Source organism: Rutidosis leptorrhynchoides, chromosome 1 (genome assembly GCF_046630445.1).
Source record: "Rutidosis leptorrhynchoides isolate AG116_Rl617_1_P2 chromosome 1, CSIRO_AGI_Rlap_v1, whole genome shotgun sequence".
NCBI lineage: Eukaryota > Viridiplantae > Streptophyta > Magnoliopsida > Asterales > Asteraceae > Rutidosis > Rutidosis leptorrhynchoides.
In genome coordinates, this window is record NC_092333.1 from 41,566,742 (window position 1) to 41,638,830 (window position 72,089).

The window sequence follows — 72,089 nt, forward strand, 5'->3', positions numbered from 1 at the left end:
TATTAAAGTGAATTATTAAAGTATGAATTATTAAAGTGAATTATTAAAGTATGAATTATTAAAGTGAATTATTAAAATATAAATTATTAAAGTGAATTATTAAAGTGAATTATTAAAGTATGAATTATTAAAGTTAAATTAAAGTAAAAGTAAAGTAAAGGTAAAGTTAAAGTATAGTAAAAGTATAAAACTATATACGTATAATACGCGTATAAATATATATAATATTAATTTAAATCGTTATATATATTTAATAAAATAAAATATAAATATCGTTATCTTTATCATACTGGTTAAGTAATGAGTTGTCAAAAGTGGTTCTATATATTTATAAAAGATATATACGTTTTAATAATAAAGTTCTTTTTAAACTGAAAACGTTTTTTTTTTTTGTACTTTTGAAACTAATTCAAATAAATATGATAATTTTGTTTTCCAAAACTAAATATATTTAAGAATCATTTTGTTAAAAGGTTAAAATAATAGAAATCGTTATATCATAAAACATTTTAGAAAAGTAGAATTATATATATTCATAATAGGTTTCAAGTTTTTAAATTACAGTCTATTGGTGAAGCATGGGATAAAGTCCAAAGGTTAAATAAATGTATGAAATCATCTTAATGAAAAATGTCGAGTTACTTAACTTGTCGATATCCAACATCTAAGTTATTTACACTCCACGTTCTTATTTTCATATTAAATAAAATGAAAGTTAACATAGTTATCTTATCAAGGTCACGAGGAAAATATTATAAAACATGCCTTGGAAATTAAACAGGAATTTCCACTAACCCTTGTCTAGTTCCCGTTAATTGACACATTTGTTCTTATTTATAAATCACTTAACATTTTCCGAATGTTGTCAAAAAGAATAGATTTCTTAAATCACAGTGGACCTCATAACATAGGCCCGTAATCATATCATAATGTATCTGATAATTCAATCATTTGATATTATCTCTTAATTCTGTCGATAAATATATCGAAACAAATACGTTCATGTAAAGTATCATATATCTAATACTTTGTTAATGTTTTCAGTTAATATTATATATTATATATACATATCTATATACTCATAATTGTTCGTGAATCGTCGAACACGGTCAAAGGGTAATTGATTACATGAATGTAGTTTCAAAATTTTTGAGATTCAACATTACAAATTCTGCTTATCGTGTCAGAAACATATAAAGGTTAAGTTTAAATTTGGTCGGAAATTTTCGGGTCGTCACAGTAAATAACATGATGCACCACATTACTGCAAGAGAATCATGGATCAAGAATTGAACACAGCTTCAGAGATTCCTATGTTATCTAAGTCTGAGACAATAGATAATACCATCAGAGATTTATTTGGAAGATTTAGTTATCTACATCTGAGGGGGAGAAATTTATCAGATCATCCGATATAGAGAACTTAAATCATTCAGTTCACATCATATTTGATGGACTTTACATCTTTTGTCTGTGGTATGGGATTGTACCTATTGACCTGGATAGAGGAAATATCTTCTGGAGGATATCTTAGCGTTCCATCACTCATATATATATATATATATATATATATATATATATATATATATATATATATATATATATATATATATATATATATATATATATATATATATATATATATCACTTCCATCCATCCAACATCATACATCATACTATTTCCGTTTAAGTATGGGTATACATATATATATATATATATATATATATATATATATATATATATATATATATATATATATATATATATATATATATATATATATATCACTTCCATCCATCCAACATCATACATCATACTATTTCCGTTTAAGTATGGGGTTTATAGCGGCCGATATGCGTCTTAACAAAGTATGCAATAAATTTGAGATTCACAAGATTATCTGAAACGAAAAGTGTAAGTTTAAGGTAGAAGCTCATGGCTAACAGGGTTGCTAAAAACATCGTGAGATGGTTCTGTCCAATCAGATTGAAAGTACATTGATGTGATAAGAGGACAGCATCAACATGTTGTGCTCAATTGTTCTACCTGAAACATCGTGTGATCTCAAATGAGGACTGACCTCGTGATCTAATTCAAACATTGAAAAATGTTTATGTAATTAAATATAACGTGGTCATCGAAATCTAGGGTGAAAGTTGGTAAACGTTCACCGATATATTTGAAAGTTGTTCTGTATATGCTTTATCATGTAAGTTATTGATTGATTTGTGGAAAAACATGTCAATATAGTTCAGTTCTGATCCCCAAATCAAAAAGATTTAATCAATTTGATGTGTCAACTCATAAAAAGATGTGTTGTGCTCCCTGTAGTGTGATTCATGATAAGATGTATTACTTGTTCCTGTGCTGATAACATCATATACTCTTTTATGCTATTGTTTAATGAAACTGATGTTAGAAGTTGATCTATTGGAGACTTAAAAGGTTAAATGTTATTGAATATGTCTGGTATAATATTTCTAATCATGACACACTGGATATTTTGCTATAATTTGCTTTGTGTAGTTGCATGTGCATTTCTGTTTCAAAATTGTAAGCTTAACAACTCAGTTCTCGGAAAGGTTTAATGTGAAAGGAATCCTATGTTTTACATTAAATTAGAGAATAAATTGTTTAGAGCTTAAAGGAACAAAGTGTGTTTATTTTTATACTGTGGATATCAGTCCCAGGTGAAGTGGACAAGGAAGGTGTTGTGGAATTGAAATCAAAATTTCCTAAGTTTTCAACCCTAAAGACAGTCGACCGAGTGAGTGAACACACACGACCGTGTAACCTACTCACACGACCGACTGACTTGGTGATATACTGAGATGTGTTTGACACACACTCGGCTGAGTGTGTATTCATTCACGGCCGAGTAGGTGACACACTCGACCGAGTGTGTCTGGGGTATAAAAAGGATTTAAGTCCCAAACGGCTCAGAATACTTGTGTGATTTTGGGATCGAATTTTACCAAGTTTTTCAAATTTAAAGAACGAGTTTTTGATCTCTAGTTTTCGATACATCTTTCTCTTGTGATCACAGCGCCACTAACAAGGTATCATAACTCGTTTTCGTTTGCTCATAATCTTTGATTTTGTATTCGAAATGCAAAACACGAATTGAATGCTTTTTAAACTTAATCTGTTAAAATTAGTTGTTTGATTATGTTAATCGGCATGTTTAGAGACTATTGTGACCAGATCTTGAAGCAAAAACAACAGATTTGATTGATTTGCAAAGTTAGGGTTCTCAGATCTGATGAACACGCTCGACCGAGTATGTGACACACTCGACCGAGTGAGTTCACACACTCGACCGTTCTAAGATACACACGATCGTGTGTGTATACACACTCGACCGAGTGTATAGAAACCCTAATTTTTGAATTTTGCTGTTTTTGATTGTTTTGTTGAGTTCGTATCATGTTATACTGAATATTTTGTGTAGTTTTGCTCTAAGAATGTCAAGTCCAAGTAGTAGGATAAGTGGAACTTGGGAATATGATCTTGAACGTAAGAGAGCTTTGGCCAAACACAGGCCTAACCATGTAGAGACCAAAGTTGTTGCAACCCAGATCACTCAAGATCAGTGGAAAGGTTTAGATTGTATAACATTTCTTCAGATAGGGAATCATTTCTGTCCTAAGCTTATCCGAGAGTTCTATTCTAGTGTGGCCATAGAGAAGAAGCATGTTCATGCTAATTTCTTTGGTAATGCCTATAAGTGGACCATAGATGACTTCGCAGATCACTTACTATTGAATTACTGGGGAGCCAAGGCATATTGCCCTAGTAAATATATTAGAAAGATTTCTAGCAAATTTGATGCGGGTGGGGTGGCTGCTCACATCACCAATCCAGGGTATGTAATTGGTTCCAATAGAATTGAGATCAGAGATAGTGATGTTAGGGATGATTTGGTGTCTAACTTGAGGATTATCAAAAGAAACGTAGTGTTTAGAGATCCATCTGACGATTTGTTATCTGGTACTGAGGCTGTTCTGTTGTACTGTCTTATGGAACGTATCAAGGTGAATTTTAGTCAGATTGTCATTAATATCATGAAGGACGCTTTGGATAATGAGGAAAAACCATTTCCCTATGCCGTCCTTTTAAATCATTTGTTTGATGAGCTTGATCTGTTTGAGGACACGAATAACAAATTGAAGCCAGTACCAGAGGATGTTATTGAAGCATAATCCTTATGCTTGTGATTTAGTGTGATTATGTTTAACTATGGTTATTATGTAATTTGATAAGGCTAGCATGTTAGCCTTTGTACTATGGTGTGTAATAAACAATAACCTCTGAACGATGTAAATGTGTGGGTATTAGTTAATGTGTTTGTTATGTTTGTTTATCCGTTGATTCGTATGATTAACTAGATACCCCATGATACATGGAGGTAAATGCTTATTAGTTATATTGTTTTGAGTGTTTTTCAGGTATTCACTATATCTCAAGAACAACAGCAGATGTCTGATGAAGAACGTTAACCACGAATCCCTTTATCTTTTGAGTTACCAGGTCTGATTGGTCGAGAAGATACAAACGTACTTGCATGTGTTGACGAAAAGGGTCCCGAGGCCCAAAGAGGAGGTTTTGGTCCTATTATTGCATTCTTGAAGCGTTCCAGGATCTTTAAAGCTATTACTGCTGAGTGTATTCCATATTATTCTCATCAGAGAACATTCTGGGAGGTTGCTCAAGTTGTTACTGAAGATAACAGGAAGGTGATATTGAGTTCTGTCAATAACACGATTGTCCGTATTTCGGCACAGACTATCAGGGAAGATTTGGGGTTCCCAGATAATGATGATATGCCAACTAATTTGCCGATTCTGAAAGTTAGAAGGTGTTTAAAGAGATGTGGTTATACTGGTGATATAACCAAAGCTGTTAAACGTACGAAGCTTCCAAGGCAGTACCGATACTTTACGTACGTTCTTCTTAGGTGTTTGAGCCCGATGCAGGGCGGTTTTGATGAGATGACAGCTAAGTACAGCTCTATGTTTGTTGTGTTGGTTTTGAACGCTGATTTTAACTTTTTTTAAGTGATTTTTGATGGAATGGTTCTGAATGTTAAGAGGAAGATTCATCTGGTGTTCCCGAGGTTTCTTCAGATTATGCTGGAGAAGCAAGTTCAGGGGTTAGTGAAAATTCCTGAGGATGAGCTAAAACAGAATCATTTAAATGATCAATCATTCAATAGGTTTTTGCAGAGCCGGGTTGAGGTTCCGGAGAAAGGGTTGATCGGTCATCTGATTAATGAGAATTACGTGTGTCCTGAAGGATTGAGTTGTCGTCATGAGAATAGTACGTCTGGGGATGAGACCGATATTACTAATGAAGGAGGAGAAGAGGTAAATCATCCACCGCCAAGACAAACTGGTCCTCGATTAGTTGATGAAGAGAATGTAACAGCGCTTGATGAGAGTCAAGTGGATCTGGTTAAAAGGAAGTTGGCTGAAACTCCTAAGGTGTCAACAAGAGGGAGACAAAGCGTTTGAAGATTTTGGTTAAGGATGGAAGTTCATCTTCCACAACAAAGTCTCAGCCAAAGGTTGCTCCGACTGTTCAAGCTACTGGTGGTTCTACTCAAACTCCACCCACTCAACTACAACAAACTACATCTTCTCAGCAAGTTCAAGCTTCTCAATGTCCTGAGGTTGCTTCAGGTGATTTGTCAGGAATAGTTAACCGGAGATTGATTCAGTTGTCTGCTGATTTTGCTAAATTTCAAAAGGCTGCTGAAGAAGACAAAAGGAAGACAGAAACTGAAATGTCTGAGTTGAGGAAGTTAGTTGATCGACAACAGTTGAAAATTGATGAACTAGAGAAAAATGTGGGAAGTCAAGCTGGTGAAATTTTAACTCTTCAGACTCAAAATCAAGAATTGACTGAGAGCTTAAATGAATGGGAGAAAAAGGTTGTGGTTGAAGTGGAAGATGGAGAACCAGATCCATTTGGTACTTTTGGTGAAGCAGAGGAAGACAGGGCTGTTGAAGTTGCTAAAGGCTACACGAAGGATAACCCGCTGTATGTAACTCCTCTTCAAGTTATAACAGTTTCTGAATTTTTAGCTATGCAGGATCGTCTTAATCACACTACTGTTTACACTGATTTAGAAGAAGGGGAGATCCCTCCGGATCTCACCGAAACTGAGCAGGAATTGATGGAGCGTCTAGAACGAGAAGCTAAGGAATCTGCTGACGCTGCATCAAAAGCTTCAACCGAAGCTTTGACTTCAAGGGCTCATAATGTTGATGATGATATGAGTGATACTGATGTTTTTGATGAAAGTGATAATAGTTTTGATGAAGTTGTTATTGAGGATGAGCCAACCGAGCCTTATCCTCGTTATGAAGGTACTGGTGATGATCTTCTAACTTTTGCTGATTATTTTCAGATGAATGATGAGCTTTTGAATAGACAGTGTAAAGAAAAGGAACAGAAAGAACAAGAAAGTGTGTTACCAGAAGGTTTCTTGCCAGTGAAGATCAACAAAGAAAAAGTTGAAGTGTTGGAAGAAGAATGGAAGATTATGATGCGGATTAGGCAGTATGTGATGAAGCCTAAGGTGGAGCCGCAATTTTTGAAGTTTATCGAGCACTGTGAGAGTTTACGTGCTAAGGGAAAGATAATAGCCTGGGCTTATATTAATGAATTTGATATATATGCGATCAAGAAAGAACATAGAGTGGATTATATCAAATCTCCATATGAATTCAAAACGTTACCTTATTTTGAGTTTATGCAGGTGGCCAGGCTTAAGATGTTGTATCAGGATTATTGTGGAGTTCCTGATATTTTGGTTCGTAAGATAAGAAGATCATATCAGTCACCTAATTTCATAGGTTTTCGTCCTCAGTTTCCGAAGATCTCTTATAGAACGAACAAGAAAACAGGAGTCAGAAGGAAGATAGTAAAATATCAACCTGTGAGGTATATGCGGAAGGTTCCTTTGAGGAAGATGCCGCAGCACTTCAGTCCTCGTTTTCGTTGGTGGTATTATGATGACGCTCGGAGGAAGCGGTTATTGTGTTAGACAAAGATGGAGTAGATGAAAATGATAGTATAAGGGTTCTAGATCCAGTTTGGTTGAGAAACTGCTGTGAAGAAGATATGTTTACCCTTTACTACAACAGGATGCTGTATCGCCCAGAGAATCGTGTGCAAGCTGAACAGTATTGCAGAGTTGTTAAACTTTGCTATCTGAAGAACTGGGTGACAGATCCTTATACGGATTGATAACCGAATGCTTTATTGTAACGGCTAGGTCTTAGGGAGAGTTTGTTGGTGCATGAATCCCCAGCCGTTATTTGCTTTTATGTTTAACACATTTCGGTTATGTAATAATGTTTACTCGAGACTATTGATTATATTTGTGTTTGTGTGTACTTAATTTATTAAATGATCAATATGTTAAACTGCACACAGTCGACCGAGTGTATATAGACACTCGACCGACTGTGTCTGTCAGACGACCGAGTGTACACAGACATTTGACCGAGTGTGTCTGTGTTCACTATATATACGGGTTTAGACTTCTTTGATGAGGTTACTCGTCTCATTCACCCTAAGTCGTAGGTTTTCGTCTTCAGAGAACCCTAACACCATATACCACCGAAATATATCGTCTAGGTGTCGATCTAATCTAGTTTTGGCTCTAGGTTTGATCTATTCGATCCCGAAACAACCCATATCTCGGTTTAACCCTGTTCTAGTGTATTCAGCCTCTAGGATAGATTGCAAGCGACCTAAGATCCTAAGTATAAACGTCTACGGTCTATAACATATTTTATGATTTTTTAAAAATATACGCTATGAGATTGGCTTTCCTAGCGCTTTGTATAACGCTTCTTGAATTTTGTGCCTTTAAGGCTGACAAGCATGATATAACTGATCCTAAACTATTAGATCCCACATACATCCATAACTTACTGGGCAAAAGGTTTTATTCTCGGTCACTACCACTCTTCTAGAAGGTTTCCTTGACCTGGAGTTATTGACCTCATTGTTATCCGCTCATAACTGTTGTTGTCTAGTTGTCTATAATTTGTCGACTCGGTGCTGACTCTAAACATACACAAATAAACAAGCGTTAGACACTTGTATCGTCGTTAATTTTCTCAAATCTCTACATGACGATGAAGGTTTTAAACCAGCTTGATTGTTTTAACATCGAACAAGCTTTGCACGTTTATCAGAGTGTTTAAGATCGACCACCCATACATCCCCTAAAGTACGATCTATTACACTCAACACTTTTGACTTGATCACTATTTATAAGAAAGGACATCAATAAAGTAACTTTTGACCTAGATATATAAGACAAGGTTCGATTTAACATTCTTTAATATAAAGTCATTTACATTTTTTTAACAAAAGTAACGAAAACTTATATAAAACGAAAACTTCAGAAAAAAAAAAAAAAAAAAAAACCTCCTTAATTAACCGAAAGATACAACAAATGACCCGATGAGGTTCGTACCTAGAAAACGGCAAATCAAAAAACTATCTATAGCGAGTTTCATCTACATTAATACAAACCCAAAAACTAGCCCCAACGGGGAACTAACCGAAATAAACTAAACAAGAAACTAACAACCGTCAAAGTCACAAGGCAAAAATAAATCACAACAAACAACTAGACTAAGGATCGACCTTTTTCAACTTACCATCTAAAATCTCCCGACGAATATTCTTCCCAGAATGATTTTCAATTTTGAAAGAAAAAGCGTTTGAGGATCCATCACGAATCAAAGTGCCCAACGCGGGAGGAATGAATTCTTGATTCGCCAAATTTTTGAGGAAAAAGTCATCTAAATCTATAGAGGAATGAATAGAAATAATAAATTTGAGTGTAATTAACCTTGAAGCAGGCACTAATTGGATGCCAATGTATAATTGTATAGTTTAATTTGAACGTGAGACATTGTAATATAATATTCTACACAATTTTGCAAAGGGATATCATAATTTTAAATTAATATTTTTATAATCAAATTCCGTATTTAATTTTCTCCAATCTTGTGTTCATGAACTACCAAAACATAGTGCCATATAATTGTGTACATTAATTAATTAATTAAATTCATTAATCAAATGACTTATAATATTTTTTTTTAATGGTCAAAGAGCTTAAATTAATCGATATGTCTCAAAAAAATATTTGTTTTTATCTTTTAACGTATTAAAATATAGTTAATAGGAAAAGAATGAAATTATGTTGGTGTTATTGTAATGGTTGCATCTTTCTTAAGCTTTAAACTTGAAGAGTATACAAGAGTATACAGCTAATTATATTTAACTATTTAAACTTAAGATAATAAGACGCAAAATCAAATGTCAAATAATATAATCCTGATAAACTGTGATTCGACCACAAAATCTGTAACTTGAATATTATACAGTAATTAAATACGGAGTAAGACAGTTTTGACTTTGTTGTCATAATAATATAAAGAAAGAAAAATAAATCGAAAGAAGAAATAGCTAGTGGGGGATGTGCATGTGTTCTCTACCACTGCAACCCGAATGTGTTATCTGAGCTGTTTCCAACAATTTTTATCCGAATATTTTTGTTATTCTTTTGTTAAACTAGTAATGGTAAATAAATCAAAATTTTATAGTAGCTTTAAATGTATATTCTAATTTATATGTATCGTGTATCATTTGACATATTACTTGTATAATATGTTTATAATTACATAGGAAGGACATACATTTCTCGTTTAAAACCCCTCAGTTAACTCAAATAATCAATGTTCATATCTGAAAATTTACTAAAAGAATGCCTCATATCAAAGCGACAAAATTCAATACAAGTATATGATTCTGTATGTACAATATATTATATATGCATTGATCATACTACGTGACACCTCATCTCATCACCCTATAGCTACCCCAAAGCATATTATCATATTGACAAAGAGTTAAACTTGACACACCCATTCTTTTGGGCACAAAAAATTAAAGTCAAATTATTGATCATACCTTTAGACCTATTTTGACTTGCACAAATTACATATGCACACCATTTACTTTCATCTCTATAGATGACATATAATAACTAGATTATGCACCATTTTTTTATACATAAATAAATAAAGATGATAGGAACATGAAGTGGTAGTCACACGGAGAATGTGCATAGACATGATCCCAACATCCATTTGGAGTAGTGGTACCATATATCTTTGTTGGTTTCTTGCACTTACATTGTTTCAAACACTTGCAATACAACTTTTTATCTTTTCAATTATTTAGTATCAGTTGATAATTTGATATTGATGGTAATTTGACTTATTATAATTTAGCTTGACAATGTGGGTATGTTTTTGTGTTCGTATTTGCTTGTGTGACTTTTAATGGAAATACTTTTGTTATTTATGTAATGCATGTTTATCCTTTAGTTTACTCACAAAGGTAGGTTATGAATTTTATAACAATAATGATCACAGATAATAACTATGATGTTATCTTATGTGTATCTGGAATTTAAATTTAGTTCAATTATCTACGTGAGCGGATTCAGGAAATTATTTTTAGGTATTTAAACTCAAAATAAAAAATCTAAATGGGCGAAAAATTTCCTAAATATATTAACTTTGAAGGAGGAGCAATTGTTGGACTAAACATACTGATCGAAATTTGAATAGTTGGACTAGTTACCTATACAAGCCTTTGTAATCTTTTTTTTTTTTTTTTTTCTCCTCTAGTGTTTTCTTGTTAGAGTCATTTGGTTGATAAATTTACCGTGGAAAAAAACTTTGAATCAAAGGGTTATTGGAAAAAAACTTTGAATCAAAGGGTTATTGGTATAGCAGTATCAAGGTAACTCATTAACCTTGAAGTTGTAGGGGTAGATTATATGTAAATATTAGTTAATATTCTTGATGCGTTTGTCTTCAAAATAAATAAATAAATAATAAAAAATAAAAAAATAACTGAGCGACTATGTACTATCTATCTCCTCCCCTATTATATGTATAATTTTCTCATTATTCGAGTCATTTTATCTTCATATGCATCAAAGTAAACTAGCTTAACATTCGCGCTATGCACCAGAATCTAGAATTTTGGTATAAAGAATAATTCGGCAAACGATACGTTTGTTATCCACTGAAATGATAGCTCAATTTAACGGTAGCATTTTTGTTTGTAAACTGAGTATTTCTGATAAGTAGCTTTCTTTGGTTGCAAGCCAAAAGCACTAAAAAAGCCATCAGAAATCTGTATACCCAAATAAGGGAAAAAAAGAACAAACAAAAAAAGTAACAATAGGAGGAAAAGGACCAAAAATTTGAGTGTAACAGTAGATCAACGAAACGGTGTTAAAGCAAGACTTTCTTTAAAGTTTGCAGGAAAACTGTCTTTAACTGCGTACTCCGAAACAAGAAACATCATGCGATTGTTGTGAGTGTCATCGACTGCATAAATATATAATTATGAAATATGTGAAATGTATGGTGGGATGTTAGAAAAATGGAAAGCAGAAAAACTAGATCAATGTTGCTCACAATTCTAATTACCATTGTGCTTATGGATGTGTATTTCAAGAATTTAATAGCAGCGGAAAAAGTAACACCAAAAGTCGCAGCAATGTTTGCATTTGGAGACTCGCTAATAGACAATGGAAATAACAATTATCTAAGGTCACTTGCAAAAGCAAACTACGATCCATATGGCATTGATTTTGGTCAAGGTTTTGCTTCTGGCCGTTTCAGTAATGGCAAGACTATCATTGACTACCTTGGTTAGTAGTTACTCAGCCACGACAAACCAAAGTGCCTTAGGTATTATCAGGGTCGCAGAACTCAAAATTACTCGGCGAGTACTAGGTTTTTGCAAATCCGGGAGTACTCGGGGAGTAATAAGTCAAAATCGGTCAAAACTCGGATTTATTTGGTCAAAATCAGTCATAGTCAAACTTGGTCTAACATCCGAGTACTCCCCGAGTTTCCGAGTACTACCTAAAAAGTCCCGACCTAGTACCCTCTCAGTAGCAATTTTCGCAACCTTGGGTTTTATACACGGCTAGCTAGTAGGTGATTGGTCGAAAACAAGTAATTTAAAGATTCTCATGTTATGTTCTTAAATCTTATAATAAAACAGTATTTTACATGTGATTAATTTACTGCTAATAGTCTAATGGATAGTCTAATGCATAAGATTTGGGTTACTTTTGACCCGTTCAACCCGATTTCAAAATAGCTTAATCTTTGTAAGGTTACCCATTTCACCATTTAGAGGCAAGTATAACCAAAACTGACCCATTTTTAAATTTCCATATCCACTAGGTAGGAAACATATATCTGTAGCCAACCTATTCAACCTAACCTCTGCTACTGTAACTAATAAGCGTTTAAAGCTTGGCTAGTAGAATAGAACTGAACAACTACTTATTTATGACTAGTTTTTGAGAAAAAACAAGATTATATAGATCAGATACCCATTTTCTAATACTCTTCTTATTATCGGTCTCATTAGGGGATTTTTTGGGACTTGCGCTTCTTCCGGCTTATGCGAGTCCTGATGCTAAAGGAAGAGGCATAATTCAAGGGGTGAACTACGCATCAGCTTCAGCAGGCATTCTAGAAGAAACAGGAAGAAATCTAGTAAAGCTCAACCATCTTAAATTCGTATAATAATTTATATAAATTTGGGACAATTTTAATGTTCAAATATATAGTTCAAATTTCGTATTCATAAAATTGTTTCAAAACACACTTATTTATCCAATATCCAATAAGAATAAGAAGTTAATATTAAATGAAAATTATATAAAGGAACAACCTAGCAATAGCTTAAATCCTACATAAATATCAAACTATCAGTTAACAAGAGGTATATTCGATATGTTGTATAGATATATTTGTAGGATATATATGAAATCATGAATCTAACAAGTATATATACCAAAATTTAGAATTATAGAAATATTAAGCCTAAAATGATACAGAGTATGATAGTATGATACTCACATGAGGATTAAACAGGGTGAACGATTTAGCTTTAGGCAGCAAGTTGAGAACTTTGCAAGCAACCTGAATCAACTGAAGAATGTAATGGAAGGAGAACAACTGGGCCTATACCTGAATAAATCTTTAGCAGTTGTAATAATGGGATCAAATGATTACATCAATAACTATTTTCTGACGTCTTTCTATGCTACTAGTTATATATACACACCTACAGCCTATAGTGATCTTCTGATACAGCAATACACGAAACAAATTTTAGTAAGTCCTATCATACCTTCAAACTTAAAGTTATAATCACTTTATCAGTTTATCATCCACCAACAACAAATTATGAAAATAAATGTATACATAGTATAGAAATAAGTTGCATCAGCAGATTAACAGAGAAAAATACTTGGATATAGAGCCAATGCTAATTTCAACCCATTTACTTATGGATGGGTCTATTCGGGTTTTACCTCTCGCAGGCACTTTATAGGTTAGGACTCAGAAAGTTCTTTTTAGCAGCAATTGGACTCCTCGGCTGCATTCCTAATCAACTAGCAAACACTTTTTCGCCACCAGGAACATGTGCATCATTCGCAAATGACATGGCACTTATGTTTAACACAAAACTCAAATCTCAAGTCACTCAACTTAACAGAAACTATAAAGACGCCGTTTTTGTTTACGGGAACACATATGATGTTGTTGCTGACATGCTAATCAACTCCACTAACTATGGTTTGTAAATTTGTAAACACATATTTGGTTAAATAATAATATAATAGAATAGAATATAAACCATGTATTTTGTTATATTGTAGGATTCACAGTTACTGATACAGGGTGTTGTGGTATCGGAAGAAATCAAGGTCAGATAACGTGCCTACCGTTTTCAGCCCCGTGTATCAACAGAGACGAGCATGTTTTTTGGGACGCTTTTCATCCTACTCAAGCAGCATATAAACTTCTAGTTGAAAAGGCATACAATGGCCCACCATCCGATTGCTATCCAGTAAATATTAAGCAGATGGTAGATATGTAACTCACAAGAAATTTTATATAAATAGATGAATATATGAATAATGTGGATATTAATGCCATATAACGGTTGATGTGAGTGCAACACAATATATTTCAAGGTCTAAAACTGTTCATATTGTCAAACTATAATATGATTTAGAGTTCTTGCCGTCGTATATACGTACCTCTGCGGTTGAGATGCCCTCGTGAATGAATTCTCCTGCATTTCTTCTTCCTCTCGTGTAACATTAACCGCAATAGTTGACTTAAGTGTACAAAAACAGTACTCATAACATCATTAAATGCAACTGTAATGCATGACATACAATAGAAGATGTGATAATAATAATATATGACACACTACCAGGAATCATAGACCTTCTAATAATTGAAGTAATATAAATTTATATTCCACCAAAAGTTATACAAGAAAAATTGTAAATATAATTGTTACAAGCTGGTTAGAAACACGAAAACAAACGTCTCTCGGCTCACAGTTTTATGACTACAAGTTACTGCACCCAATTTTAACTATAGATTTTTCATTCGTCAAAACCAGATACTTTCACCTACACATCCGCTGTATCCTATACATTAAGCCCCGATATTCATCATACAGTAAACACAAGATACATTAAAACTGCAATCTATGAATTATGTAACAAACCAACCTCAATCAAATATTCTCTCCCCGGTTGAAAATAAGACGAAAACAACCGAACTTGCAATACAAAGCCATCCCGGTATAAAAAAGACCGCTTTCCAACTATCAGGACTCGAAAGATCCGAATTAGTAGTTTTTGCAGCTTCTAAAAGTTGACCCGTTAGCTCAACCCCAATAATACCCGCTAAAGTACCCGCAGTATTCGAAACTCCCATCACAATCCCCGCATATCGAGGAGCAATATCCATATGATTAACCGCAAATCCCGCTCGCCCTAATGCTAAAAACCCGAGAGCCATTGACGAACAAAAAATTACCCCGTTAGAACTTCTAAAAATAGGAAGTGCCATTAATGACAACGCAGATACTAAAAAACCAACAGTGTTTAAAACCTTTCTTGTGTTTGTTACACTCAAGATTCTTCTTGTTACCATGTAGTCAGCAATAATCCCGCCAATATTCGAAAAAACAAACATGTTTAGATACGGCATCATTTTAGACGAACCCATTTCTTGTAAACTAAACTTTAACCCGAGTTCAAAGTATGTAGGTAACCAATTCATAAGCACGTATAACGCATAATGGAACGTGAAATTATTTACAACAATAGCCCAAACCGGTAAGCTTAAAAAAATCCTCCGCCATGGGATTTGAGATGTTTTGTCTGCTTTCGTCTTTTGTGTATCTCGTATCGGCAACAAAGATTCTCCAAAACCAGCGACAGTCGCTTTCGGATGTTCCGAACGAGGCGGGTCGCTAGCGAATCTAAACCAGAGCGCAGACCATATCCCACCTAAAGCCGCTTCAGCAAGAAACACGGATTGTGGGCCCCTAAACTTCACTAAACTAGGTAAGAAAAGCATACCCAAAGCAGCACCTAAGTACATTCCCGAAGTAGTCAAAGAAATAGATCTTGACCGTTCGTGTGGTGGGACCCACTGGGCTAAAACGGTGTGTATTGAGGGAAAGATAAAACCTTGAGCTACTCCAACTAGTAATCGGGCTATTACTAAGGCTGCCACTTTATTTGGGTCTAATGGACACAACGCACAAGTTAAAGACCAAATCACAAATGAGAGAAGGAGAACACGCCTTCCCCCGATCTTTTGTGCGGCCCACCCACCCGGGACTTGCGAAAAGGCGTACCCGTAATAAAATATGGATAGTATTGTGCCTTTGCTTGATTGGCTAATGCCTGCAGCATCTGCAGCAATTGTATATGCGATTGAAAAGCCAACACGTTCGATGTAACATACAGAAGTACAGATGAAAGTTAAGATGACGATCAAATAGCGTATAGGGAATTTTGAAACCCTCATTCCTTTAGGTTGATTTTTAGCAACTGAACCTTTTTAGCTCACTTTTCTTATTTTCTTCTGATCCACTACATGATCTTCACATTCGTGATTATGGATGAAGATGCTTCAAGTGAGCTAACAGTAAAGATTCTAGCTGTAGCAAATTAAAAACAAACGAAAGATGAGTTAGTAAATGTGTGTGCAAGTCGAAAAGAAAAGTTAAAAACTAGTTAACAAATTATGGCCAGCTTATAGAGGGAATTTCATTTTGTCAAAAAAGAAGTATTTTTATGGACAACTGTGAATGAACAGGGCACAATTCAAAGTTAGGGTTTATTTTTGAAGTTTATTAAATGACACAAACATATAACCAATTTGTATTTCTTATCATCAATTTTTATCATTTTACTTGTACTATTTTTCATGTACAGCTGCAAGTAAACAGTGTACAATTTTTCCTAAAAAAGACAAGGCATTTTTAGGTTTTAGGGTTTGTACTTACAGTTAAAGACTTTAAAACCAAATTTACAATCAACGATTAGCTTTTAATCACCAATTCAAACACTGACATAACATTACTGTGATTTTAGCTTAACTTTTTGCCAATTCTGCACAAATTTATACACATATGAATACTGTAAGCATTTCACAGCAGCACAAAATAACATAACAATTATCAGATGATTACAACAACACTGTTGTATCTCGTAGTAAACAATAGAAAGTTGGCAATTTTTAGTCTGGGAATTAGGTTTTTGATCAATTGAAGCAGAGACATTGTGAAAAAACTTAAATTATAAAGTAAAGAAACTGAAAATGAATACCTGATTGGTTTGTGAGAGTGTACCATGTGAATAGGGTTTTGTAGGTTGTTTGGATTTTGTTTTTTTGATGATGCGGTAGTGTTTCTACACGCAGAAATTGACCCTGAAATAAATATACAGATATACTATAATGTCGATACCTAACTTTATTATTATTATTATTATTATTATTATTATTATTATTATTATTATTATTATTATTATTATTATTATTATTATAAACTTAAAAGTTTTAAAACTTACAAAAAAAAATAGTGGGAAGCCTAGAGACAATCTGGGCCCCCACACCTCTAGCAATAGCAAAACCTATCCTAGTAAAAATATGAGCAGCAGCACCGGCACCAATATCTTGCGCCATCGAACTCTTCTGAACCCGCTTTAGCAAAGAAACAGTCTCCTTCTCTAATTCCCCAAGGGAAGAAAATGAGAAAGGAATGAAACCATAACCAATCGCCTGACAGCTAGATTCGTACTTGACCCGCTTCCGACGAGCCGCATCAACCACAGCACGTCCAGGGACAAAGTCAGAAAGCCCAGACTGTGTCAAAGGAGAAGACCCTGTCAAGTCAACACAAATATCGCGACCACAATCCCAGGAATAAAGTAACACATCTGCCGGTCTAAGGGCCCTGTCGTTCCCTCCAGACAACCCAATGTCAACCTCCTTTCTCGCTGAAATCCCAGATCGATAACAAACATCAACAAGGGAATCCCGAACAATATTATGTCGATGCTTAATACCCACCATACCAGCACAAGACACCGCGTGATCCCCGAAAATATCCCCAGTAAAAACCCTTGAACAGGCAGAGCATGCCGTCGAGATAGAGAACAATGGAACACCTAACCGGTAGCACAACACGCATCGGTAAGTCTTTGCGTTCATCTTCTGACCCAACCCCAAAATAGGGACTGCCCTTAGCCAAGCAGAGGTGTGATCACCCTGCTGTGATTTCCATAAGGCCGATTGTCGGGGAGATAACGAAAAAGTTGATTCTGCAGAAGCGGTAACCTTTGTGAAATAAACATCTGCCAATTTCTTCATGAGTATTGGGGCAGCGACTTCACTAGGATTACCTAAAATATCAAAGCCAACCGTTTTATTAAACAGACCCAATGCATCTTCAAAATCACGACCAAGACCAACAATACCCGCATGACGTAGGAGCTTGGTCTGCAACCCAGCAGACTGTAATCGAGAAGCCAGAAAAGCATAATGACGAACATCTCACGCAGAATAAACACCAAGCCCTTCAAATGCAAATGGCAAGGTGGCAAGCCGCCACTGCCAATCACCAAACCCAGACCCTGAAGCAGTAACAATACGATCCAAGGAAGATCGAAGGGCTCCATCGAAAGCGCGTTGAGCCGCCTCAAATATACAAGGAGGACAAGTACGCAAGGTAAAGTAGAGTTTAGAAACTCCCGTACATGCCCTAAGCAACAACAACTCACACTGAGGATCATCAAGCTTAGCAACCTTATCCATAAGCGCAATGGACTTGGTCACCCTTTGCATCACCAGTTCACTACTAAAACCAGGATCGGAACTTGCGGGGGCCCCAAGCAACTTAACACCATTTAAAGGCCGAGCAATAATAGGAAGAAAGACACCTACTTGCCTGCTGCGAGGGTCCTCAGTAGGCCAGAAAATTTCTGTTTTTTCAACGTTGAGATGTAGCCCAAAACGAGGCTCATCCTCCATAATCAAATGCAAAACCTTCCCCACCACCAAAGTGTCCCCAATAATAGTGCCATCATTCAAATACCAAGCCTGAAGACAAACCTCAAAATTATCTCTGATTTTAGAAACCAAGGGTTGTAAGACCAAAGCAAAAAGCATATTATTATTATTATTATTATTATTATTATTATTATTATTATTATTATCATTATTATTATTATTATTACTATTACTATTACTTTACTATTACTATTACTATTACTATTACTATTACTATTACTATTACTATTACTATTACTATTACATACTAAATGTGGTGGCATTGTGTGTAGCTTTAGCTATATTTGATTGTAGTTTTCATTTTGCATTCGCATTACACCCGGCCTCTCAACTTCGGCTATATTTACACAACGACCCCTCAAGTTTACACTTTTTCAGGGGTTAAAATTTATATACTAAATGTGTAGGATTAATGTGCAAGGTACAACATATAACTATATGGCCAACTTCATTTGAGCCTTCGGGGTCACACACATATACACCGAGACGTCAAATAAAAAATATATATAATGTATATATATTACTCAAGTAACAAAATAGTAAATCGAAATTAATTCATTTACTATTCATATGAATAGTAAATGAAACGAAATTAATTAATTTACTATTCACATGAAAGTAACTTGATAGAAATTATTAATTATAAGTTACATAACATACCCCTAAGTATTTGAGAAATACGACTTTTAATATAGCATAACTCCGTATCATTAAAAGATTAAATCAACTTGGGGATCCTCCGTATCTTTTGGTGATAATTGATTGATATGAATTGATTTTAATTAAAAGATTAATTAAAATCACAAGTCCATAATTTATTCACAAATCCAATAGTTGAATGTCTCATCTAATACATATATTGGTCATTATATTTGGAGTTAAGAAGATGAGAAAAAGAGAAACCTAATTTGTTTCTTAGTTTTTGACAGACAAAAACACAAAGCAATCTCAATTGTTTTGATTCCCTTTTTGCAAATTAAAAACCATATACGGAGTAATATATATTCAAAAGGAACAATGAGTATTATTGGTTGTATTAATATAATTCGATTATATTAATACGTTACTTGAGTCTGGACTAGCATCCATTGACGGTTGTTTGAAGTGTAGTGTGGACTATCCTAAGAGACGGTCATATTTTTGATCGTAGGTTTCTCTTCTTCAATCAGTTTCTTCAAGAAAGGTTTCTCTCCTTCAGTCAGTTTCTTCAAGAAAGGTATATCGTTTACTCACTTTGTGAATTACATATTTTGACAATTATTAGTGGTGTAACTGGATCTTTGAGATCTTTAATCATGTGCATGTTTTATTAAATTTAAATATATGAATATTTAATTTTGTAAATGGTTTATAAAATAATAATTGACTATTATTTTAACTATCCGCTGCGTTAATCTGATTTAAAAGTACACACTATTTTCCAACAATGGTATCCGAGCCACTTTTACACCATCTTAATTGTCGTGTGACTATTCTTTAGATTTAGCTTTATGGTATATTGGTGAAAGTCGAAACCTTTTTGGTTTTTAAAGTCAACTCGGTTGATCTAGACTTAACCTCATGATGCACAAATATGATTGAAAGAATATCACTATTTTAAATTGTAGATTTAATTGTTATGGCTTGAATATTTATTATAATTGTTGATTGTTTTATTCCATTGTTATACACATGCATTGTAACCATGGACAAGCCATATTTAAGTTTAATAATGTAGTTATTAAAATTATGATTGCATACATAGCCCATAATGCCCCGACCTATGTATGATTATTATTATTGTTGATTACGGCAATATTAAGTCATATTGATTATTTATTTTTTATAAGAAAGGCCATTTTGAAGCCAAAGTTGTATTATATTTATTTTTCATTTTCATAGTATTGTATTTAAGTTTATTCTAAATTGTAAAAGTATTAGATTAGTTTTATTTTTCAATTTTAAATAAATGTAATAAGATGAAGATTAAAGATAAAGATGCAACATGGAGTTTGACTTAGAAGATGGCGAACATGTCAAGTTGACAACGATGACGTTTGTCAAGTTTTCACTTGATTCTTGAATTAAGTGGGAGCTACGATATTACCCTTAGTTTGACCTCTTGATCCCATGTCGGCTCATGGGATCAAGCATAGGATTTTTGGGCTAGGCTATGTGTGTGTGATGCATGATATAGTTGTGTTTTAATTTTGAATTTATATATAATTGTTGATTAGAATATATATGCTAAATGTTTTTTATGAAAACATTAAATAAAACCGATAACGAATTTCAAATATTAAAATTGATGATTTTAAAAGGTTAAACTCTAACGAGTTTAAAGTTAAATAATTTTGAGACTCAAGTTATATATGTTTTTTGATGGAAACATTAAATAAAACTCTAAACGAGTTTCAAAGATTAAAATTGATGATTTTAAAATAAGTTAAACTCTAACGAGTTTAATGTTAAATGATTTTGAAAGTCAAATAATATATATGGACAACATCTTTTAAAACTGTTTTTTAAAACGATACACGTTTATGTATTTGTTATTTTTATATCCTATAAATTAAATAACAAATTAGATCACAAACATAATCGACATATACAATTGGTTAAAATGTTTTTTAACTAATAGTGTAGCGAATCTTGTGTGCATGCATTATTCGTTGACACAAACTTTTTTCAAATACCCGTCAAATTTAAGTCATGCCATCAAATGAGCTTGCAAACACTCCTCATTATTTTTTTTATCTAGTGAGACTAGGCTGAATTATAGCCACGAGGTGGATTTTTCAATGTAGTGAGACTAGCATGAATTTCCATTGTTTCCAAAGTGAACGACTTAATCGTATTCACGGTGAGACCTGAGTTCGAGGCAATGATGGGACAAGCATGACATTAGATAATATTGGTTTGTTGGACTACATATATCTCTAGGTCCCATAAAGATCTAAGAGTTGTACTTGTAATGCAATTGGTACCCGCTACCTACCAATAGACTCCATAACTGCTGGCTGATCAACAGATGTGGCTATGGAACCTCTATGTGGATCTTAGGCTTTCGTAAATTAATTGTTTTTTAAAAATATTATAAAAACTTGCGTAGTTAATTTATTAAAGCTCAATATCGAAAATACTAAATTGAATCTTATATCTGTTGTAGATGTCAAATAATCAAAACGTAAACCAAAACACACTTCCTTCTTTGTTGGAGATGGATAAACTCAATGTTCAAACATCCTAGATTGGCACTGCAACCTGAGAATTGTTCTCAAGCATAATTGGAAGTTGAATAAAGTTTAGAACTCATATCCTTTCTTCCTGTTGTGGCAGTTGCTGCTGCTCAGCAAAATGATTATCGAATGTTGTTCGATGATCAGGAAGAAATAAGATTGAAGGGTGAAAAAGAATAAGCCGAATACTTTGTGGAAAGAAAATGACAAATCATTTGCTAGAAAAAATATTCCACCTTACAAGAAGGAAAGCCCAATAAAAGACGCCGAATGTTTCCATTGTGGAAAGGTTGGCAATTGGAGAAGGAAGTTGTCCTATCTTCCAATCTGAGCTGAAAAAAGGCAACGCTGGTGAGACTAGCAAATCAGGTATATTCCATATATAGTTATATACTTCTTCTAGTGATTTCTTGATCTTTGTTAACTGGTTGTAGCCTTCACACCTTTAACAATATGAAGGGAATGAGAAGAAGTAATAGACTGAAGAAAGACACACTGGATTTGCAAGTAGGCAAGGGGGATCAAGCTTTTGTTAAAGCTATTGGTACCTCTGAACTTACTTCTCTAAGTGGTCTTATTGTTTTGTTGGAACAATATCACTATGCTCTCAATACTGCGAGCGACATAGTTTGAAAGATGCTAGTTTTGAACTTGCATTTACACACTTAGGTATTTCAGTTTCTAAGGATAATATATTTATCTTAATACCTATGCACGTGATGGTATTTCTGAAATTGATATGCATAGTGTAATTTCAAATGAGAATTCTGTGTATACCTACATCGCCAAAGTCTTCAAGCAAGACTTGAATAAGACCTATCTATGACATTGTCATATTGGTCATATAAACAAACAATGCATTTCAAAACTCCAATCTAATGGACTTTTGGAATCAATTGACTCTGAGTCATTTGATGTATGCGAGTCATGTTTATGTGAAAAGATGACAAATGTGTGACGACCGGGAAATTTCCGACCAAATTTAAACTTAATCTTTATATGATTTCGACAAAATAAGCAAAGTCTGTAATGTTGAGTCTCGAAAATTTTGAAACTATATTCATGTAATCAATTACCCTTTGACTGTGCTCGACGATTTTGAAACTATATTCATGTAAACTATATGAATAATAATTAAAAATATAATTTTAAATATTGTATGTTGTTGTTACTAAAATTTATTTATGTAAAGTAAAATAAAAATAGGATATTATAATGATTATTATTTAAAAAGTATCTCTATATATATAAATAAAGTATATAGAATATATATTTTGTGATTTCGAAGTTATTTAGTAAATGAAGGTAACGCTCAATTGTCATTAGATGGATAGTAAACGAGTTAAAAAGGAACTTATAAGATTTTAAAATAAACGATGATCCGAAAATGAGTTTCACAAATTATAGACTTATTAAAAATGTATTTAGGAACTATTTGTTGAATTTTAAAACTTTTTATATTTTATCTGGGGTTGGGAGTGAATAGTTAATGTAATTTTTATTTAACCATTAATGACCGAATTTTTTACCATAATGACCAAAATAAATAAATATATTTAATTTAAAAATGGGGGATTTTTCGGAAGACTTTTATATTTTTACTGTTTAGCAAAGGACCACGAAATAATATCCGAAAAATTTGATGTCGATAAGAAAGATACAAAAATTAAGGCTGCTAATTATTGAGCTACTGTTTCCTCGTTTCTTTTTCAGCCACTAACACAAGATACCTATCTTCTAATATATATGTATATATAGATCACATACTGGACAAGAATCAAACAAGTAGTCACGAGATATATTACTGCTCTTTGTACATTTAAATTATTGTATTATTATTATATTGAGTTATATTAGTATATATAATGATGTGTGATAAGTGTCGTATAAAATTGTCTTGTAAATAATATGGAAAAATACCAATTTAAGATTGCTACACACTAACGGGCAGTGTACCCGATCGTGTAGTAGTATAGAAACTGGTTTAGTTCCGTGTATCGTTCCAAGGACAGTTATATCAGTCAAACTAGAATTAGAAACTATATTATGATTAACTAAGTGAATTAAAGTAAAAGTACAAGTTTTATGTTTTGTGGCTGTTTTAACGATTTAGCCAAATCAAAGAAGGTTAAATGTAAAAACAATATTCTTAGTCTTTTGGTTTATAAGATACAAATAAATGCAAATAAAGCAAGTAAGATAGTTTTGAATTAAATCAAAGAGATGAAATGTTTATCTAGATATTTTACCCTCGGTATTGGATGTAAATTAGATATTAAGCCCTGATTGAATAATTATGTGTGTAGTTATCTAATAGGTTCACTAAGAGTTCTCTCGGATAAACACGCAAATACAATAACAAGATCAAGGGTTCCCTTTTCACTATAGTTTTTGTATTTGTAATCAAATAACTATAAGTATGCTAATCACCTAAATCGACTCGCCAAGAGTTCTCTTTAGCAAGTACTCAAACTAGAATTACTAAGCGAGGGTTCCCTATAACTTAGACCTTTTCGTTTGTGACTAGTTGATCAACAAGATCAAAGACTTGAATAACAATTGTCTTTGCGTTCGCTCTACACAATTCATTCCTATTTTGTTTAACCGTTTTAATCTAGTTTACCCCCTTGGTCCGGTTTAGCATAGAATCAATCTAAGACAAGTTGATTGTAAATCAATATGATACATCAACAAGAGTTCTCTTTATCAACAACATATCAATTAACTAGATACAAATGGTTTTAACAACAATAAGCATGGTTCTCAATTCAAGCTTCAATCTATCACGCATAATACATTCAATCAATAAGATTACATCCAATACCTTGGTTATTAATCTAGACAAACATTATAGAAACTAGCCAACAATCATGGTAACAGACAACAATACAATCAAATTATAAACTGAAATCATTTCTGAGAACAAGTGAATAACCTACAAGAACAAGAGTTCTTGGATGAAGAAGATGTTGATGGATGATGCCTTGATGTTGAGCCTCTTCAAAGAGGTTGGAATTCTCCAAATAGCTCCTGAAAATCGCCTCTAAAACTCTCTGGTGCGTAACTCTCATGAAACAGTCCCAAAAATGAACCTTTAAAGTGGAGAAATTAGGTAAAAAGCAGAAAAGTCGGGTACACTTACTACGGGACGTCGTCCTAAAAGGCAGGACGACGTCCCGGTATAAAGGGCAAGACGGCGTCCCGGTTCCCTTAGACGGCGTCCCAATTCAAAGGCCAGGACGGCGTCCCGAATAACTAGACGGCGTCCTGGTGGGCTTTTAGGCACTGTTTCGTTTTCTTTTTAATTTTAGTTCATTTGGACGAACCCTAACATATCGGAAGCCTTGTTTTATCATTTTAGAGTGCTATCTTGACCCTAACTCGTATCGGGATCGACCAATGTCATAAATCACCAAAATTCTTTGCAAATCATTCTTCCGATACAAATTCGCGCATCTTGTCTTATCACTTGTAGATCACCTTCATTATCTTCGATTATAGAGCGTTTTAAGTGATATTGCGATAGATATATATGATGTTATTGAGCAATATCAAAACACCCCACACTTAAACCTTGCTTGTCCTCAAGCAATTCTTTCTTTACAACGTAGAACAATATCAAACATAATCACACAATATAGATTACAAACATTACATGAATCACTCGAAGCATACGAAACACACACGTTGATATGAAACACAACTCACACTATATGAAACACACGCTTTAAGTAACACACTCACGCTATATACACTATGGAAACACACGCTTTAAGTATAGTACACTTTTATTGAAATCACACGCACGCTTTATACACAATGGAAACACACACACATTTTTGGTAGATTAGAGCCAAGTATCCGAAAAATTTGATCCTAGGAAAATCAGGACCTTGATGAAAACGTTTTATGGTTTTGAAAATATCATGCTAGTTTTTAATACTAGACACGTTTTCCGATTTTGTCGGATTTTTGAATTTTGAAAAAAAATGAGTGCGGGTTTCCCGCTATTGGTCAAGCCAATCCCTCCCACGGTACCTAACATCATGAGATGTCGGTAGAAAATAATGTGCTTAGGAGGATACACATTACGTCCGGATATCATTGATAATCATGAGGTAATTATCTAATCCGTTAAGTCAATCATAAAGATTGAAGTTCATCAGGCTTAAAAGCTGATATATTACCTTTCCGGAGGTTATCCACCGGGAATCTGATCAATCACTGACAATTTGTGTATCATGGTGCGCTTCCCATTTGGCTAGCAAATCTCCCTCATTGAAATAAGCTTTGACTACCAGTTTCCCTGTTTGATGTTGAGGCCTGGTAGATTTCCAGTCGATTTTAGCAATGACTTTTCAAGACTTTTCGTCACCCTACAACTGGTCTGGACTACAACTTCTGAAATAAATCAGCAAGTGTGTCGTTCGGGAGACTTGACTCCCTTTAGGATGGAATGGATACATCCTGTATGGTCATAATAAGTGGTCGGACGCAACATTGTCCTTGTTAGGAGAAACAATGAGGATCGTCCTTAGGGTTTTTGATCTGGCGCGAGATCCGGTTTCCGACCACGCTATACAATCACCGCTCTCTCACGGTTTACAATCGTTTTGGTACAAGTGACCTACAAGTTAGCTCACTAAACTAGTAGGATTTTCACTCAAAAAATTGAATGATGGAGCAACTTCAAAGACTATTAATAATTTAAAATGTAAACCAACATTTATTTTCTAGATTTTAAAACCATAATGTGTATAACGTGGTTTTTGGGCTTTTAATCGTTTTTAAGGCTACTTGAAAATTTTAAAAATTTTTAAATAAGCTTATAATCAATTAAGTTTATAAAATATCTTTTAAAAATTTATATTTATAACGGAAATTCGGTTGTTAAACCTGATCTTAATCCGTCGATAAATTTTAAAATCAATTTTATAAAATTTAACCTTTTACAAGTTATGTTGCCTTGAACGCCTTAATTTTAGTAAAACGAGTTCCCGATAAATTTCTACTCCCCACCCCACACTTGAGATCATGCAAGGCCCTCATTGCATGAAATCAGAAAAAGTATTAAATTTAGAGGGCAAAGTGATAGGGTGATTGTAGAAATTTCCAATTTTTAACCTGTAAATCGTGGAACAAGTAGACGGATGCCGCTGAACTTACTGCCAGCATAAGATCATCGTCTAGTCCGCGATTATCATCATACACACATCATAATATCAAATGTCGCTGAACTTAATGCCAGTCTTTGAAGTTCAATCATGCTGCAAAAAATAAACAAACCACACAAAGCATATAAAAATAACGGTGTTTTTACAACCACATCCGTTTATCAAACCACACATTAGTATATTATTACAAACCGAAATTGTATCAAAATACATCACACAAATAAAATAGTCTCAAACCAAAGTACAAAATGATCAAATAGGCACGCAGGCCTAGTTACCGTATGGCCATGAATAATTACCCGAACCATCGCGGTACGGGCGCCCATGTGGATAATCTCTCTCAAATCTTTCCCGAGCTTCCTGCATCGCAGCTGAAGAGTTATAAATCGGATGAGGTGGAGGTGGGTGTTCCGGATCCGTGTAGTACTGTGGTGTCAGACGTGTCGTATCGTAGTACTATTCGGGGTTAGAATAAAATAACTCAGAGTTATGGTTATTCCAATCAATACCATAACTGTTCCACCCCTGATCATGTACTTGAGCGATCTGTCGTCGCTCCATTCTTTGCTGACTATCCCACATTTGTTGGTTGTGCCTCCTTTGTTCGTTCGGGCTCAATCTCATGTTGTTAACACTACCAACCAAACTGTCCCAATTCGCTTGGGACGGATGCCACGGAACCTGTTCACCAACATTAGTCTGGGCCTCCATTTCTGCCTCCTCTTCCTGCTGCTGTTCCTGTTGAACACCACTGCTACTCGCGCCACCTGCACCAGCTGCCACAAAGGGTACCAAATGCCCATTTCTGTCTTTCATAATGATTTCGGCATTAATATAAAAAACCTTTTTCAATGGTTTCATCACACTCGTAAATTCCTGTAATCTGTCGAAATCAATGTTAAAGTGTCGGGCAAATCGGGTTATGTAGTGCCCCCCCAGAAGTGGCTTCTGTAGCCGTGTCTCTGTAGCAATGGAAAGAAAATAGTTACCGATCAACCCAGGAATGTCGGTATAGGCCCCCCGCTTGATTTGATCCATAATCCACAAATCTAATGTTTTCACCTTCTCATGTCCCTCAATCCTTGCATTAAAAGTGCATGCAATGAGTCGGTGAAGCAGCTTATCATCCCGGGCTGCGATTTCGTTGTACCGGTGTTTGCTTGATCGAAAATGTGCAGGCGCATTATTTGGCTTACAAATTCTGCGCCAATAAGAAGTGTCATCAAACTGATGTCAGCCAACATAATCAGAAGCCCTCAAGTATTCACCTAACTGTGTGTCGGTGAGTTCCTCAAAAATACCCAGAATTCGACAAAGCTGAAAACTGCTCAAACCCCTGTCTTGGCCTCCTAGACGAAACCGTAGAAACTCAGTTGACAAATAATCATTTACATTGCTAAACCGCATAGTAGAGTAGAATTCTTTAAGAAGCACCGGGTAGATTGGTTCATTGATGCTAAAAACATGTTCCCAGGCGTGGGCTACTACTCTACCGTAAGGAATGGCGAGTAAATTAGTAACATGTCGGCGCATGCCCGCCTCCTCCAATGGCCCCCAAATAAAATACCAAGTAGCATTAATGGGCCTGCGGTTTATTCTCTCAAAAGTTTCGGTGTAGTCTTCGTCATTCTGTACCTGTGTTAACCAAACCCGAGGATCATTTAGATCCTCCTCCTCTTCTTCTCCTGAAGATGACGATGAATGATGTTGTTGTTGTGGTGGTGGTGGTTGTCGTGGAGGAGCCAAACCTGATGGCCTACCTCTTTTAGCCGGTCCTCCTCTGCTTGGTTGTCCCTGCAAAACATTATACACAAAACCAAAAGAACATAGAAACCGTTGTGTTAATGTTAGCTAAAACATAACCGAGTAGCAGGAGAACTTAATCATTCAATTCCTAGTTCAAAAGTATTATGATTCATTTACACCAAAAGTGCATGTTCACAAGTTTATACCAGAGTCAACCAAAGTCAACTTGAATTCATTAACACACTTTCAAAAACGAAAATCACAACTTAACAAAGTAGCACAAACTTAGCACCTAAAGGATTCAAGTATGTTGTGTCATAGGTCATAGCATTTAACCTTGCATACTAATCATATTCATCACAAATCATAGTGCAATTTTCACAATTTTTTTTTTTATCTCAAATGACCATCTTAACACATACATTATGGCATTCCATTCCCTTATTTGATTCAACATGACCTTACAAATAAAAAACAAGCATACACATTTCATAAATTCATTATAATTCATCATATGCTTAGAAATTTACTAATATTCAAAAAAAATGACCCGGCCAAATTGACATCAACATCACCAACACAATCAAATACTTCACAAGAATCATAAACATCATACAATAACTCATCATCACAAATTAAGTACCCTAAATTCGGATTTAAAATCTTCAAACCCTAGTATCATGAATAAACCCCTAAGAACAATTAATCTTTGCAAAATAAACACACAAGGGCAATTTAAACATCTAAGGTATGTTAATCTTAACAATAATCATGCAAATCAAACACCCCACACTAATCTTTAACCAATTTATAGATATAAACGTATAATTTAAGTAATTGATAAAGAAAAGTGAAGAAATGTAGAATCCATACCCAAAAGTTCATGATTTCAAGCTTGAAATTGAAGAGGAAATCGCGAATTTGAAGTAGAAATTAGGGTTCTTGAAGAGTGGTTCGGGTTTTGGGAGAGAAAAATAGAGAAGAGTGTGTTTTGTGGATAAGAAATGAGTGGGATATGGTTTAAAACGCGTATTTTTTTTCTGACTCAGTGGTTCGAGACGGCGTCTCGGGATACAAGACGGCGTCTTGATCTTTAGAGTGGGACGGCGTCTAGGTCAGGAGGACGGCGTCTCGGTTTGTATAATGGGACGGCGTCTAGCTTATTGGGACGACGTCCTGTAACACTAAAACTCACTGACCTGATTTTCTGAGTCGTTTGCGTTTCGGGGTCATACGTTAATCATTTTGTACCAAACAAAAATTTATAGCACACACAATACAAACCTAATTACAAATGTGAACCATTTTTTTACGAGTCGTTCACCAAACTCGTCCCCATTTAGATTTAGGCGTTTTTCTTGAAGTTGAGGCTAACCTCATCCTCAATTTCCAGGGGACCATCTACATAGTGTTTGACCCGGTGGCCATTCACTTTAAAAATATCGCCTTTCCAGTTTACCATTTCAATTGTACCATAAGGGTACACTCTTCTAACCACAAATGGTCCCGTCCATTGGGACTTAAGTTTTCCTGGCGATAACTTGAAACGAGAGTTGTAAACAAGGACACGATCTCCTTCCATGAATTCTTTTGGATCTTTCAATCTCTTGTCGTGCCATTGTTTAGTTTTTTCCTTGTAAATTAGAGAGTTGTCATAGGCTTCAAGCCTCAACTCGTCTAATTCATTTAGCTGGGTCAAACGTAACCGACCCGCTTCTTGGTAATCCAAATTGCATGCCCTTAACACCCAATGTGCTTTATGTTCAATCTCCAACGGGAGATGGCATGCTTTTCCGTATACCATACGGAAAGGAGTTGTTCTAATCGGTGTTTTGTAGGCCGTGCGAAATGCCCACAATGCATCATATAACTTGTTTGACCACTCTTTTGGATTAGCACCAATGGTCTTTTCTAGTATGCGTTTTAATGACCGGTTGGTGTTTTCTACTTGCCCACTCGTCTGAGGATGATAGGATGTCGAAATTTTATGGATTACTCCATATCTTTTCAACACCTTTTCCATTTGCTTATTGTAGAAGTGGGTGCCCCGGTCACTTATAAGAGCTTTTGGCGTGCCAAACCTAGAGAAAAGTTCCATCAAAAAGTTTACCACTACTCGGCCATCATTTGTTGGTAGAGGTTTTGCCTCCGCCCATTTAGAAACATAATCTATGGCGACAAGTATGTAGAGGTAAGAATGAGATTTTGGAAAGGGGCCCATAAAGTCAATTCCCCAAACATCGAACACCTCGCATACTTGGATGCTTTGTTGAGGCATTTCATCCCGTTTAGTTATTTGACCGGCCCGTTATCACGCGTCACAAGCCTTGCAAACAGCGTAGACATCTTTGAATATTGTAGGCCAATAGAAACCGGCCTCGTAAACTTTCTTCCCCGTGATTTGGGGACCAAAGTGCCCACCTGTGGGACTACGGTGACAGTCAAGCAGAATTTCGGTGCATTCCTTCCCCGCAACCACCTGCAAATAATTCCATCCGCACATCGCCTGAATAAATAAGGGTCTTCTCAAAAATAGTATTTTAGGTCACTAAAGAATTTCTTTCTTTTCTGATGTGACCAACCAGTTTCTAGGTACCCCCCAACAATGTAATTGGCGAAGTCAACATACCACGGATCTTCCACCTTTTCTACTCTCATTAGGTATTCACCGGGAAAATCATCTTTAATACTCAAATCATGGAGTATTTCAAGATTGGGATTTTCGAGTCTAGAAAGATGGTCAGCCGCGAGATTTTCTGCACCTTTCTTGTCCTTAATCTCGATATCAAATTCTTGCAAAAGCAAGACCCACCTTAGCAATCGAGGTTTTGCATCCGGCTTAGAGAAAAGGTATTTTAATGCCGAATGATCAGTGAAGACAACTGTCTTTGATAGGACAAGATAAGATCGGAATTTGTCAAAGGAAAAGACGATCGCAAGGAGCTCTTTTTCTGTTGTTGTGTAATTTAATTGGGCTCCTTGTAAAGTCTTGCTCGCATAATAAATGGGTTGAAAATGTTTCTCAACCCGTTGGCCCAAAACTGAACCAACCGCAAAATCCGATGCATCACACATTAGCTCGAATGGTAATGACCAATTTGGAGCTATGATTATTGGTGCGTTGACAAGTTTTTCTTTTAAAATTTTGAATGCCTTAGTGCATTCACTTGTGAAAACAAAGGGTGCATCTTTCTCAAGAAGTTTATTTAATGGCGTTGCAATTTTTGAAAAATCCTTAACAAATCGCCGGTAAAACCCGGCATGCCCAAGAAAACTTCTCACACCCTTTACGTTTGAAGGAGGTGGAAGGTTGGAGATGACGTCAACCTTTGCTGGATCCACCTGAATACCAACACTTGAGATTTTGTGCCCTAAGACGATGCCCTCTTTAACCATAAAGTGGCATTTCTCCCAATTTAGCACTAAGTTCGACTTCTCACACCTGATTAGCATTTTCTCCAAATTTAGAAGGCATGAAATGAAAGTGTCACCGAAGACTGAAAAGTCGTCCATGAACACTTCCATGCAATCCTCAATCATATCGTGGAAAATGGCCATCATACACCTTTGGAATGTCGCAGGAGCATTACATAGGCCAAAGGGCATTCGGCGATATGAGAAGGTGCCATAGGGACACGTGAAGGTAGTCTTTTCTTGATCTTCGGGGGAGATGGGAATTTGAAAGTACCCCGAAAAACCATCTAGGAAACAATAAAAGCTATTTCCTGCAAGTCTCTCTAACATTTGATCAATAAATGGTAGAGGAAAATGGTCTTTTCTTGTGGCTTCGTTTAACTTTCGATAATCTATACAAACCCGCCACCCCGTAACAGTTCGTGTCGTGATAAGCTCGTCCTTATCATTGGTGGTAACAGTTATACCACCCTTTTTAGGAACACAATGAATCGGGCTTATCCACGGACTGTCTGAAATCGGGTAGATTAGACCTGCATCTAGCAATTTAATGATTTCCTTTTTGACAACGTCTTGCATATGAGGATTTAGTCTTCTTTGACGTTGCACCACTGGTTTGGAATTTTCTTCCATTAAGATCTTGTGCGTGCAATAAGAAGGACTAATTCCTTTTATATCATGGATTTTCCATGCAATGGCCGGTTTGTGGGCCTGTAACAAGGAAACAAGACGTTCTTTCTCATTTTGAGAGAGAAGTGAGGAAATAATTACCGGAAGCTTTGAATCTTCCTGAAGGAAAGCGTACTCAAGATGATCAGGGAGCGGTTTAAGCTCCAAAATGGGAGGTTCCTCAATTGAGGATCGACTCCGGTACTCGCTATCCTTGCTCAATTTTTCTATTTCCTCATCAGTTGGTTCACATTCATTTGCCATCAAAAAGGTGGCCATCACATCCATTTCTTCTTCAGTGAATTCATCATCTCCATTTGCCAAATCGTATACACCTGTTTCATCCGATTCGGGAGATTCTTGCAAGAACTCGTAATGCGAATCTATGCTTTGCATAAAATAACAAGTATCATCCGAAGATTCGGGATATTTCAATGACTTGTCAATTGCAAAAGTCGCACTAGCTTCACCAATTCTAAGGGTCAACTGCTGGTCATAAACATCAATGACACATTGAGCAGTATTTAAAAATGGCCTACCCAAAATAATTGGTATTCTTTCATCAACTTCCATGTCTAAAACCACAAAGTCAGCCGGAAAGATTAGATTCCCGGTCTTAACTAACAAATTCTCTATTATTCCTCGAGGGAATTTTATAGAGCGATCAGCTAGTTGAATAGCCATTCGTGTGGTTTTGAGTTCCCCAGGGGCTAATTTAAGGTAAATTGAATAGGGCATTAAATTGATACTAGCCCCCAAATCGGCTAATGCCCTCATACAATCAAGGTCACCCATTAGACATGGAATAGTAAAACTACCCGGATCTTGAAGCTTTTCAGGAAGTGTGTTAGACACCAGCGCGGAACATCTAGCATTTAAAGTTACTGATGAAACGCTTTCCATCTTCTTTCGGTTAGTAAGTAAGTCTTTTAGAAACTTAGCATACTTTGGCATACCTGAGATAACATCAATAAAAGGCATGTTTATGTTTATCTGTTTAAACATATCTAGAAATTTTAGCCTTTCGGCTTCCAGCCTTTCTTGTTGTTGTTTTCTTGGGAATGGGAGCGGTGGTTGATATGGTTTCACTACGGGTTTTCCCGTTCTTCCTTTTCAACCACTTTTTCCGGCTCCTTAACCGGTTCCTCGTTTTGGTTCAATGGAACTCTGAAATCAGAATTTTCGGGCATTTTTGGAGCATCGTATGCTAAACCACTCCGTGTGGTGATAACATTGGCGTGCTCATTTCGTGGGTTCTTGTTGGTATCGCCCGGTAAACTACCTGGTTTCCTTTCACTCAGTAAATTGGCTAAACCACTCATTTGTTTTTCCAAATTTTGGATTGAGGCTTGTTGGTTTCGAAACTGGTGTTCGTTTTTCTCGTTGGTTTGATTTATGTTTGTGACAAGCTGAGTTTGTGATGCAATTAACTTTTCCAACATACTCTCTAAATTTGACTTTTTCTCCTCCTGTTGGGGTTTTTGATAATAACCCGGAGTTTGTTGTTGGAACCCACTACTTGACCCTTGTTGAAAATTAGAATTTTGACCTTGAGGGTTGTAGGGGTTGTTAAAGTTACGGTTAAATTGGGCTCTTCCCTGAAACTGGTTATTATTTCTTTTGCTTATAAAAGCCACTTCTTCTTTTTGAGCCATGGTTAACCCGGCATCACAATCTTTACCTAAGTGTATACCACCACAGTATTCACAACCTACTTTCATACTATGGATTTCTTTGGTGATTTTGTCCATGTTTCGGACAACACCGTCTATTTTTACACCTAGGGAGCTTAAGTCATCATAAGCACCGGCGCTTTGAACTTGAGCATTTCGAGTAATTGGGCGTTCTTGATGCCACTCATGAGAATAATCGGCTAGTCTTTCGATTATCTCATAAGCCTCTTGCTCGGTTTTGTCCATAATTGAACCTCCGGCCGCTTGATCAATGGAAATTCGGGTTGCAACTTCGCAACCCTTGTAGAAGATTTGAACCTGTTGAAAGGTATCCAAACCATGGTTTGGACACCCTCTAAGCATTTTGGAAAATCTATTCCATGCTTCGTACAAGGTTTCCATAGGCTTTTGACAGAACTGGGTAATCTCCTGTTGGAGTCTCGCGGATTTAGATGCTGGAAAATATTTCTTAAGAAATTTTTCCATCATACTATCCCACGTTCTTATCGTAGCCTCGGCTAATGAATCTAACCAACTTCTTGCTTCCCCGTGGAGTGTCCACGGGAAAAGTCTTAGAAATATAGCCTGGTCAGTTTCTGGTTTAAGTTTGAATAGAAGACATATCTCTTCAAAGAGACGAATATGTTCGTTTGCGTCTTCATTAGGACCGCCACTAAATTGACATCTATTATTAATCATTTGAAGAATAGGTCCTTTAATTTCAAAATTTACCTCACCCGTGAGTGGAGTAATAGCACTACCTTGTCCGGTTCTAGTCACTTTCATCCTTTCTTTTCAAAATTTGGTGGTTGAACTGGTTTACCAAAGTTTGAATATCTAGGCTTGATTGTACTTGATTCTGAATCAAAAGTTTCTTGCTTTGATGAAGATTCAAAAATATCAAGTACTTCTTTTGGAATTCTACCAAGCTTTCTATCCGGTTCTGTCAACGGTGTAAATAATGGAGATTCTGAACTTCGGGTATGTGGCATATGCAACCTATAATCTGTCAATCACACAACTAACAAAAACTATCACACATACCGATTCTACAAAATTTAAATCAAAGACTATTAATAATTTAAAAATAATTAAGAAACTACTTAATCACAAATTAGTTAATAATCCTATTTTGACACAAAACTGTCCCCGGCAGCGGCGCCAAAAACTTGATGTGTGATAAGTGTCGTATAAAATTGTCTTGTAAATAATATGGAAAAATACCGATTTAAGATTGCTACACACTAACGGGCAGTGTACCCGATCGTGTAGTAGTATAGAAACTGGTTTAGTTCCGTGTATCGTTCCAAGGACAGTTATATCAGTCAAACTAGAATTAGAAACTATATTATGATTAACTAAGTGAATTAAAGTAAAAGTACAAGTTTTATGTTTTGTGGCTGTTTTAACGATTTAGCCAAATCAAAGAAGGTTAAATGTAAAAACAATATTCTTAGTCTTTTGGTTTATAAGATACAAATAAATGCAAATAAAGCAAGTAAGATAGTTTTGAATTAAATCAAAGAGATGAAATGTTTATCTAGATATTTTACCCTCGGTATTGGATGTAAATTAGATATTAAGCCCTGATTGAATAATTATGTGTGTAGTTATCTAATAGGTTCACTAAGAGTTCTCTCGGATAAACACGCAAATACAATAACAAGATCAAGGGTTCCCTTTTCACTATAGTTTTTGTATTTGTAATCAAATAACTATAAGTATGCTAATCACCTAAATCGACTCGCCAAGAGTTCTCTTTAGCAAGTACTCAAACTAGAATTACTAAGCGAGGGTTCCCTATAACTTAGACCTTTTCGTTTGTGACTAGTTGATCAACAAGATCAAAGACTTGAATAACAATTGTCTTTGCGTTCGCTCTACACAATTCATTCCTATTTTGTTTAACCGTTTTAATCTAGTTTACCCCCTTGGTCCGGTTTAGCATACAATCAATCTAAGACAAGTTGATTGTAAATCAATATGATACATCAACAAGAGTTCTCTTTATCAACAACATATCAATTAACTAGATACAAATGGTTTTAACAACAATAAGCATGGTTCTCAATTCAAGCTTCAATCTATCACGCATAATACATTCAATCAATAAGATTACATCCAATACCTTGGTTATTAATCTAGAAAAACATTATAGAAACTAGCCAACAATCATGGTAACAGACAACAATACAATCAAATTATAAACTGAAATCATTTCTGAGAACAAGTGAATAACCTACAAGAACAAGAGTTCTTGGATGAAGAAGATGTTGATGGATGATGCCTTGATGTTGAGCCTCTTCAAAGAGGTTGGAATTCTCCAAATAGCTCCTGAAAATCGCCTCTAAAACTCTCTGGTGCGTAACTCTCATGAAACAGTCCCAAAAATGAACCTTTAAAGTGGAGAAATTAGGTAAAAAGCAGAAAAGTCGGGTACACCTACTACGGGACGTCGTCCTAAAAGGCAGGACGGCGTCCCGGTATAAAGGGCAAGACGGCGTCCCGGTTCCCTTAGACGGCGTCCCAATTCAAAGGCCAGGACGGCGTCCCGAATAACTAGACGGCGTCCTGGTGGGCTTTTAGGCACTGTTTCGTTTTCTTTTTAATTTTAGTTCATTTGGATGAACCCTAACATATCGGAAGCCTTGTTTTATCATTTTAGAGTGCTATCTTGACCCTAACTCGTATCGGGATCGACCAATGTCATAAATCACCAAAATTCTTTGCAAATCATTCTTCCGATACAAATTCGCGCATCTTGTCTTATCACTTGTAGATCACCTTCATTATCTTCGATTATAGAGCGTTTTAAGTGATATTGCGATAGATATATATGATGTTATTGAGCAATATCATATAACCATATACATATCCATGAATCCATGTCTCATCCCACCTTCACAATCACACCACCTCTAACCTTCTTTATCATCATCAACCTTGCCACCCTTCCAACACCCATGGCAACCCTACACCGCCACCACCGTCCGTTGAATACACCACCACCAATAACACCTTCATCAAACCAACATCCCACCACCATCGTTTTATTTGTTTCTATTGCTGCTGCCACTCCACAACCTCCATCGCCAACCCAACACCACCAATACAACTACTATTAGGCCTATTTTACTGTTTGGCCAGAAACCCTTCAACCACCACCTTCGTAGGATCATGTATCCTGCCACAGTTTCTGTTTATTTAAAAAGCAAAGATAATGATTATGATATACCTGATGAGACGAGTTGATGATGATGGTGAGTGAGACTGATGATGGTGAATACCGTATGTTTCTGTGATGTCACTATGTGAAGAGATAACGAAGATGATACTTGAAGAAGTAAAGATGATGACGGTGAGGAAGCTGAGTTAATAACCGTATTATGTTCATGATGGTGAGTTATGATAATGACGTTATGTTGATAAAGATGATGTAAATGTTATCGATGTAGATGATAAGAGGACGACGATGATTGATGATGAACCGAGGACCACCTTCTTCTTTCACCTTCCCTCTTCGATAAACTCTTACAAACCATAACCTTGTACGATTGTTGCTGCTACTGCAGCTTACTTTTCTGATTCTGTAACAATGTCGAGCACCAACTTCAATAATGATGAGTGCTTGTTAATAAATCAATTTTTCTATTTAATGATCATCCAGCCATCTGTTACTCATCTCTTCTATTTTCTGTTTCAAACTCTCGCAACCAACACCACCTTTTATTTATTCTATTCAACGAAAAGATGATGATTATCGACTGCAATCTGCTACGATTTCTTTCTTTTGTTTCTGTTATGATATCGCGACGAATATGAAACATGATTTTGTTGATGGAGATGAAACGGAATAAGGATGATGGTTCTATTGATGAAGAGATTTACAAACGTACGGGTTATCCTCTAAAAACCAAAACCAACGACCCAAATTCAGTTAATATGTTTCCATATTTAATTGGGTTGTCTTGTTGGGCTGCAACATCTGTTAGGCCGACTATCTCCTGTTGGACTACTTATTATTGGGCCGAGATCAAATTGGGCAAATGGGTCGACTTACATATGTGTTTGTTTTCTTTTTCTGCTTTTGAATCACTGATACGTATACAGTGAATTATTGCAATGATGATGGTCATGAAGGAGATTACTATTAGATTATACGTTTACGTAATGAAGATGATGAGATGATAATATGATTATGATGATGATGATGCTCGATATGATGATGATTAAATGAATCACGATGATAAATGATGATGAAAATAATCGAAGATGAAGATGATGGTGATTTTATAATCATGGGACAACGATGATGATATGATTTTGTGATGATGATGGTGAACATGAATTGTTGATGATGATGATATCATGATGAGGAGATGATGATGAAAAGAGGAGATGAATTTGCGAGGAAAAAGGATAACAGTTTTGTATGTGTTATATAACTAAAAACGTGACATAATACAAGAAATATATAATGGAGCAGTGGTTTGGGCAAATTTGTGTTAACGGGAGATCCCAGGTTCGAGTCCCAGTTCTGGCATATTTTTTTTTAAAGCTTGTCTTAAGGTAGTTTTATCACTATATTTATTATTACTATTAGTATTGATATTATTATTAATATGATTAATATATGTATTATTATTAATATTATCATATTATTATTATTAGTATCATTATTATTAGAAATTATCATTATTGTTAATAATATTATTATCATTATTTTTATCATTATTATTATTAGTATTAACATTATTATTATTACTTTTATCATTATTATTAAAACTATCATTATTATTATCAATATTGTTATTATTATCATTATTAGAATTATTAATGTTATTATAAATATTATTATTAGTATTATCATTAATATCATTATTTAGTATTATCACAATTATTATAAGTATTATTATTATTATTATTATTACTACTACTATTATTATTATTATTATTATTATTATTATTATTATTATTATTATTATTATTATTATTATTATTATTATTATTATTATCGTTATAAAATATGACTCTTTTATTATTATTATTAACTTTATTACTACGTACTAACTTTTATATATATATATATATATATATATATATATATATATATATATATATATATATATATATATATATATGAAAAATATTATATAAAGATAATCTATCAATAAAACTTATCAATGGATTACATTAAAAATTATTAATATTTAAAAACATACTAATATTATGTATTAAATTATTTTAATAAGAATCTAATATAATAATGTTAATAATTTATTTTGATAATCTAATAATAAATATTAAGAACGTACAACTTAAAAATATATATATATATATATATATATATATATATATATATATATATATATATATATATATATATATATATATATAATCTTGTTCGATTACTATTACATGTTTATAATATTATTTGCCATATATAAATGTTATAGGTTCGTGAATCCAAGGCTAACTCTGCACTTGTTCAGTGCCATCGTATGTATATTTTACTACAAATATCGTATTGTGAGTTTCATTTGCTCCCCTTTTAAATGCTTTTGCAATATATATTTTTGGGACTGAGAATACATGCATTGCTTTTATAAATGCTTTACGAAATAGACACAAGTAATCGAAACTACATTCTATGATTGGATTATCTAAATTGAATATTACCCTTTTAGCTTGGTAGCCTAAGAATTAGGGAACAAACCCTCTAATTGACGCGAATCCTGAAGATAGATCTATGGGCCTAACAAACCCCATCCAGATTATGGATGCTTTAGTACTTCAATTTTATATACAGATGAGTGTACCTGTATATTTGGGGATATTCTATATGCATTTGTTAATGTCGGTTGTGACGACCCGGAAAATTTCGACTTATTTTTAAGTCAATTCTCTAAATGATTGAATGTTTCCGACACGATAAGCAAGTATAATGACCTTAAAAAAAATCTTTAAACATTTTATGCATATTCATTTACCCATTCGACTATTCCTACGATTCACGAACTATATTATGTGTTTAAATGTATATGTATATGTATGTATGTATGTATGTATGTATATATATATATATATGCATATATATATATATATATATATATATATATATATATATATATATATATATATATATATATATATATATATATATATATATATATATATATATAACTTGAAACAATAAGAATTAAGTATGTTATGAAGCATATTAATAAAGTATTAGACACATAATTTCATACTACAAACTTATTAGTTTTCGAGCAAAATATATCGCTAACTACGTATAGCTAGAAACTAGATAGGTAAACTAATAGATAAGGTTAATGACAAATGATAAGAATAAATAATTTAAATTCATAAGCATACAACTCATTTTAATCTTTATTTCATTCACATTTGCAACATGATAAACACAATTCCAACATCATCTTTCGCTTTACAGCACTACTCATCACTTTAATAATTCACAACAAGACATAAACCAATCAATCACCAATTTCCAATTCACAACACAATTCACGGAATATTTTATATTTTAGTTTTTATATTAAGTTCTAGGAAGTAGTTTGTGGTATAATTCAATATTGTACGGGTATTGTAATTTAAGATTCTACTAATAAAAATATTAATAATAGTTTAGTTCCATATAGAATTAATTTGGTAGTTAATTAATAATGATATGAGTTTAAGATAATTAGTATTACTATTAGTAATTAGTAGATAATTAGTATTAGAAATTAGTAATAATACTTCGTATTTAACCTTTGTTGTCTAAATATAATTGAATCTAATATTCTAACATTTATAAATATTAAACTAAAATAATTAATAGTAAGATTGTGTAAATCTTTGAGGATATCCTTGTTTCTTCTAATTGTTTTTTTTTTTTTTTTTTTTTTTTTTTGCGTGTGAGATTTCAAGCAAACAAGTCACATCATTTAATCAAATTTGCCCATCCTTATGTATATATTATATACATCACTCTAGTATTAACTTTCATCTATACAACACTCTTGGAAAGTGGACTTAAGTAAAATATGGGAATGGTAGCTGAATTTATGGGATATAGATGACACACACAACCACTCGTTTAACCATATCTAGTTGTTTTCTTTCTTTCCTACTAAATCACCTACTTTTGACCTGGGCCCCTTTAAATCCGAACTAAAATCTATATAGATACTAACCATATTGATAATACCACTAACAATTTAGTAAATAAATTATAATATGTAGTAGTAATAAAATAAGATGTGGATATGTGTGTATTTATGTGTAACTTTCAAATATAGACTCAAAAGTCAATTTCTTTGGAGTGTTAACATAAATTATCGCCATTTTGTTTATGCATGCCATACCCATCGCCATCTTGTATGTGGCAGACCACACCCATCACATTATATATATAACCCATGTTTCTTGTTACTCATTATATATTTTCTTTTATCTCTATATATTTTTTTTCATCTCTATAAACATTAACATAACACTCAAATAAAATCATATAAAGAAAGGAGGACGTTAAGAGATAGGAGTATTGTAAGAATAACTCAGTTTCAAACCTTTGAAGAATTAAGGTCACTTGTCTCGGAACAACCACACACGAATCCGAACCCGTAATTGTTGAATTGCGTGCTTTGCTTACTGTGAGTTTCATTTGCTCCCTTTTTAATTGCTTGTGCAATATATATTTTTGGGCTGAGAATACATGCGCTGTTTTATAAATGTTTTACGAAATAGGCACAAGTACTGAAACTAATTCTATGTGGGTTTAAACCAGAAATGTACCCTTAGCTTGGTAACATTAAACTACTTGTCTATGTACGGTAGGCGCGAATCCTAAAGATAGATCTATTGGGCCTGACAAACCCCATCCTGACTATGGGATGCTTTAGTACTTCGAGGTTATTTTAAACACACCTGATCTGGTGTACTTCAGAGGATAAAACATGAATGTTAAGGCTTGTTACCGGGTGCCTACAACTTATAGAATACTTTTATACACTTACGATTGTACATATATTTATAAACGGAAATCTTGTGGTCTATTAAAATATTGAAATGATTGTTATGATAAACCTATGAACTCACCAACCTTTTGGTTGACACTTTTAAGCATGTTTATTCTCAGGTATGAAAGAAATCTTCCGCTGTGCATTTGCTCATTTTAAAGATATTACATGGAGTCGTACATGGCATATTTAGGACAGTACCTCGCAATGGGACCAAATGTTGATGACTTCGTCCAGGTGGATTAGGACGGGTCGTCTCAGGTGGTATCAGAGCGGTGGTCGTAGCGAACCAGGTCTTGCATTAGTGTGTCTAACTAGTAGTTGTTAGGATGCATTAATAAGTCTGGACTTCGACCTAGTAGTTGTTAGGTTATATTAATGAGTCTAGACTTGAACCTGGTCTGCATGTCAAAAATTTTGCTTACCGTTATTTGTCGAAAAATATCTACCTATCATTGTCATTCTCGACACGTCTTATTGCAATTATTGCATAGATGGTGTATAGACAAATTCATATCCCATCACATTAAACTTTGTCTGAAACGTTTCCTTAATTCCCTCCATAATCTACGGGATCTTCTATACTATATACAAGCATTCTATGTAATTAGAATATTATCCGATATCCGAAAATCATTTCATATCAAAAACCCTTTATCTAACTGTACAAGACGGAACTCGCAACTAGTTCAAATTCCTTAGATTCCGATAGCTATTTCAATATGGATTTTAATTCGAGCTCCGAAAGCAGTGTAACCGCAATGGATTAACCAGTCAGTCATCACTAAATCTGGATGAATTGGGGATGGGTTCGTAGTCGACTGAATTAATGGAGACGCGAAGAAGGCGATCCTTTCCACCAACCGAATTCACCTCTTGGCGAAGAACCTGAAGCACTTACCAGCGTATCTGTTTGTAACACCATTATCACCCTAATTTCCAGGATATCTCGCAACGGTTACATAATATCTACAATTCAAAACCTTATTCATCCGTTTGTTCAAACCGCCAATCATCCCGAAGTAATAAGTCAACGAGCTTCGCGTCCGAGTTGTAGCCTTGGAGAATATGGTGCAAAACTTGCCAGCCTCATCAACATCACCAGCAACATCACAAGCCTCAACATCGCAAGCCGCATTACGAGCATCAACGTCATGCGTACCGAAGGTACCGAGAAATACCAACAATAATGAGTGATGAAGTATTAATTCATTATTTCATTTACGTTGGAGAAATATCTCGCAGCGATTATGAAATCATAAAGTTCTAGAGTTTATTCTTTCCTGATTCCAACTGCAAATCAAATGAGATTAATAGAATATTAACTCATTAATTCCATTTTACACCTAAAGAAAGTACATATACGTATATATTTATAAGGATTGTAATAAAAGTTGATTTGTACAAGACGTGTGAAATTTTCCTTAACGGGTGGGTAATATAACAACCCGACTTTTCCTATAGATTTTCATTAACTTTCCTTTACATACTTAATGACGTTACATAAATTCCACGATTTTTTTTATGTAAATATTTTTTAAAATATACTACTTTTGATATATGTTAATTTATCACTAGAAAATTTTGAAGCATAATAATTCGAAAACTAATAATTAAGTAATAATTCAAACTAATAATATGATTTAATAATTTAAATCAATAAATTCAGTCTGTTATTATATTATTATTATATTTTATATATAATGGATACAAAATTCGTACTTGACAATTAGTTCCATCAATTACTCCACTAATCTCGTTTCATGCTTAAATAATAGGTAACCCATGTATCCCACTTATGGTAATTAATATAATTAATATATAGTACTTACTTATAAAAGTGATATTTAAATATAATATTAATAATTGATTGGAACTCTGTTTTCCATGTTAATCTTCGCAAAATGATGTAGGGTAACCGCATTATTTGACGCAAGTGTTCCTTCAATCAATTGACCACTGTAAATTAAGGCAAAACAAACATAAGGTTGTTATATTAAATTAACAGATAAGTATTTATCATATGTGTAATCTTTCAAAATTGTAAATATAGTGAATTCTTTATAAAATTTATATATAGTAGCAGAGCAAAACTTACAATAAGTTTCGAAAAGCGAAATCTTTTGATTCAAAATTCTGTCTATTAACACGAGCGATATTCAAGTCTTTCAATCCCACGAGCTCGCCAACATCATCTATATCCATTCCATAATTCAGAGTTTCATTTTAATCAAATATAAAATTTGAAGACAACATAGTATGTACTTGATAGAATTGAAATGTTATTCTTATAATCATACCGAATGCAATATTTGAAGAAAGTACAGAGTCAATGGGGTGATTGTTTTTAAGAATAAATATGTGGTGTATAAAATGCATCATTTTAGGATGAATTTAGCTTTGGTATAATAATTCGGTCAATTTGATTTAAATGATCTCATTTGCTATTTTAGATACAATTAAATTATTATAAATAAGCGTTTTTTTAAAGGAATTAGTTATAATGATGGGTAGATTAGTAATGTTACTTAAAAAAAAAAAAAAAGACATCACGTGTAAGCATGAAAAAGTAAAATTTTTGGAAAACATGAAATTAACTTCCGCAAATTACGCCGCATGCTTTCTAATTTCTCGGACAAACTTGATCTTATCTATAGTTTCTAATGTCATTAATATAAATGAATTTTAATTTTAATTAAATCTTATTAATTAATTATTATTACTAAATCTCATTAATAATTATTTTAATTATTAAAATTAAATTATTTTGAGTTATTTTAATTAATTATTTTGAATTAAGTACGAGAAGGTATAAAAGTTAGGCAGAAGAAAACAATTCTAAATTTATAAATTAATTTACACTTTTAAAATAAAATGACAACCAATATTATTTTTTATGATTGGATGTGGATTGTTTGATATCATTTTAGGTGTTTGATGAAATGTTCAGCTGACCAGTTTCTTAGTCAGGCTCTGTGATTTCCCGGGTCATTAAACTAAATGACTTTAATATTTACGTTTACTTAATACCTAAAATATATCATTAAACTGTTTCGTGGTTCCACGAGTCATTTCACTAGTATACATCAAATTGATAATACTATTATTTGTTTATCATCAACTTCACAATATATAAATTTTGAGATATTCTTTCACAACAGAAATAAGAAAAGAAATTAAGAAAAGTTGAGAGTAATTTTATATAGTTATATTTTAACATTTACGCGTACCCGTCCATTTCGATAACTTTAAGTTTGTAATCCTAGTACTTCATCCGTTCCATAAAAAGTATCTACATTACTATTTATATTTGTCCTAAAATAAATATCTCTTACTCAAAATAATACTAAAATACTAAAATGTCATTAAAATTCCATAATATTCTTCACTTTATAACTCATATAATCTGTAACTATGAAATTCTCTAAACAAATACATTATTCACCAAAATACAATTACATATGAACTGACATGGATGAATTATAATTGTTAAGACAGTGTCACTTGAATAGACTAGGATAAAGTGATGTTATTTTAATAATCAAGTCGTTTAATGGCTATAAAATGATAACAAATGCTACCTCATGCATGTGATTTTTTTTTTTTAACTAAGATTGCTAAAGCAAGTCACGGATTTAACAGCAGGGCCAGTTTCACCTCTCAAAATCATCAGTCAAGTTTAATGATTAAATCTACTTTATATCCCACTGTTTCATACCTCAGAACGTTATAAGACTTTTCACCAAAAACCAAGAAGATTACTTATACAAAACTCGATTACATACTCTAACTTTGACATACTATAATTCAAGTAAAGCTTTAACAGGTGTCATCTTCTTAAAAATTTCTATATCTTTTGAAACCATATTTTATATCTGAACTCTTACTAAAAAAAAAAATAATAAAAAAAAAACCTTGAATCATGAAAATCATGAAACATTATTCGTGTCTTCCTGAGTTAACGATGACTCTACATTAACCATCAAATATATAACGGTTATATCCCCAGCTGGTGTATTCCAATTTGAAATTCTTGAAAACACCTTAATTGATAACCAATGATTCAGACTCGTTAACTTTGAGAATGCTGATAAAGCATCAAAAGCTGTTGAAGGTCTTAAAGGTCAGAAGCTTGATGATAAAAGAATGGTACGTTGGAAAAACTCGGAAAAAGATCGAAATCTTCTTTTCCATTATAAATATTTCAATATTTCTAAGATATCTTTATATCGTCCTCTTTCGTAAATATCTTCGCTGCCATTCTTTCCTTAGTACATCGTATCGAAAACTGTTTTGAATTCTAAATTTTCGTAAAACACTGGAAGATTTAAACCTATTGATATTTTCAAGTAATATTGGAATGAAAGCATGAGTTAATGCAATATAATAACACTTGATCAACGTGATTATATTATAGTAAGTCATGCGAAAGTTCCAATGGAATGTGATGGTGGTAATGCTTGATCAACCTTACTGTCACCACGAACCATGTTACTTGACTCGTATTCATCATGAAATCGAACACGACCTGAGAATGGCATTCATAAAACTATCCACGTATCAATCCCGAAGAAATCTTTAATCTTATCATTTGCTTCGATGAAACATTCTTAAACGACTAAAATCTTTCGATTAAGAATCTGAGTTCACATATGGTACTAAAACATTCTTCTTTTTAATTTCAATTGTCATCAGCCAAATTTCGGGACGAAATTTTTTTTAACGCGTAGGTACTGTGACGACCCGGAAAATTTCGACTTATTTTTAAGTCAATTCTCTAAATGATTGAATGTTTCCTACACGATAAGCATGTATAATGACCTTAAAAAAATCTTTAAACATTTTATGCATATTCATTTACCCATTCGACTATTCCTACGATTCACGAACTATATTATGTGTTTAAATGTATATGTATATGTATGTATGTATGTATGTATGTATATATATATATATATATATATATATATATATATATATATATATATATATATATATATATATATATATATATATATATATATATATATATATATATATATATATAACTTGAAACAATAAGAATTAAGTATGTTATGAAGCATATTAATAAAGTATTAGACACATAATTTCATACTACAAACTTATTAGTTTTCGAGCAAAATATATCGCTAACTACGTATAGCTAGAAACTAGATAGGTAAACTAATAGATAAGGTTAATGACAAATGATAAGAATAAATAATTTAAATTCATAAGCATACAACTCATTTTAATCTTTATTTCATTCACATTTGCAACATGATAAACACAATTCCAACATCATCTTTCGCTTTACAGCACTACTCATCACTTTAATAATTCACAACAAGACATAAACCAATCAATCACCAATTTCCAATTCACAACACAATTCACGGAATATTTTATATTTTAGTTTTTATATTAAGTTCTAGGAAGTAGTTTGTGGTATAATTCAATATTGTACGGGTATTGTAATTTAAGATTCTACTAATACAAATATTAATAATAGTTTAGTTCCATATAGAATTAATTTGGTAGTTAATTAATAATGATATGAGTTTAAGATAATTAGTATTAGTATTAGTAATTAGTAGATAATTAGTATTAGAAATTAGTAATAATACTCCGTATTTAACCTTTGTTGTCTAAATATAATTGAATCTAATATTCTAACATTTATAAATATTAAACTAAAATAATTAATAGTAAGATTGTGTAAATCTTTGAGGATATCCTTGTTTCTTCTAATTGTTTTTTTTTTTTTTTTTTTTTTGCGTGTGAGATTTCAAGCAAACAAGTCACATCATTTAATCAAATTTGCCCATCCTTATGTATATATTATATACATCACTCTAGTATTAACTTTCATCTATACAACACTCTTGGAAAGTGGACTTAAGTAAAATATGGGAATGGTAGCTGAATTTATGGGATATAGATGACACACACAACCACTCGTTTAACCATATCTAGTTGTTTTCTTTCTTTCCTACTAAATCACCTACTTTTGACCTGGGCCCCTTTAAATCCGAACTAAAATCTATATAGATACTAACCATATTGATAATACCACTAACAATTTAGTAAATAAATTATAATATGTAGTAGTAATAAAATAAGATGTGGATATGTGTGTATTTATGTGTAACTTTCAAATATAGACTCAAAAGTCAATTTCTTTGGAGTGTTAACATAAATTATCGCCATTTTGTTTATGCATGCCATACCCATCGCCATCTTGTATGTGGCAGACCACACCCATCACATTATATATATAACCCATGTTTCTTGTTACTCATTATATATTTTCTTTTATCTCTATATATTTTTTTTCATCTCTATAAACATTAACATAACACTCAAATAAAATCATATAAAGAAAGGAGGACGTTAAGAGATAGGAGTATTGTAAGAATAACTCAGTTTCAAACCTTTGAAGAATTAAGGTCACTTGTCTCGGAACAACCACACACGAATCCGAACCCGTAATTGTTGAATTGCGTGCTTTGCTTACTGTGAGTTTCATTTGCTCCTTTTTTAATTGCTTGTGCAATATATATTTTTGGGCTGAGAATACATGCGCTGTTTTATAAATGTTTTACGAAATAGGCACAAGTACTGAAACTAATTCTATGTGGGTTTAAACCAGAAATGTACCCTTAGCTTGGTAACATTAAACTACTTGTCTATGTACGGTAGGCGCGAATCCTAAAGATAGATCTATTGGGCCTGACAAACCCTATCCTGACTATGGGATGCTTTAGTACTTCGAGGTTATTTTAAACACACCTGATCTGGTGTACTTCAGAGGGTAAAACATGAATGTTAAGGCTTGTTACTGGGTGCCTACAACTTATAGAATACTTTTATACACTTACGATTGTACATATATTTATAAACTGAAATCTTGTGGTCTATTAAAATATTGAAATGATTGTTATGATAAACCTATGAACTCACCAACCTTTTGGTTGACACTTTTAAGCATGTTTATTCTCAGGTATGAAAGAAATCTTCCGCTGTGCATTTGCTCATTTTAAAGATATTACATGGAGTCGTACATGGCATATTTAGGACAGTACCTCTCAATGGGACCAAATGTTGATGACTTCGTCCAGGTGGATTAGGACGGGTCGTCTCATCGGTTACCAGGTGTTCACCATACGAATGAATTTTTATACAGATGAGTGTTCCTGTATTATATTTTTTGCAGATGAGTGTTCCTGCAGTTAACTATAAAAATTAAATCTTGTGGTCTATTAAAATTATAGAAATTATTGATTATGATAAACTAATAAACTCACCAACCTTTTGGTTGAAAGCATGAAAGCATGTTTATTCTCAGGTATGAAAGAAATCTTCCGCTGTGCATTTGCTCATTTTAGAGATATTACTTGGAGTCATTCATGACATATTTCAAAAGATATTGCATTCGAGTCGTTGAGTTCATCAAGGATATTATTAAGTCATTTATAGTTGGATATATTATGAAATGGTATGCATGCTGCCAACTTTCATTTATAGTTGGATATATTTTAGAGATATTACTTGCGTTTGTATATCTTGAGAATATTGTCCATTTTAGGCGTCCCCTGCTAATTGTGGGCTCTTCAATGGTATGTATGTTTTCTATGTTGCAATAATATTTCTGCCTTTCGGAGGAAAAAAAAAGGGTAAGTCACTGTAAATTCACTGGATGACGTTTTGTAGCTTATGGGCTCTTTCCATCTTGTTAAAATCCCTTTATTAATTTAAATTATGTTTCTTCGATCATTATCAATAATACTAAGCCTCATGAGCTTAGCACTATTCACGAGGGTAAAAAGATCTTTTTGCCTCAGAGGGGCATTCTCGTCTTTTTCACTTCACTTTCATAAACATGTTACAGCTAACACACCACATGTAACAATCATTAAACACCAACAAAACTTAAAAACCCTAACACTAAAACACATCAACCACCACCGCAGCCGCCGCCACCTCCGCCGCGCCAAAACACCGCTCTTTACCACTCAAATAACCTCAGTCTTTTTTCGGCCACCACCTGCCTTAAACCGCCTACGAATCCTAGAACCCACATCAATAACTCCACGCTCGACCAACAACATGAAAGCAGAGTACCTTTAATGACCCGTCCTAATCCATCTGGACGAATACATTACATTTGGTTACATCGCGAGGTATTTGACCTCTATATGATACACTTTACAAACATTGCATTCGTTTTTAAAAGACAAACTTTCTTTACATCGAAAGTTGACGGCATGCATACCATTTCATAATATATCCAACTATAATTGACTTAATAATAATCTTGATGAACTCAATGACTCGAATGCAACATCTTTTGAAATATGCCATGAATGACTCCAAGTAATATCTTTTAAATGAGCAAATGCACAGCGGAAGATTTCTTTAATACCTGAGAATAAACATGTTTTAAAAGTGTCAACCAAAAGGTTGGTGAGTTCATAAGTTTATCATAAACAATAAAATTCATCATTTTGATAGATCACAAGATTTAAATACAGTACACCTATCTCGTGTACAAAACCATTTTTCATAATGCTTAGCAGAGTAGGTTCGTATCATTCCCCCCCCCCCCCCCCCCGTAGGTTGCCTCGCGATTTTTAAATAATCATACACATATCTCGTGCACAAAACTAATACACATAACCTGTGTATAAAAATCATTCTCTCGATACATAACATTCACATTGCTTTCATAGCTTGGCTTGGTAACCGACCTTAACATATAATGCGCATCAATAATATTCCCAAAATAGAACATCTCGTCTGTATAATATATAAACTTCGAAGTACTAAACACCACGCCCACTAGCTCTTCCGTATAGTGAACATTCTGGGTGGGGGTGTTAAAACCGGTAGCTACCTTTAGAATTCGCGTAAATTAGGGCCATACCTGTTTCTAATTCTTAGGTTACCAGGCAATAATAATCAGGGGAAAATATTCACAACAATTAGTGGCAATTATAACGTACAACTAATTCAATAATAATCCACAGAACTTCTGTCTGCATAATAATTCATTCGAGGAATGTTTTACTTGTGTCTATCTCGTCAAACATTTATAAAAGCATTTCATGTATTCTCAGTTTAAAATATATTTCAAAATTATTTAATAAAGCAGTTATAAAAACAGCGCATGTATTCTCAGTCCCAAAAATATAAAGAGTAAAAGGGAGCAAATGAAACTCACCATACTGTATTTTATAGTAAAAATACATATGACGACATTGAACAAGTATAGGGTTGAGCCTCGGATTTATGAACCTATATTCAATCATGTATATTAATACATGTAATGGTAATCGAACAATTATATGTATTATTAGTGATTTTATTTGTTATTTTATATTATGTTTTATTAATAACTTAATTAGATATATTTATCTTCATATATATAATTAACATTTATTACAAAAGTATTAGTATGGTTAGGTTTTATGTCATAAATATATTTTTATATAGAAATCTTCATTTGATATATTAATAATACTAATAGTAACAATGAATAAAATAATACTAATTATGATAATAATTATGATAATTCTATTAATAATAATAATAATGATAATTTTAATATTAATGATAAAGATAGTACTAATAATAATAATTTTTGTAATGAAAATATTAGTAATGTTTAATGATAATGCTAATAATTATGATATAAATTTTAGTAATAATAAGTAATCTGATAATAATAATAATTATAATAATTATAATAATAATAATAATAATAATAATAATAATAATAATAATATTAATAATAATAATAATATTAATAATAATAATAATGAAAGTAATGAATATAATATTAATATAACATTTATATTCAAACTCGTAATACAATTTATTAATTTTATCCTGTTTAGTAATTAATATATTGAATCTTTAATTGTTATTGATTACAATACTATTTATGTATAGAATTCATATATATATATATATACACATTTATTTAAAAATAATTGTTCGTGAATCGTCGGGAATAGTCGAAGGTTAACTAAATCCATATAAACAGTTCAAAAACTTTGAGACTCAACCTATCAGACTTTGCTTATCATGTCAAGGATATTAAATCGTATCGAAAGTTTGATTTAAAATTGGTCGAAATTTTCCGGATCGTCACATTACCTACCCGTTAAAGAAATTTCGTCCCAAAATTTGAGTGGGATGATCATGGATAACAAAAAGAATGTTTTCGTGACGAATATGAGTCAATAAATAGAGTTTTATCACCATAGGGTAATATAAATAAGACAATTCGATTACTTGAAGAGTACGAGTGAAGCTATCACAAAAGAGTGAAATGAGAAGGGTAAAGTTTCGTCATATCTTTTGACGTAGACAATGTTGATTTACGAAATTCAAGGGATTTAAAAGAAAATCTTCGAAATCTAAAATATTTGATTCTTTGGTGAATAAGGAAATTAAGATCTTCTTTGGTAAATGCGATAATCTGTTTTGATTGCTCTGTCAGATATTTCACTATAAATCTACTCCCTTCATTTCCTTATTTACACAACTCCCATTTTCTATATTTTAATTCATCAGTCAATATGCTTCTTCCAGTTTTAATTCTGGATATTTTCTCGACTTACATATCAATTATTCTCCTTTTTCACCTACCACCAGAGGAATCTGTTTACCTCTACTTCGCTCTTGGGGTTATTGTGTTTATCATACTCCCGTGTCTTTATATTGCTGTTCATATTAATGTACACGGTTTGTGGTTTCTGTGTTGTTGTCGAGTTTTATATCTTTCCTTATAGTATTCTAAGCAGAAAGGAATGTATTAGCACAATTTGATTTGTCAAATTACCAGAATCCCTGAGGATGAAACTATCAAGAATATATTTTCTTGATATGTTCAGAGGTTAAGTGAATGAAAGAGTTATGTAACATGGTTCATGATAAAGGTATGATATGTGATCCTTTATCACATTCCATTAGAAAGTCATCATGACTTACTATAATATAATCACGTTGGTCGGGCGTCATTATATTATACTAACTCATGCTTCAATTTCCAACACTTCTCCACAATTCATTCATAATTTATACTTAGATTTTACAGAAGTTTCCAATAAAATGGAATACAGAAAACACAAAGAGGTAGATAATTTCGGACAAGAATATTTATGAAAATATCCTCAGAAATATCGAAGATATTTATGATGATATTTTGGAATTTCTAAGTTCGAAGGTTGATGAAGAAAAATTTTCCGCAATATTTAACATGACTTCGGAGTAAGATATTCTCTAAAGATTTCATCGGATCCAGAATTACATGGATTATTTGGATATAGGGTTTGGTCCATGTATTTGTCCTTGGTCTCCTTCATGGTTAGCTCAATCCGTTTTTCAGTACCAAATTTTCTATCGAGCATTCCCAATACTCCATTCTCTATCATCAAACTCTTGGCCATTTAGGCCATCTACAATTTTACTGTTTCCTCTGCATTTAATGCAGCCATATCTGAATCGTCGGTTATCAATCCGAGGTGGTTTCATGAGAATTGTGTTTTTAGATGATTAAACGCTGATTATAATTGTCAAGATACGAAGGATATTTAAGATGAAATCAAGTTACAAAGGATGTTTAAGATTAAATCAAGTGGCAACTTGAAGGATTATTTAATTGTAGTAGGTGTAACTTATTAACGATATTTTAAATCAAAATGCGTTGTAATTAATATTTCATACTCTTTTAATACTTTTTAATTGTCCAATGATAGTAGTCCAATAGTCAAATAGTTCAACCAAGATTAGTACGGAGTATATTATAAGGAAATAGTCATAACGGATATAGGAACAGTTAGCTAGGATTTGGTTAGTATTGGTTTAAAATTTTACGTAGTTAATTAACTAGTTACTAATAAATTTTATTTTGTTCATTATTTTCTTCATCATGCCACTTGTCGAATCTTGACTTGGATTCTGATCGGTCAAAATCCGAATATGAAATTGAGTTTGAATGAATATAGTTGTTCTTTGGTGAACGGATACGTATATCAGTGGTTGTAAGTAGGATAGTAAATGACTGTTGAATCAGATTGAAAGAATGTACAGTGTAACTTATTAATGTGAAATCTAAATATTTCTCGGGTATTACCTACCCGTTAAAATATTTTCACCATTAACAGTTTGTACAAAGGAATTTTTCAATTACAATCTTTATGAAAATATATATACATATACATTTTCTTCAGGTGTAATAATGGATTTAATGAGTTAATATGATATTAAACTCATTTGATTTACCGTTAGAACTAGAATACATAATCTCTAAAACATTAGAGATTACATAATCATTATGAAGAACGAAGATAACCGATATAGAACAAGATATAGAACGAACATTATGGATGAGGTATAGATTGCGATGTTGAGGTATGTGATGTTGAAACTTCTGGTGCTAGTGGTACTGTTGGTGTCGGTGATGTTGCTGAAGCTGGTAAATTTTGCACCATATTCTCCAAATTGATTACTCGAGCGCGAAGTTCGTTGACTTCTTCTATTATTCCGGGATGATTGTCGGTCGGAACAAGCGGATGAATAAGGTTTAGAATTTTAGATAGAATATAATCGTGGCGAGATATTCGGGAAAATAGGGTGAAAATGGTATTACGAACAGGTTCGCCGGTAAGTGCTTCAGCTTCTTCGCTAAGATTGCAGGTTGGTGGGTGAAAAGGATCGTCTTCTTCTTGTCTCCATTAACTAAGTCGACTACGAACCCATCCCCATTTTATCTAAAATAGGTGATGGCTAAGTGGTTGATCCATTCCGGTTACGCTGCTTTCGAAGTTCGAGTGGAAATCTATATCGGAATAGCTGTCGGAGTCCGAGGAACTTGAACTAGTTGCGAGTTCCATCTTGTACGGTCGGATAGAGGATTTTCGATATGAAATGATTTTCGGATATCGGGTGGTATTCTAATTACATAGGATATCTATATAGAGCAAAAGATTTCATAGATTACATAGGAATTTTTGGCATATGTCAGGCAAGTCTACAGTAACAGATGTGCTAAAATATGAATTATCAGATACGCTAAGATATGAATTTTGTCTATACACTATTCATGCAATCAATGCAGTAAGATGTGTCTAGAATAAGAATGATAAGCAAGTGATTCCCTAAGAAGGATAAGCAGGTAATTTTCGACACGAAATGATAAGCAAAACTTTTGACATGCAGACACGGTCGAAGTCCAGACTCACTAATGCATCTAATCAACTATCAGTTAGACACACTAATGCAAGACCTGGTTCGCTAAGACCATCACTCTGATCCCAACTTTAATGACCCGTCCTAATCCATTTGGACTGAAATGTCCCGTTCATATCGATTATAAACGTTCCATATTAATTGATTTCGTTGTGAGGTTTTGACCTCTATATGAGACGTTTTTCAAAGACTGCATTCGATTTTTAAAACAAACCATAACCTTTAAAATATTACGACGATTATCAAATAATGATAATCTAAAATATAGCGTTTTCACACGACCATTACATAATGGTTTACAATAATATTACACAACAATATATATGTCTTCGAATGCAATTTTTAAACAATATTATACAAGCATGCTGACTCCAACTCTTGTCCTTAAATTAGCATGCAACAGCGGAAGCTCTTAATAATCACCTGAGAATAAACATGCTTTAAACGTCAACAAAAATGTTGGTGAGTTATAGGTTTAACCTATATATCAAATTGTAATAATAGACCACAAGATTTCATCTTTCAATAACATGCAATCTGCATAAAAATCATTCATATGGTTGAACACCTGGTAACCGACATTAAAAAATGCATCTAGAATATCCCCATATATAAATATCGAAGTACTAAAGCAGTTTAAATTCTCTGACTGAGGCGTGTCAAAGCCCATAGATCTATCTTTAGGATTCGCATCAATTGGTGGCAATTATAATAAACACCAATTCTTAGGCTACCAAGTTCAACAAGGGCGATATCCGATATAACGATTCAACATAGAATGTAGTTTCAATACTTGTGTCTATTTTGTAAATCATTTTCAAAACTGCATGTATTCTCATCCCAAAAATATTAGATAGTAAAAATGGGACAATAACTCACTTTCACAGATTTTCACTTCGTCGAAAAATAAGACTTGGCCACGGGTCGATTCACGAACCTATAACAAATATGTACATATATATCAAAGTATGATCAAAATACATTCACAACATTTTTATTACGTTTTAACGATTTAAGTTTATTAAGTCATCAGTCCTCGTTAGTAACCTACAACTAGTTGTCCACAGTTAGATGTACAGAAATAAATCAATATATATATTATCTCGAATCAATCCATGACCCAATGTCTACAAGTCTCAGACTCGATTACAACTCAAAGTATATATATTATTTTGGAATCAACCTCAACCCTGTATAGCTAACTCAAACATTACTGCATATAGAGTGTCTATGGTTGTTCCAAATAATATATATATAGATGGGTCGATATGATATGTCAAAACATTGTATACGTGTCTATGTTATCCCAAGATTACATAATATATGTTAGAATACATGTATAATACAATATAAGTTGGTTAAGTTATGATTTGTATAGATTTGTTACAAATTTCACGTAGCTACAACAAGCAAAATTATCCAATCTTGTTTTACCCATAACTTCTTCGTTTTAAATCCGTGTTGAGTGATTCAAGTTGCTATGGTTTCATATTGAACTTAAGTTTATGAATCTAAACAGAAAAAGTATAAGTTTATAGTCAGAAATACAGGTTACAAGTCGTTTTTGTAAAGGTAGTCATTTCAGTCGAAAGAACGACGTCTAGATGACCATTTTGGAAAACATACTTTCACTTTAAGTTTAACCATGATTTTTGGATATAGTTTCATGTTCATAATAAAAATCATTTTCCCAGAAAAATAGCTTTTAAATCAAAGTTTATCATAGTTTTTAATTATCCAAACCAAAACAGCCCCCGGTTTTACTACGACGGCGTATATCCGGTTTTACGGTGTTCTTCGTGTTTCCAGGTTTTAAATCATTAAGTTAGCATATCATATAGATATAGAACATGTGTTTATTTGATTTTAAAAGTTAAGTTAGAAGGATTAACTTTGTTTGCGAATAAGTTTAGAATATACTAAACTATGTTCTAGTGATTACAAGTTTAAATCTTCGAATAAGATAGTTATATATATATGAATCGAATGATGTTATGAACATCATTACTACCTCAAGTTTAGTAGGTAAACCTACTGGAAGTGACAAGAAATGATCTAGCTTCAAAGGATCTTGGATGGCTTGAAAGTTCTTGAAGTAGGATCATGACACAAAAACAAGTTCAAGTAAGATTTTTACTCGAATTAAGATAGTTTATAGTTATAAAAATCGAATCAAGGTTTGAATATGAATATTACCTTGAATAAGAAAGATAACCTACTATAAATAACAAAGGTTTCTTGATCTTAGATGATTACTTAGAATGGATTAGAAAGCTTGGAAGTAAACTAGTAAACTTGAAAGGATTTTTGAAGTGTTCTTGAAGTGTTCTTTATAGCTTGATTTTTGAAGTAATTTTTGATGAAGATGATGATTAGTTTACTGGAAAAATTCATTCATAAGTATGTGTAGGTGCTGAGAGAGAATTAGAAAGAGAATTGGAAGTGAAATAGATTGATTGGTGAATGGTGAATGATGAGTGGTGAGTGGGGTTAAAAGGAGTTCTAGTTAGTTGACTAGCTCATGGTAGAAGTTAAATTTGATTAGTCATGCATGACATAATCAAGAGTGGAATCCCATGCTAGTTCCTATTGGTATATACTCATAGTAAGTACGTCTAGAAGCTGTGTATAATACGGATACGAATACTGAATGACTACGAGTAGAATTGTTGATGAAAATGAATGGAAATGTAATTGTAAGCATTTTTGCTAAGTAGAATTACTTTGATATGTGTCTTGAAGTCTTTCAAAAGTGTACTAATACATCTTAATACACTACATGTATATTCATTTTAACTGAGTCGTTAAGTCATCGTTAGTCGTTACATGTAAGTGTTGTTTTTGAAAGCTTTAAGTTAACGATCTCATTTAATGTTGTTGAAAGCTTTAAATCAAATTTTAACACATTTTTAATAAAGCGATATTAACCCAAACAAAAAAATTTCCGAGCTGACCTGGCAGCTCGATCCCAGCCAGGGGTTCTGCCTCTTGGACCTCGCTATCAGGGGCGCTGCCCCCGAACCCCCGTCATAATCAAGGTTATTTTGGTTAACAAATTAATCCCATTACACTTAAATCATATTGGTGACACAAATCACCAACAATGAATATATCATAATATGATACATATGTATTTAGTAAGACGTTGCTATAACGATAATCGTTATATATATGGTTTCGAGTTTCATAATTCAATAGACTCATTTTATGTATATAACTCATTGTTAATATACCTAGTGAGATACTTACTTTTCATAATATCATGTTAGCTATATACATATCTATATATATATCATCATATAGTTTTTACAAGTTTTAACGTTCGTGAATCGCCGGTCAACTTGGGTGGTCAATTGTCTACATGAAACCTATTTCAATTAATCAAGTCTTAACAAGTTTGATTGCTTAACATGTTGGAAACATTTAATCATGTAAATATCAACTTCATTTAATATATATAAACATGGAAAAGTTCGGGTCACTACATGGACGAATACATTACATTTGGTTAAGTCGCGAAGTATTTGACCTCTATATGATACATTTTACAAACATTGCATTCGTTTTTAAAATACAAACTTTCTTTACATCGAAAGTTGATGGCATGCATACCATTTCATGATATATTCAACTATAATTGACTTAATAATAATCTTGATGAACTCAATGACTCGAATGCAACATCTTTTGAAATATGCCATGAATGACTCCAAGTAATATCTTTAAAATGAGCAAATGCAGAGCGTAGAATTTTTTTAATACCTGAGAATAAACATGTTTTAAAAGTGTCAACCAAAAGGTTGGTGAGTTCATAAGTTTATCATAAACAATAAAATTCATCATTTTGATAGACCACAAGATTTAAATACAGTACACCTATCTCGTGTACAAAACCATTTTTCATAATGCTTAGCAGAGTAGGTTCGTATCCTTTTCTCCCCCGTAGGTTACCTCGCGATTTTTAAATAATCGTAGACATATCTCATGCACAAAACTAATATACATAACCTGTGTATAAAAATCATTCTCTCGATACATAACATTCACATTGCTTTCATAGCTTGGCTTGGTAACTGACCTTAACATATAATGCGCATCAATAATATCCCCAAAAACAGAACATCTCGTCTGTATAATATATAAACTTCAAAGTACTAAACACCACGCCCACTAGCTCTTCCGTCTAGTGAACATTCTGGGTGGGGGTGTTAAACCTGGTAGCTACCTTTAGGATTCGGGTGAATTAGGGCCATACCCGTTTTTAATTCTTAGGTTACCAAGCAATAATAATCAGGGGAAAATATTCACAATAATTAGTGGCAATTATAACGTCCAACTAATTCAATAATAATCCACAGAACTTTTGTCTGCATAATAATTCATTCGAGGAATGTTTTGCTTGTGTCTATCTCGTCAAACATTTATAAAAGCATTTCATGTATTCTCAGTTCAAAATATATTTCAAAAGCATTTAATAAAGCAGTTATAAAAACAGCGCATGTATTCTCAGTCCCAAAAATATAAAGAGTAAAAGGGAGCAAATGAAACTCACCATACTGTATTTTGTAGTAAAAATACATATGACGACATTGAACAAGTGTAGGGTTGGGCCTCGGATTCACGAACCTATATTCAATCATGTATATTAATATATGTAATGGTAATCGAACAATGATATGTATTATTAGTGATTTTATTTGTTATTTTATATTATGTTTTATTAATAACTTAATTAGATATATTTATCTTCATATATATAATTAACATTTATTACAAAAGTATTAGTATGGTTAGGTTATATGTCATAAATATATTTTTATATAGAAAATCTTCATTTGATATATTAATAATACTAATAGTAACAATGAATAAAATAATACTAATTATGATAATAATTATGATAATTCTATTAATAATAATAATAATGATAATTTTAATATTAATGATAAAGATAGTACTAATAATAATAATGTTTGTAATGACAATATTAGTAATGTTTAATGATAATACTAATAATTATGATATAAATTTTAGTAATAATAAGTAATCTGATAATAATAATAATAATAATAATAATAATAATAATAATAATAATAATAATAATAATAATAATAATAATAATAATAATAATAATAATAATAATAATAATAATAATAATAATAATAATAAGTGATAAGTAAACTACCTCAAAGAAGTAATCCTAAAAAAATGTCCAAGTCCGGGTTTGAACTCGCGACCTCTCGTTTAACCCAACATACACACAAACCAACTGCTCCATTTCATTTTTCCTTTGTCATCCCACCTTCTCATATTCATCACCCTATCGCTAACTTACAGTATCCTCAACCTTATTATCATCACTAAAAAAACGTATCATTATCGATTCATCATCATTGGGTCATCATCATCTTATCATAATCTCGTCATCATGATCATACTCGTGATCATCATGTTATGGTTCATCATTAAAATATCACAGTCCACTAATCTTCCTTCTTGCTATTTGTCGACTACAATTAAAACGACCCTAAGTTGGTCCTAGTGATACTTTCCAACGCATAGCACACATGACCACAAACCCCCAAAAGCATACCTCCCTTATTTTTTTAAAAGAAATTTCATTTTCATGAAGACCCTACCATACCTTATTAATCCACTAACCCACTAATCATTAAAGAACAATTCGGTTGCTGATTGATAAAAAGAAAAACGTGATTGAGCTGTAAAGAGTATAAAATATTTTAACATTATTGACTCCATTATCCCCTTTCATCATCACCCACTATATCTACAACATCTTTATATAAAAAAAAATATTACTTCACCTATGTGTCCCATTTAGGGATCGGCTATTAAAGGAAAGAGCATGCAACCGAAATTCTTGAATTCGATATCATTAATTTAATTGAAAGTTCAATTATTTATAGGTTGTATTGGGTATCAGATGAGAGGAAAAAATATGATATTGGTTGTTAGTGGTGATACAAAGGAAGAAGGAAACAATTGCAAGTGGCTTGATTTGATGTTTTGTGATCGAAATAATCAGAAAAACAAAAGCTGCAGTAGCTTTTTAATGGTGGTTGAGTGTAACATCCTGATGTCGGGCCTAGGTAAAATTACCTATTTTGCCCTTTTTATCCGTTTAGTGTTTTAAAGAGCATTCTAATGAAATAATTAATTATTGGGTGTATTTAATTAATTATTAGTTCAGTGAGTGCGTTTTGTGACAAGGGTCACAGAAATATTTTATTTATTAATTTTGGACTTCGTTTGGGCTCCCGACCATGATGGGTTATGTTTCTTAACTCAGGTAAATACCCATGTTTTATCAGGTATGGGATTAATACCCTTTTAATAAACAAAAGACCGCCCCTCTTTTTATATTGGTACAGCTCGTGGTTTTCTTCCCCTTCCCTTATTTCTATCAATCAAACACACACACATACATGAATCCTAGTTCTAAATTGATGAAGATGATGAATTAATAGTTGCAAGTTTAAAGCAAATGGTTTTTCCTTTTCCCTCTTCTTGTTCCCATCGTGACCAAACACCACCACCATAACCCTAGCTTTAATTAATGAAGAAGATGATGAATTCAAGTTTTATATTTCGGATTTCTTGCATCTCTAACATCTAGCAACAAGGTTTGTCTCTGTAATTTTGTATTTAATTTTGTATTTGATTCATGTTAAATTTAGGGTTCTTGATATAAATATTAAATGATGCAATTGGTGCTTGATTCTTTGATTTTGTTGATGAAATTACTTGTTAAATGCTAGATTGATGTTAGATAATTATTAGTGGTTGTATGTACACTTGTATTTGGCCTTAAATTGCAAGGAACGTCGAATTTGGGGGTGTACAAATGGGCGGACAGCAGCTAAAAGCTGCTGTTGCTGCTGTTTCTGGGTGGCTGACCACCGCTGCCAGCTGCAGCTGGCGGCCAGCGGTGGTGGTTGGCTGCCGATGGCGGTGGTTGTCATTTTTAGTACCCGGGACGGTTTAATTTGATAGTTTGGACCTCGACCCATTAGTATAAATTATGTTTGATTCGGTTTCCCCATCGTAAGACCATGACCCATTTGTTAGCTTAATTTTGGGTTAAAATTGTATAAGTGTGTTATTTTGCTTGTGGAGTGCTAGATTATTGTTGTTGTATGTATGTGCTTGATTATTATCATTTTAAATGGTTAAAAAACTGCTCGAAACTCGATTTTTGTGGGCAAAAACGAGAGGGACAGCAGCTACATTGCTGCTACTGTTTTGCGCTGCTGCGCGGGGCAGTTTCTGCTGCAAATTTGCAGCTGAAGCTGCTGTTTGCAGCCTTATATGCTGCTGCTATGTTGCAGTTCACCCGCCGTGACGTGCAGCGGCTTGGCGTGGACGGACCCCGATGACCCGTATACTTGTTTTATGGTTCGTGTGTTGGTTTGTTCGCCCGTTTGATCATGTTTGACCCTCTTGGATTATATTGTGTCAAAATGGGTATTTGTAGGTTGTGATACGTATACGAGGTCGTGTTAAGTGTATATGCATGTTTCAATATTTTAAAATGGGTTCAGAGCTTATTTGGGTTAAAGTGAGAAAATTATGATCCATTTGGGCCATTAGTGTCCAGTTGACCCATTTGTCTGACTTGGCATTGTGTCTGCATATATATATATATATATATATATATATATATATATATATATATATATATATATATATATATATATATATATATATATATATATATATATATATATATGCGATCGCCGTTTTGACTGTCGACCGATTTGAATGAATTAAGTGATATGTATATGTGTAAGTGTATATATATATGTATATATATATATATATATATATATATATATATATATATATATATATATATATATATATATATATATATATATATATATAGTGTATGTATATACAATATACATATATATATGTGGAAGTGTAAGTATATATATTTATGTATATAGTGTATGTATATATGTATATATATGTGTAAGTGTGTGTGTGTATATATATATATATATGGTGTATATATTGAATGTAAAGTAGTTAGTAAATGTGGTACGGATTACTAACTTGTTTAGTGTTTATTCTCAGGTGATTAAGACGAGGAGAAGACTCGGTGACATTAGACTACCGAGTTTTGCTGGCGATCGGTGAGTGGGTCTATCTCCGGATAGAGTTTGAGTAGCAAGGCGTGCTACTGTTGTTTACTCTATTTATTAGATTAGTGTTATATCCGATTGCCATGTTTAGATAATGGTTAACATGTTAGTGAATTATTACATGTTGATGATATTGTGTGATATTATGTGCACTGTGTTTGACGGCAGCCGGGCCTGGGGAGGCTGGGGACTCATAACCAAGCCTATGGAGGTTAGAGTTCGTATGAGGTCAACCGAGCCTGGGGAGGTTGGGTCCAAAGGCTACTGATTGTGGAGTATAGTTTGAATGACGCATCCCCTGCGTCCGAATGACTATACTGTGAATTGAGTAGCGAGGACTATCGGTAGACTCTAGCCCGATCAGCTAGGAGTCGTGTGCTCGTACAAGCCGCCGATCCTCATATTGTCGTTGTATTTGTTTGTATGCTGTAAGGACGTTAGCATACTTTTATGTGGTTGCTGGATTGATGCTTAGACTTGATCCGTTAGATAGATTCCATTCGCTTAGCAGTTGTGCTAATCCCCCACATTTCCACCCTTTGCAGGTTAAGTTTTGTATGCTAGATATCAGGGTGAAGATGGGATGCTGGAAGATATGTTTGACAAGTTGAAACTCTGATGTCGCTTTTTTATCACTAGTGTCGTATTTAACATAACACCCGGTTTTACTGTTAATATCTGTAATGGACTTTTAATATTTATTATTATATACTGACATGTATTCGAGATGTCTTTTACATAATTAATACATTTTATAAACAGGACTTCCGCTGTATATTAAAAAAATCAGGGGTGTTATAAGTTGGTATCAGAGCGTGGATTTGGCAGCATGTTCACGGAAGTGACATGTTCCCAAATCGTGTGTCGAGTCAAACATATTTTGGGGGATGGGTTAAGTGAATGGAGTAGGTATAAGTGTGTTAGTTGTGAGCTACTAACATTTGTTATACTAAGAATTGGTGTGTGATGATGTGACAGGTATGGCTGATAGTGACGTTAATGTTGTGACCCCCAATGCCCCTGGAATAGTCAGAACTTCAGAGTACGGATGCGTGTCTGTTAAAGAACTGCGGGAAAATATTTTTAGGGTTGTAAGAATGGTTACTGACGGGTCAGAATTGGGTATATGACTTGGAGCAGAAAATACAAAATACATGTGAACTCGGATATAGTGATCACATATCAGACGGTCTAGCCTGTGTTGGGTGGGAGCTCTGTTTCTACTATATGCAACCGTAGTGGGTAAATAATAATAATAATAATAATAATAATAATAATAATAATAATAATAATAATAATAATAATAATAATTAATAAAGGAAAGGGTTCTGTTAAATGGTCTTCGAGTAGTTGACCCCTTGGGTATTTCGGGTTTAACCAAATCAGTTACATAGGAAGTTTGGTGAATTTAAATAAATGGATCAAGACATAACGTTACTGGTTCCTTGTAAAGGGTCTGGTGTGATAAGTACTGGTCGCCCCACTATTGGGTTATGATTTCTTCTGACGGTGAAATGTGTGGGATGTGATATGATAGATCAAAAGACCAAGTTAGGTTCTTGCAGAGATAGTATATATAGGGTGTGTCAGTGTATGGGACACGGAGCATCTCAGTGTTCGACAAATCGAGGATTGAGTTTTGGGGCGGGGTCTGGGGCACAGATTTCTTCAGCCGGGTCGGACAAGAGAGAAGGAAACCCACAGTGGATACAGTTAGATCATACCAGATGTGTCAGAGGCTGGTGATACATATGACGACTCGACTGACGGTACGTGTTTATTACATTTTTGTAATTTTTATTATTACAGTTGGTAATATGTAGTTGCATATAGTAAGTCGTCAATGTGGAAATGTATGCTAGACAATTGTTGCTTGATATAGTGAAAACTGTTTAGATGGCTTTAGATTAGTTTCCTACTTAGTAGTGCATAGTGGCTTAATTATTGTAATAGGTTGCCATGCTAGTTGAGACAGGTTATTTGTAATACGTGCAACCTGTTGACATGATGTGTTAGTATTGTTGTAATAGTGCCATGCTTTAGGTATTGGATATTTATCCTGAATGCGATTGGCCTGTTAGTCCAGATTTTGGTTTATGCTGCTATGCAAGATCCGTTAGTGGTAACTAAGACTTGTAGGAAGTCTTTTTCTTTATCATTGGCTGTTAATTAGCAGGACACACATAGTGCCCACATGGACTGTTTTAGGTTCGTAGTTCCCTTATGACTTGACAAGAGACTTGAGACTTAGTTAGTGGCCGTTCGAGACATTGTATGTATGGTTAATAGATAGTGACAGAACCAATAGATGTGACTGGACCAGTAGTATCCTTGTATGACTGGACTTGTTGTGTAGGACCCGTAGGGTTGTCCTAAGGAACTGTTTTCCTTCCTTGGCATGACGTGACCTTACGTATGTGAAATGTCCCGTTCTTATTGATTAAAAACGTTCCATATTAATTGATTTCGTTGCGAGGTTTTGACCTCTATATGAGACGTTTTTTCAAAGACTGCATTCATTTTTAAAACAAACCATAACCTTTATTTCATAAATAAAGGTTTAAAAAGCTTTACGTAGATTATCAAATAATGATAATCTAAAATATCCTGTTTACACACGACCATTACATAATGGTTTACAATACAAATATGTTACATCGAAATCAGTTTCTTGAATGCAGTTTTTACACAATATCATACAAACATGGACTCCAAATCTTGTCCTTATTTTAGTATGCAACAGCGGAAGCTCTTAGTATTCACCTGAGAATAAACATGCTTTAAACGTCAACAAAAATGTTGGTGAGTTATAGGTTTAACCTATATATATCAAATCATAACAATAGACCATAAGATTTCATATTTCAATACACATTCCATACATAGAGATAAAAATCATTCATATGGTGAACACCTGGTAACCGACATTAACAAGATGCATATATAAGAATATCCCCATCATTCCGGGACACCCTTCGGATATGATATAAATTTCAAAGTACTAAAGCATCCGGTACTTTGGATGGGGTTTATTAGGCCCAATAGATCTATCTTTAGGATTCGCGTCAATTAGGGTGTCTGTTCCCTAATTCTTAGATTACCAGATTTAATAAAAAGGGGCATATTCGATTTCGATAATTCAACCATAGAATGTAGTTTCACGTACTTGTGTCTATTTTGTAAATCATTTATAAAAACCTGCATGTATTCTCATCCCAAAAATATTAGATTTTAAAAGTGGGACTATAACTCACCTTCACAGATTTTTTACTTCGTCGGGAAGTAAGACTTGGCCACTGGTCGATTCACGAACCTATAACAAATATGTACATATATATCAAAGTATGTTCAAAATATATTTACAACACTTTTAATACATTTTGATGTTTTAAGTTTATTAAGTCAGCTGTCCTCGTTAGTAACCTACAACTAGTTGTCCACAGTTAGATGTACAGAAAAAAAATCGATATATATTATCTTGAATCAATCCACGACCCAGTGTATACATATCTCAGTATTGATCACAACTCAAACTATATATATTTTGGAATCAACCTCAACCCTGTATAGCTTACTCCAACATTCACATATAGAGTGTCTATGGTTGTTCCGAAATATATATAGATGTGTCGACATGATAGGTCGAAACATTGCATACGTGTCTATAGTATCTCAAGATTACATAATATACAATACAAGTTGATTAATTTATGGTTGGAATAGATTTGTTACCAATTTTCACGTAGCTAAAATGAGTAGTTTTTACCAATTTTGTTTTGCTCGCCATTTCTTCGTTTCTAATCCGTTTTGAGTGATTTAAATGGCCATGGTTTCGTATTGAACTTGAATTTATGAAACTAAACAGAAAAGGTATAGGTTTATAGTCAGAAATACAAGTTACAAGTCGTTTTTGAAAGAGGTAGTCATTTCCGTCGAAAGAACGACATCTTGATGACTGTTTTGAAAAACATACTTTCACTTTGAGTTTAACCATGATTTTTGGATATGGTTTCATGTTCATAAGAAAAATCATTTTCCCAGAAGTATAGCTTTTAAATCAAAGTTTTTCATAGTTTTTAATTATCCAAACCAAAACAGCCCCCGGTTGTAACTATGACGGCGTAAATCCGGTTTTATGTTGTTTATCGTGTTTCTGGGTTTTAAATCATTAAGTTAGCATATCATATAGATATAGATCATGTATATAGTTGATTTTAAAAGTGTAGTTAGAAGGATTAACTTTATTTGCGAACAAGTTTAGAATTAACTAAACTATGTTCTAGTGATTACAAGTTTACCACTTCGAATATGATAGCTTTTTATGTATGAATCGAATGATGTTATGAACATCATTACTACCTTAAGTTCCTTGGATAAACCTACTGGAAAAGAGAAAAATAGATCTAGCTTCAACGGATCCTTGGATGGCTCGAAGTTCTTGAAGCAGAATCATGACACGAAAACAAGTTCAAGTAAGATCATCACTTGAAATAAGATTGTTATAGTTATAGAAATTGAACCAAAGTTTGAATATGATTATTACCTTGTATTAGAAAGATATCTTACTGTAAATAAGAAAGATTTCTTGAGGTTGGATGATCACTCTACAAGATTGGAAGTAAGTTAGCAAACTTGGAAGTATTCTTGATTTTATGAAACTAGAACTTGTAGAATTTATGAAGAACACTTAGAACTTGAAGATAGAACTTGAGAGAGATTAATTAGATGAAGAAAATTGAAGAATGAAAGTGTTTGTAGGTGTTTTTGGTTTTTGGTGTATGGATTAGATATAAAGGATATGTAATTTTGTTTTCATGTAAATAAGTCATGAATGATTACTCATATTTTTGTAATTTTATGAGATATTTCATGCTACTTGCCAAATGATGGTTCCCACATATGTTAGGTGACTCACATGGGCTGCTAATAGCTGATCATTGGAGTGTATATACCAATAGTACATACATCTAAAAGCTGTGTATTGTACGAGTACGAATACGGGTGCATACGAGTATAATTGTTGATGAAACTGAACGAGGATGTAATTGTAAGCATTTTTGTTAAGTAGAAGTATTTTTATAAGTGTCTTGAAGTCTTTCAAAAGTGTATGAATACATATTAAAACACTACATGTATATACATTTTAACTGAGTCGTTAAGTCATCGTTAGTCGTTACATGTAAGTGTTGTTTTGAAACCTTTAGGTTAATGATCTTGTTAAATGTTGTTAACCCAATGTTTATAATATCAAATGAGATTTTAAATTATTATATTATCATGATATTATGATATATTAATATATCTTAATATGATATATACATTTAAATGTCGTTACAACGATAATCGTTACATATATGTCTCGTTTCGAAATCCTTAAGTTAGTAGTCTTGTTTTTACTTATGTAGTTCATTGTTAATACACTTAATGATATATTTAATTATCATATTATCATGGTATATATAATATAACAATGTATTAATATGCTTCATATATATTTAGTAAGACGTGGTTATAACGATAATCGTTATATGTATCGTTTCGAGTTTCATACGTCAATAGTCTCCTTTTTAAGTATATAACTTATTGTTACTATTTTTAATGAGATACTTGATGATCATTATATCATGTTAAACATATATATTTATTCATTTATGTATCATCATGTCATATACAACTTATAGTGTTCGTGAACCATTGGTCAAACTGGGTAATCAGACGTTTACAAAATTTCCGTTTCAATTAACCAAGTCTTAACAAGTTTGATTGCTTAACATGTTGGAAACATTTAATCATGTAAATATAGTTTTCATTAAACATATAATCATAGAAAGGTTCGAAAAAGTTCGGGTCACTACAGTACCTACCCGTTAAATAAATTTCGTCCCGAAATTTTAAGCGATTGGAGGTGTTGGCTCATCTTCTGGAAATAAGTGCGAGTACTTCTTCTTCATCTGATCTTCTCGTTCCCAGGTGAACTCGGGTCCTCTACGAGCATTCCATCGAACCTTAACAATCGGTATCTTGTTTTGTTTAAGTCTCTTAACCTCACGATCCATTATTTCAACGGGTTCTTCAATGAATTGAAGTTTTTCATTGATTTGGATTTCGTCCAACGGAATAGTGAGATCTTCTTTAGCAAAACATTTCTTCAAATTTGAGACGTGAAAAGTGTTATGTACAGCCGCGAGTTGTTGAGGTAACTCAAGTCGGTAAGCTACTGGTCTGACACGATCAATAATCTTGAATGGTCCAATATACCTTGGATTTAATTTCCCTCGTTTACCAAATCGAACAACACCTTTCCAAGGTGCAACCTTAAGCATGACCATCTCTCCAATTTCAAATTCTATATCTTTTCTTTTAATGTCGGCGTAGCTCTTTTGTCGACTTTGGGCGGTTTTCAACCGTTGTTGAATTTGGATGATCTTCTCAGTAGTTTCTTGTATTATCTCCAGACCCGTAATCTGTCTATCCCCCACTTCACTCCAACAAATCAGAGACCTGCACTTTCTACCATAAAGTGCTTCAAACGGAGCCATCTCAATGCTTGAATGGTAGCTATTATTGTAGGAAAATTCTGCTAACGGTAGATGTCGATCCCAACTGTTTCCAAAATCAATAACACATGCTCGTAGCATGTCTTCAAGCGTTTGTATCGTCCTTTCACTCTGCCCATCAGTTTGTGGATGATAGGCAGTACTCATGTCTAGACGAGTTCCTAATGCTTGCTGTAATGTCTGCCAGAATCTTGAAATAAATCTGCCATCCCTATCAGAGATAATAGAGATTGGTATTCCATGTCTGGAGATGACTTCCTTCAAATAAAGTTGTGCTAACTTCTCCATCTTGTCATCTTCTCTTATTGGCAGGAAGTGTGCTGATTTGGTGAGATGATCAACTATTACCCAAATAGTATCAAAACCACTTGCAGTCCTTGGAAATTTAGTGATGAAATCCATGGTAATGTTTTCCCATTTCCATTCCGGGATTTCGGGTTGTTGAAGTAGACCTGATGGTTTCTGATGCTCTGCTTTGACCTTAGAACACGTCAAACATTCCCCTACGTATTTAGCAACATCGGCTTTCATACCTGGCCACTAAAAATGTTTCTTGAGATCCTTGTACATCTTCCCCATTCCAGGATGTATTGAGTATCTGGTTTTATGAGCTTCTCTAAGTACCATTTCTCTCATATCTCCAAATTTTGGTACCCAAATCCTTTCAGCCCTATACCGGGTTCCATCTTCCATAATATTAAGATGCTTCTCCGATCCTTTGGGTATTTCATTCTTTAAATTTCCCTCTTTTAAAACTCCTTGTTGCGCCTCCTTTATTTGAGTAGTAAGGTTATTGTGAATCATTATATTCATAGATTTTACTCGAATGGGTTCTCTGTCCTTTCTACTCAAGGCGTCGGCTACCACATTTGCCTTCCCCGGGTGGTAACGAATCTCAAAGTCGTAATCATTCAACAATTCAATCCACCTACGCTGCCTCATGTTCAGTTGTTTCTAATTAAATATGTGTTGAAGACTTTTGTGGTCGGTATATATAATACTTTTGACCCCATATAAGTAGTGCCTCCAAGTCTTTAATGCAAAAACAACCACGCCTAATTCCAAATCATGCGTCGTATAATTTTGTTCGTGAATCTTCAATTGTCTAGACGCATAAGCAATCACCTTTGTTCGTTGCATTAATACACAACCGAGACCTTGCTTTGATGCGTCACAATAAATCACAAAATCATCATTCCCTTCAGGCAATGATAATATAGGTGCCGTAGTTAGCTTTTTCTTCAATAACTGAAACGCTTTCTCTTGTTCATCCTTCCATTCAAATTTTTTCCCTTTATGCGTTAATGCAGTCAAGGGTTTTGCTATTCTGGAAAAGTATTGGATGAACCTTCTGTAGTAACCAGCTAGTCCTAAAAACTGGCGTATGTGTTTCGGAATTTTCGGGGTTTCCCACTTTTCAACAGTTTCTATCTTTGCCGAATCCACCTTAATACCTTCTTTGTTCACTATGTGACCGAGGAATTGAACTTCTTCCAACCAAAATGCACACTTTGAAAATTTAGTGTACAATTCTTCCTTCCTCAATACTTCTAACACCTTTCTCAAATGTTCACCGTGTTCTTGGTCATTCTTTGAGTAAATAAGTATGTCATCAATGAAAACAATAACAAACTTGTCAAGGTATGGTCCACACACTC

At 33.5% G+C, this 72,089-nt stretch overlaps 2 protein-coding genes across 2 annotated transcripts; one reads left to right on the plus strand and one right to left on the minus strand.

The window, feature by feature from the left end:
* Window positions 1-11,497: 11,497 nt before the first annotated feature.
* Window positions 11,498-14,023, plus strand: LOC139862900 (GDSL esterase/lipase At5g08460-like). The gene is made up of 5 exons (XM_071851560.1): window positions 11,498-11,768; window positions 12,503-12,630; window positions 13,012-13,254; window positions 13,464-13,719; window positions 13,803-14,023. Exons 1-5 carry the CDS (start codon window positions 11,498-11,500, stop codon window positions 14,021-14,023), a joined length of 1,119 nt encoding a protein of 372 aa, XP_071707661.1.
* A 363-nt stretch (window positions 14,024-14,386) lies between these two features.
* LOC139859249 (probable anion transporter 5) lies at window positions 14,387-15,984 on the minus strand. Its single transcript, XM_071848045.1, has 2 exons — window positions 14,673-15,984; window positions 14,387-14,588 (listed from the first exon to the last, which is right to left on the minus strand). The coding sequence occupies exon 1, from the start codon at window positions 15,982-15,984 to the stop codon at window positions 14,674-14,676; it is 1,311 nt and encodes a 436-aa protein (XP_071704146.1). The 3' UTR covers window positions 14,387-14,588; window position 14,673.
* Window positions 15,985-72,089: the final 56,105 nt, after the last annotated feature.

What these genes read in the sequence shown, in the direction of transcription:
- LOC139859249 (XM_071848045.1), bottom strand. Translation starts at nt 15,984, where the DNA reads ATGAGGGTTTCAAAATTCCCTATACGCTATTTGATCGTCATCTTAACT.
- LOC139862900 (XM_071851560.1), top strand. Translation starts at nt 11,498, where the DNA reads ATGGAAAGCAGAAAAACTAGATCAATGTTGCTCACAATTCTAATTACC. An exon ending in GACTATCATTGACTACCTTG is followed by an intron (nt 11,769 to 12,502) that starts GTTAGTAGTTAC and finishes CGGTCTCATTAG; the next exon opens with GGGATTTTTTGGGACTTGCG. An exon ending in AATACACGAAACAAATTTTA is followed by an intron (nt 13,255 to 13,463) that starts GTAAGTCCTATC and finishes TACCTCTCGCAG; the next exon opens with GCACTTTATAGGTTAGGACT.